The sequence below is a fragment of the Brachyhypopomus gauderio genome, unplaced genomic scaffold (assembly GCF_052324685.1).
Source record: "Brachyhypopomus gauderio isolate BG-103 unplaced genomic scaffold, BGAUD_0.2 sc403, whole genome shotgun sequence".
Classification (NCBI taxonomy): domain Eukaryota; kingdom Metazoa; phylum Chordata; class Actinopteri; order Gymnotiformes; family Hypopomidae; genus Brachyhypopomus; species Brachyhypopomus gauderio.
In genome coordinates, this window is record NW_027507224.1 from 1 (window position 1) to 69,848 (window position 69,848).

General features: G+C 43.5%; 3 long non-coding RNA genes across 3 annotated transcripts; all 3 read right to left on the reverse strand.

The window, feature by feature from the left end:
- Positions 1-26,004: 26,004 nt before the first annotated feature.
- LOC143505612 (uncharacterized) lies at positions 26,005-27,014 on the reverse strand. Its single transcript, XR_013127903.1, has 3 exons — positions 26,937-27,014; positions 26,173-26,220; positions 26,005-26,091 (listed from the first exon to the last, which is right to left on the reverse strand). It is a non-coding gene; the product is annotated as an uncharacterized LOC143505612 (long non-coding RNA).
- Positions 27,015-39,873: 12,859 nt separating this feature from the next.
- LOC143505613 (uncharacterized) lies at positions 39,874-41,476 on the reverse strand. The gene is made up of 3 exons (XR_013127904.1): positions 41,298-41,476; positions 40,827-40,928; positions 39,874-40,308 (listed from the first exon to the last, which is right to left on the reverse strand). It is a non-coding gene; the product is annotated as an uncharacterized LOC143505613 (long non-coding RNA).
- A 25,449-nt stretch (positions 41,477-66,925) lies between these two features.
- Positions 66,926-67,935, reverse strand: LOC143505611 (uncharacterized). Its single transcript, XR_013127902.1, has 3 exons — positions 67,858-67,935; positions 67,094-67,141; positions 66,926-67,012 (listed from the first exon to the last, which is right to left on the reverse strand). It is a non-coding gene; the product is annotated as an uncharacterized LOC143505611 (long non-coding RNA).
- Between the last annotated feature and the right edge of the window lie 1,913 nt (positions 67,936-69,848).

The window sequence follows — 69,848 nt, forward strand, 5'->3', positions numbered from 1 at the left end:
CTACTGATCATCTTACAGACCTGTCACTCATTTACCTCACTCCTAAAATGCATACAGGTCCCGCCGTTCAGTGCTGTGCATTCCTTGCGCCTAACATGAGTAAGCCAGTGTGCTGAATAACCTCACTGCCTTTTCCAAGTATTGTGACTGTTGCGTACACATTTATTAATCAAGATTCACAGCTGATTAATTCCTGAAAGATCAGAATGATTATAATTGAGGTCAAACTACTGCAGTCCTTCACTTTTTCATCAACATCTTGCCATGAGGTCCACCCTCAGATTGAAGACAGAAAGCAGGTCTTCTTTTATTTTCCCTCTAAGCCTTAATAATGGACCTTAACATCCTGTCAGGTGCTTTCCCCAGAACTCCCCCTACAGAAAACGTTAACGAATTAGATTTTTTTGCAATGCCAAAACCAGGAACATTACACTTACAATCAATAATCATTCACAATCAAGCAATGAAGCGCTGACATTTGTATCATTACTCAGAATCAGACAGCATTGTAATCACCCAGCGTAATGCAACAGACCATATACCACTAGAGAAAATGGTCTGGCATCTTATATTGACTCTTTTAAACTCAGTTGTAGCTGATCTGTAACAAATAGTCAATAACCCACACCTATAAAGCATTTTCCCTCACATCTCTACAAGCAACGACCATTACGGTAATCTTCAAAATAAAACTTGGATACATCGATTTTAAGTTACAGGCTCAAATCTTGCTTTATGTTTAAAGTCATTATGAAAGTAATTTTTAATAAATGGAGATAGATCTTAACAAACTCCAAAATATCAGTTCGGATATTCACTAGATCATTTACTAGATTCAGGACCTTCTGAATCTGTGTTTGAATCTTTAATTGAATCTTTAATTTAAGGACTTTTACTAAGACTTTACTTTGTAAGGTGTGGTTGCCCAAAATCATGACTGAAATGCATCAATGCAAGAATTGATGTGTAACAAATTACTAAACTGACTTTGACTATAACTTTCTGATGGCAAAAGGCTGACTTTGTTATGAATCTAATACTGAGATCAAAGTAAAAAAAAACACGACAAGGAGAAGACGCGCTGATGTGATTTATCACATCAAGGCTAGATTATTGTAACACTTTTCTATCTGCTCTTCCAAAGAGCTCTATTTCGCACCTACAGCGAGTTCAGAACACTGTTGCAAGGGTTCTGACCCGCAGGAGAAAGAGAGATCATATTACACCTGCACTCAACTCACTGCACTGGTTACCTGTCAGATTTAGAATAGATTTTAAGGTTCTAGTCATGGTTTTTAAATGTCTTCATGGTCTTGCCCCTCTTTACCTCAGTGAAATGATGGTTAGATATGTTCCAGTCAGGCACGGACGTAATTTTGGGGGGGGGGGGGGGGGGGGGGCGGGGGGGACATGTCCCCCCCACTTTTTCAAAAGCCGGTTTTGGTCCCCCCAGTTTTTACGGTTAAAACCAAATATTTAAATAGCGACGAATCCATGTCCCCCCCACTTTTGAAATCAAAATTACGTCCATGCAGTCAGGTCTCTCAGGTCTCTCAACAGTAATCTACTGGTGATTCCTAAAAGCTGATTAAAGATTGGCGAGGGGGCTTTTAGCCACTATGGCCCAAAGCTCTGGAATTCTCTTCCTGAAGAGCTCAGAGGCATTTCATCCCTGCACAGCTTTAAGAAGAGTCTCAAAACATTCCTGTTTAGATCTGCTTTTAGTTAAGAAACCCTCAATCTTATTTACTTTATTACATTATGTTGTCTATTATTATCTAAATCTAATTATCTTAATAGTTTTATCTTATTTACTTAACTTTTTTACTTTTTATGTTATTTTAATATTTTTATCTTTTATTTCTTTTAACATTTTCTTTTTGTCTTTTTGTCTTATCTCCTTTTAATTTTTTTTTATTTATACTGTAAAGCACTTTGAGTTGCATGTACGTACGAAAGGTGCTATACAAATAAAGATTATTATTATTATTTAACTATGAATAGCAGAGATAAGACATTTCTGAGGAAGAAAAGCATTCCTGTAATCAAACGGTGCACACCCTTTCCAGTGAACCTGCACTAACCTGTGTGTGAGACGTGGGAGGAAATACGTAAAAACGGATTAATCATCTATTAAGATATGAAATTATAGTGAAAGCATGGTGCTGGGAAAGTTGCGATGCTAATTATGAGATGATAAAAAATTCACTAAACATACATGTAATCTTAGCTAGATCTGGCGTTAGTTCTGTGTAAAGCAGGTTAAGATAATATTTAGTTACTAAATATTATACTAAATATTATTATTATATACAGTGAGGAGAACAAGTATTTGATATGCTGCCAATTTTGCTGGTTTTCACACTTGCAATGCATGTAGAAATCTGTCATTTTTATCATAGGTGCTCTTTAAGTGTGAGTGATGGAATCTAAAAACTGTGACGCTGGGGCGCTGGAGAAAGGACGAGACACGAGTCCAGGTCTCTGGTCCGAACGACACGTTTTATTTGACGTATATTGCGCAATAGTGCACGAAGAACAAACACAAAGCACACAACGTGCAGACTATAGACAACGACGAGCACAAGATACTGCGCGAACGCACATTAAATAGACAGACCACATCAACCCCACGTGATGACGAGACGAGCCACAGGTGAGACGGATGATTACAAGACACACCCGCACCCACGGAGATACACTGACGCAGACGAGTAGACGCAGACAACGTTAACACACGCCCCAAAGGAAGGGTTCGGGAACCGTAGCGTGACAAAAACAAAATCCAGAAAATCACACTGAATGACTTTTAAATTATTCATTTGCATTTTATTGCAGGAAATAAGTATTTGATACATCAGAAAAACAAAACTTAATACTTGGTAGAGAAATCTTTGTTTGCGATTACAGAAGTAAGACGTTTCCTGTAGTTCTTTACAAGGTTTGCACACACTACAGCAGGGATTTTGGCCCACTCCTCCATACAGATCTTCTCCAGATCCTTGAGGTTTCTAGGCTGTCGGTGGGCAACACAGAGTTTCAGGTGTCTTCAGAGATTTTCGATTGGGTTCAGATCTGGAGACTAGCTAGGCCACTCCAGGACCTGGAGATGCTTCTTATGTAGCCACTCCTTAGTTGCCCGGGCGGTGTTCTTGGGTTTGTACTCTTCCTTCTTTTTCCTCCAAACACGGCGAGTGGAGTTTAGACCATAAAGCTCTATTTTCGTCTCATCTGACCACATTACCTTCTCCCACACCTCATCTGGATCATCTATATGGTCATAGGCAAACTTCAGACGGGCCTGGACATGTGCTGGCTTAAGCAGGGGGACCTTGCGTGCACTGGAGGATTTTAAGCCATGACGGCGCAATGTATTACTAATAGTTTTTTTGGAAACAGTGGTTCCAGCTTGCTGCAGGTCATTGACCAGGTCCTGCAGAGTAGTTTTGGGCTCTTTCCTTACCTTCCTCACTATCAGTGCAACCCCACGAGGTGAGATCTTGCAGGGAGCTCCAGACCGAGGGAGGTTGACTGTTCTTTGTCTTCTTCCATTTTCTAATTATTGTGCCTACAGGTGTTGTCTTCTCATAAACCTGTAGCCTATCTTCCTGTGGCCCATTCCGACCTTGTGCAGGGCTATAATTTTTTCCCTGATGTCCTTGCACAGCTCTCTGGTCTTGGCCATTGTGGTGAGGTTGGAGTTTGTTTGTGTGTGAGTGTGGACAGGTGTCTTTTTATTCTATTTAGTTCAAATAGGTGCAGGTAATACAGGTAAAGAGTGGAGAACAGGAGGGCCTCTTAAAGAGCAACTAACAGGTCTGTGAGAGCCAGAATTTGTACTGTTTGGTAAGGAATCAAATACTTATTTCCTGCAATAAAATGCAAATTAATAATTTAAAAGTCATTCAGTATGATTTTCTGGATTTTGTTTTTAGATTCCATCACTCACACTTGAAGAGCACCTATGATAAAAATTACAGATTTCTACATGCATTGCAAGTGTGAAAACCAGCAAAATCGGCAGTGTATCAAGTACTTGTTCTCCTCACTGTATACTATTAAGTTACTTTGAATCTTAAAGAAATTAAGAGGAAAGGTAGTATATATAGTTTTATTTCACCAAAGAGAAAAGCGAGAGACAAACAACTGAGCGGTGGTGGAAGAAGAGAGAGTGGAGAAGGATAAGATGGAATAAGAGAGAAAGGAATTGAGGAAACTTATAAGTGTGAAAGTTTGATGAGATGGTGACAGAGTGTTAATATTTTGTGTACGATGTATCTATTGCTAAATTCCAAAATTAAACAAATTGACCTAAAAATACTCCCCAGGCTATAATGTTAGTGTGTGTTAACACAGTCTGATGAGAGTGTATGTATGTTCTGAGTAAACAATAAAAACAATGTCCAGAACCTTTTATTACCACATTGTGCCACAGATGGTGACATCCCCAGTTTACCATAAAACCCTTCACCTATGAACCCCTAGATCTGTACCTTTATCTAAGGGGGGATATTAATTATCAAACGCTAATGTAACGTTTCAGCCAGGAAGACACGGATCCAAATGCGGATTACTGATGTTTTGATTTCTTGAGTGAATACGGAGTACTCGCACAGGTGAATAACTCCGTGTGGTGTGTGCAGTGTGTGAGTGCGGTTGTCGTGGTCAGGACGGTCCGAGTTCACGCCGGGTAGACAGATGGCTGGAGGTACAAAGGGGCTAGGCTGGAGACGAGGTCTGGAACGAGAGCAGAGGTCAAAACACAGGAGAGCAATCAGGAGATAACGCTTGGTAGATGGCATGCCAACAATACTTCGCAACCCGGAAGATAGAGGAGGAAGCTTATATAGCGTGAAAGGGGAGGGGCGATGAGCGGCAGGTGAAACGCATCTCGTGGCGATCATGTGCTGTTCCTGACAGCTAAACTAAATAAGTAGGTTTTCAACCTAGACTTAAAGATTGAGACTGTGTCAGAGTCCTGGACACATTCTGGAAGGTTGTTCCAAAGCTGGGGGGCCTTATAAGAAAAGGCTCTTCCCCCTGCTGTTACCTTATTAATTTGTTGGAACTAATAAAAGACCAGCACCCTGTGATCTTAGTGGACGTGGGGGTTCATAGTAGGAAATAAGTTCCTGGAGGTAATCAGGAGTAAGTGCTCTATAAATAAATAGAAGAATTTTAAAATCAATAGGGAATTTAACTTGGTGCCAATGCAGGGCTGATAGGACTGGTCTGATATGATCGAATTTAATAGTTCTATTCAGAACTCTGGCTGCTGCATTTTGAACTATTTGAAGTTTATTGAGAATCCTATATGAGCATCCTGACAGCAATGAGTTACAGTAGTCTAATCTGGACCTAAGAAAGGTGTGCACCAATTTTTCTGCATTATGCTGTGATAATGCATTTCTTAACTTGGCAATGTTGATGTAGAGAAGCTATCCTAGTAGTATTATCTATGTATTTATCAAATGATAGGTCGGAGTCGAGTATGACGCCGAGAGTTTTGGCTTCTGTGCCAGGTGTAATGGGGTAGTCTACGAGATTAAGCATGAGATTTGGTATTTTCTGTCTTGCAGCCTTTGGGGAAGTTTACAGACATCCAGCATTTAACATCTCTCACGCAGGCCTCAATTTTTCCTAAACTGTTTTGTCATCAGGTTTGGCTGATATACAGTGGGATGCGAAAGTTTGGCCCCACAGCATGATGGAACCACCACCAAATTTTACTGTAGGTAGCTGGTGTTTTTCTTGGAGTGATGTGTTCTTTTTCCTCCACGCATAACGGCCCTTGTTATGGCCAAATAACTCAATTTTAGTTTCATCAGTCCACAGCACCTTCCTCCAAAATGAAGCTGGCTCGTCCAAATGTGCTTTAGCATACCTCAAGCGGCTCTGTTTGTGATGTGGGTGGAGAAAAGGCTTCCTCTGCATCACTCTTCCATACAGCAGCATCTTGTGTAAAGTGCGCCGGATAGTTGAACGATTCACAGTGACTCCATCAGTAGCAGGATGATGTTGTAGGTCTTTGGTACTGGTCTATGGGTTAACTCTGACTGTTGTCAACATCCAACACTTCTGTTTATTCGAGATTTTGCTTGGTCTGCCACTTCGAGCCTTGACTTTAACTGTACCTGTCTTCTTCCATTTTCTCACAGTGGAGACTGAAAGCTGAAATCTCTGACATAGCTTTCTGTATCCTTCCCCTAAACCATGACGGTGAACAAACTCCTATGCTGCAACTCTTCAGAGAAGATGCAAAGAGGAGAAAAACTTACAATTGCCACCCTTAACTACCCTTTCTCATAATTGGAGTCACCTGTGTATGGAGGTCAAGGGTCACTGAACTTACCAAACCAAATTTGAGTTCAAATAATTAGTTCTAAAGGTTTTGAAATCAATAAAATGACAACAGTGCCCAAACTTATGCACCTGCCTATTTTTGTTTAGACAATTATTGCACACTTTCTGTAAATCATATAAACTTAATTTTACCTCTCAAATATCATTGTGTTTGACCCCTATATAATATATTTAACTGAATTTTTTAATCCAAACATTCAATAATTTATAAAGGTAAATCAGGAAAATTAACAAAGGTGCCCAAACTTTCGCATCCCACTGTATAAAGTTGAGTGTCATCTGCATAGCAGTGAAAGTTGACACCATGTTTGTTTATAACTATGCCCAATGGTAGCATATATAATGTAAATAATAGTGGTCCTAAGATGGACTTACTTTTGTACGTTTGAATGGAATATTTTTGAGCTCTACAAACTGATTAGTTAAGTAAGAATTAAACCATGAAAGGGCTGTGCCTGAGATTCCAACCCAGCTTTTTAACCGTTCTACAAGGATCCTGTGATCTGTTGTGTCGAAAGCTGCACTAAGATCCAGAAACACTAATAGAGATGCATAGCCTTGATCTGAGGCAAGGAGGAGATCATTTGTTACTTTAACTAATGCTGTTTCAGTACTGTGGTGGGCAGTGATGGCTAAGTTACTTTGAAAAAGTAATCTGATTACTGATTACAGATTACTCCTTTTAAAAGTAACTTAGTTACGTTACTGATTACTTGATTTTAAAAGTAACTACGTTAGATTACAAGTTACTTTAATAGTTACATTCAGCAGCAAAATAAATATTTCCAATACTCACTTTATTGGAAGTGCATTTTTAACAGTAACAATGTATTGAAGCAGGTTCGGTAACCGAGGCAGAAACTGCTTAATCCAAAAATCCAGAGGAGGGAAACTTTATTGATAACGCAACCCTGGCGCGCGACGTCGCCGCCCCCCAGTGTCACTTAAAGGGCAAGACTCGCCGTGAGGAGTAGTAGTCGCTATAGTATCTCCTGACATTACGTTTGTGTAGCTGTGCGGTATTATTTGTAAATTTATTTGTAAACATAATACAAGCAAACTGTTCAGTCAAACAGCTTGTGAAAGGAAATACCATTACAATTTCAAGCATTTTAAAGTAGGCTACGTTAGTCAAAATTCCAGCACTTTTCAAACGTGGAACACAAAGCAACATTAAAATTCATCATTCCTCTGTTTTTGAGGGGTGTTTCTTTATACTACCACATATCGTTACGGGAGGACACTGCAAAAAATGACTTGGAAAACGTGCTCGCGCTTTCACAAGGTCGCGCGCAGCGTGCGAAGTCGAGCACGACGGTCAGACGCAAAAGTAGAACTGACCAAGAAGAAAGATAAAATATATATTTTACTAGGGAAAATAAAAATAGTAACGCACAGTTATTTGGATAAGTAACTTTAATCTGATTACTGGACTGGAAATAGTAGCGCGTTATATTACTCGTTACCGAAAAAAGTGGTAAGATTAGAGTAACGCGTTACTAAGTAACGCGTTACTGACATCACTGGTGGTGGGGCCTAAATCCAGATCGGAACTTTTCAAATATGTGATTCCTATGCAGATATAAGCATAATTGCTGGACTACAGCATTTTCTATGATCTTTGATATACAGGTACAGTCGGATCAAGATTTGGTTTCTTAATCAGAGGTTTAATAACCACTAATTTACAGGATTTGGACATGTGACCTATGGTAATGGATGAGTTAACTACTGTTAGAAGAGGTTCATTCACAACTGGTAATACCTATTTTAATAATTTTGAGGGAACCGAATCTAGTACAAATAAATACATGACTAGTGAGGTTTACTGGAATCTGAGGTTCTGAGGTGCAGAGGGTTGTCCTCTCCCGATGCCTGTATTTGGCGGCCTGCCAAATAAGATCTCAAACGGACTCAGGCCCGTTCTCCCCCTCGTCCTCGTCCTCATGTAGAATAACACCAAGGGTAATGCTTTTACCCACGACAAACCTGTGTCAGCACAACACTTCATCAGCTTATTCTTTAATGTACTGTTCTCCTTTTCTACTGCCCCACCACTCGCCGGGTGATAGGCACAGTGTTGTTTCAAATGAAAACCCAGATGTTCGCTTACTTGTGTTAGAGCTTTATTTACAAAAGGGGTGCCGTTGTCACTACCTATCCTCTCAGGGATTCCCCACCTGGGGATAATCTCAGTGAGGAGTGCCTTTGCCACAGCTGATGCATCTTGCTTTGACGAGGGGAAGGCTTCAACCCACTTGGAGAACATATCCACTATCATCAGACAATACTTCTTCCCCTCAGCTGGGCTTAACTCAATAAAGTCCATCTGTAAGTGCTGGAAAGGGAGATCAGATGCTGGGTGAGCGCTCTGAAGCGCCTTCACTCCTCTCCCTATGTTGTTAGTCACACATATCATACATCTTTCACAGTATTTCTGGGAATAATTTGTGAAACCCTTCGTAAACCAGTGTTGTGCAATGCTATCATACATCCCCCCTGTTGACACATGATCTTCACCGTGTGTCAATTGTGCATACATGGGAAACATGCTCCCAGGAAGAAACGGTTCGTCATTGGGCCCAACCCAAAGGCCCCCCCCGTTCCACCGCACCCGCTTGCGCTGCCCTGCAGACAACTCAGAGGCGGCTGCTTCGTCCTGGAGCTCGCTAATCTCAGCTGTTGGGGAAACACTGGTGTTATCAGCACACAGAGTGTACATGGTGTTCAAGTTCTACTTAAATGACTGCCCAGCCGCCTGCTTTGCAGCCACACCTGCCCATTCATTACCCAGAACAAAACAGAATCTTTATCGTTAGTATGCGCATCATATTTACACACAGCTATTTGTTTCGGGAGGAGGATGGAATCACGAAGTTCAGCAAGTAATTTACAATGTGTGATCAACTTCCCCGAGGAAGTGAGAACCCCCCTGTGTGTCCAGATAGCCCCGAAGTCGTGCACTACTTCAACGGCATACCCGTTGACCGTGCGAATCGCCACTGCTTCACCTAGAACCACTCAGCATGCCTCAGCCAGAGTCACCAATCCAGCTGCCTGCGCCGAACCGTGCTCTGGCAGTGGTCCAGACTTAACAGTGTTGTGTTGTGAAACCACTGCATAACCCACACAGTTCTTTCCTGTTGCTGGGTTACGTGATGCCGATCCATCCACAAATAGCTCCAGACCCCCCTCAGGCCTGGCCTTGGGGAATAGATCTCAGTAACCGCTTCTCATCTACTGTTTGGACAAATGAAAGTACAGAGTTAGGCGAGCCCAATGTTAGGGATGTCTGCAGCGCTTGTATTTTAATGCAGGAAAACTTAAAATCAACCCAAAACCTGTGAGTCTGTATGTGCCGGTACAAAAAAAAAAACAAGGCATTAGCCAAATCAACACCCGGAAACCACTTCCTGTCAGGTGGGCCTTGTGACAGAGTTGTATAGGGATTTGATACCAACGGGGCTCTCGCTACCACAGCTAACTTTACCGCCTGGAGACCTCTTATCAATCTCGACTCCTCCGGTACACCAGGCCTCCTAAATCTCCCTCAGGAAAAATTGGAATTAGCACATGAAACAATTACCCCCCCCCCCCCCCACCCCCCCACCCCCTCACCAATGTCTCAAAGACTGGTCGTATCCCCTTGACCGCTTCAAGGGATACTGTGGTTTACAAGGCCTGAAGTCAGACTTAGGTGTGCTGCACACCAGCTCACACTCCCTGATTAAGCCTACGTCACCCTTTCCCTTGGACCACAGAGTCTGCGGGACTCCCTCCAGTCCCACACACACACCCTTATCTTTGGACAATGGAATGTTGGCAACATGCCCAGATACAGCTGTACTCCTCTCCCTACCCTGACTACCCAATTCAGTGGTTTAGAAAAAACGTCCATTGATCGACTGTACCGCACACCGTCACACCCACTCGCCAGTCATGCGCACACACAAACATCCGTTTCTCCACCAACATTTCACCCTGCGCTGTCTAGCTGAACCAATCAGCAGCAACATTTGTCTCATAAAACAGCATATGTCTCCCAGATGACAGTTCCCCATTAATTTGCGTTTAAAGGCAAAAGCATTTCTCCATTGCAGGGCATACTTTTTTTTTTTTTTTTTTTTTTTAAGATAATAGAATAAAAACAGTCTCAGTATGAGTTAGCGGAAGCATTTCTTCGTTGCAAAGCATAGGAAAAGTTTTTGTCTTACCTGACCCTTCCGGAACGTCACCAGTCGACCCCTCCGACCGTTAGTCCCCACCTTGACTTTGCTGACCTTGCTTCTCCCGCTTATCCTGTCTTCGTGGACACTCCCTTGACCAGTGCCCTTCTTCTCCACAGATGTAACAAGCGTTGTCGTCATCATCTCTTCTGCGGTTCTTCACCTTTTTAATCCTCTTCTGCCCTTTCCAGTCTTTGCCTTTTCCATCGCCCCTCACCACTCGAACCATGGAAAGTTGTGTTTGTCTCGGTTCTTTGTCTTGCTTCCAGGCACTCACCTTTTTCCGTCGCTTTTCCGCGTGGATAGCATGTTGCACAATCACCTCCATCTTGGCTGTCTCCCACGTGATGCAGGTGTCCTTCAGCTTCTCGGATATCTCCGGCTTCAGACCATTGATGAAAGCATTCCGCAAATGAGCCTCATAGGATGTGACTGGCCCGTTGTCCATCCTGTCGGGCTTGTCCATGCCGCAGTGAGCGTCGTGCACCTGGGTGAGCCGACACAGGTACTCCTGCACAGTCTCTCTGTCATCCTGCTTGCAGTTGGCTATCTTGGTTAAATCCATAATAAGGGGAAAGGCATCCCGTATTGCTGAGCACAAGTCATTGTGGGGATGTGCCTTGGGGTAGACGCGACTCCACGATCTACACTCTGAGAGGCCAGGGTTCTCCCCGAAAAGATCAGGCTTGACTCCGTAGTAGACTTCACCCGAGATTTTAATTAGTGCAACAAATGTGAACATAACCCCTTGGATCCAATAAAACATCAGTAAAATGCTGTGCAATAAAAAGTCTCTGGCAATATGTCGGGGCACACTCGCTACCCCTCCGGGAAGTCCTCCCGATAGGTCTTCAGTTCGGCCTTTTAAACGGATAGCCCCGCCCCCAACCTTGTTAGACCGTACCAACACCTTGGAGCGGGACCACACGCGTCGCCTGTTGGAACATCTATCATATGCGTGAACATGGTATGCTATTATTTGTTGAACATCACATTCTACATGGTTATGATCTGTCTTCCCCTGTCCTCCTCCTACAGGATCAGTAGGACCCGTCTCCCCCCCTCTACTGCCGACCGTGGGCTCTACCGGCCAGCACCAGGGAAGCCCTGGAAGACGGTCCTCCTCCCCTGAAGACACAGGACAGCTGGTGAGTTATTAATCTGCATACATATGTGTATATTCTAGAGTGCAGTCCATGTGATGGGTCAAGTCTCTGACCCCATCACACACCCCCCCCCTTCAGCTAGTCACTCGGTAGAGGGACGTGAGAGGAAGTCTGCAGGCACATTTTGAGTCCCCTTCCGGTACCGCACCTGAAATTTAAAAGGTTGTAGAGACAAATACCATCGGGTAATCCGTGCATTGGTGTCTTTCATCCTCTGCATCCACTGCAGTGCACGATGATCAGTCTCTAAGATGAAATCAGACCCCATCAGGTAGTATTTCAGAGAATCGAGGGCCCACTTCACGGCTAGAGCCTCTTTCTCCACTGTCGAGTAGTTCATCTCCCTCGGAAACAGCTTCCTACTAATGAACAGAATTGGTCTCCGTGCATCAGCATCGCCTTGAAGCAGCACTGCCCCCAGGCCATGACCCGATGCATCTGTCTGGACCACGAACTGCTTCTCGAAGTCGGGGCTGCACAGAACTGGTTCTGCACACAAACACTGTTTGAGATTGTTAAAAGCAATATCACATTCCTTTGTCCATTTTACCTTCTGAGGCATGTCCTTCTTGGTCAAGTTGGTCAGTGGCGCCGCCCTAGTGGAGAAATCCGGGATGAATCTCCGGTACCAGCCCACCAGACCTAAAAAGGATCTCACCCGCCTCTTTGTGGTTGGAACCGGCGTACTCCTGACCGCCTCCACCTTGTCAACCTGTGGACGTATTACACCACCCCCTAGGACATAACCCAGGTATGAAACAGTGTCTCTTGCTAGACAGCACTTAGATGGATTGACTGTCAGACCTGCCTCTGCAATCTTCTGTAGGACCACCTGCATATGTTGCACATGCTCGTCCCAGCTAGTACTGTATATCACAACATCATCAATGTAGGCAGCCGCAAACCCTTCGGTGCCCTTCAGCACTTCATCCATGAGGCGTTGAAACGTAGCGCCCGCCCCATGCAGACCGAATGGCATCACCACGAAGTGGTACAGACCAGACGGCACTCGAAAGGCAGTCAGTTCACGGGCTGCATCGCTGAGTGGCACTTGCCAGTATCCCTTGCACAAGTCCAGTGTTGTAAGGAATTTTGCTCTCCCTAGCCTTTCAATCAGTTCATCTGCTCTTGGCATTGGGTACGGATCAAAAGCAGACACGGCGTTGAGCTTAGAGAGGTCTATGCAGAATCGCAGGCCCCCGTCTTTCTTGGGTACCAGCACCACAGGACTACACCATTCGCTCTTTGACGGTTCTATCACTCCCAACTCTAGCATACTTTGTACTTCCCTCATTAAGTCTGGAATCAGGCGTGCTGGCACTCTGCAGTTCGTCTGTCTGAGTGGATCCGGTTTCAGCAGACGGATGTTGTGTTGCATGATGCTTGTTCTGCCCGGCTCGTCTTTAAAGAGGTTTGGTGGAATTATGCTCGTAAGCTGTTCTTGTTGTTGAGTGTTGAGGTGTGACAGATCAAGAGGGGTACTGGCCACTCCTATACTAGGAAAATACTGCTCTTCATGCTCTTCCTCCTCTCCAACTGCTCTCACCCATAACTGTTCCGCTGGATTCAGCTGGCCCTCTCGCCACACTCTTAGCATGTTAATGTGAAAGGTTTGTCTTGATTTCTTCCTCTCAGGGAGAAGTAGTTCATAGGTAGTCTTACCTATCCTCCGCAGTACTTCGTATGGTCCCTGCCATTTAGCCAACAGACCTGTGTCAGATGTGGGGAGAAGGACAAGTGCTTTATTGCCTGGTTGCAATTCTCTGTCCTTTGCGACCATATCATACCACTGTTTTTGGTGTCGCTGGGCTCCCTCCATGTTGTCTCTGGCCATCTCAGTCAGCTGAACCATCTTGTCTCTCATCTTAAGCACGTGCGAGAGCACATTGATCTTCTGCTCTCCATCGTGTCCTTCCCAAGCTTCTTTCAGGACATCCATTGGGCCCCTCACTTCTCTGGAATATAAAAGCTGGAATGGTGAAAATCCTGTAGAGGCTTGGGGTACCTCTCTATAGGCGAAGAGGAGATATGGCAGCCACTGGTCCCAATCTGCACCAGTCTCTGAAACAAACTTCTTGAGCATGCTTTTAAGTGTTTTATTAAAGCGCTCAACGAGCCCGTCGGTCTGAGGATGGTATGGGGTGGTCGTTATACCCTTAATGCCTAACAGTGTGAAAACGTCTCTGAGCAGTTTAGATGTAAAGTTTGTTCCCTGGTCTGTTAAGACCTCTCTTGGGATACCCACCCTAGATATTAACTGGATCAATGCGTTAACTATTTGGCGTGTTTTAACTTTCCTGAGTGCAAAACACTCAGGATACCGTGTTGCATAATCACAAACCACCAAAATGTAACGGTTCCCCCCCCGACTTTTCGGCAGGGGTCCGACCACGTCCATGGCTATGCGGGCAAATGGTTCCTCTATGATGGGCATATTGATCATAGGAACTCTATCTGTTCTCTGTTGAGGCGCTGACAACTGACACTCAGGACATGTTTTACACCACTCTGCCACATCCAAATGTACCCTAGGCCAAAAAAACCGACTTGCAATTCTAGACAGTGTCTTAGCCTGTCCTAAGTGGCCTGCCCATGGCTCAGAATGTGCCATTTTAAGTACTGTTTGTCTCATACATGTGGGTACCACCAACTGCTCAACCTCGCCCTTTACTCTATACAAAATGTTATCTCGTAGTTTAAACTGGAGCTCATTCCTACCCAGACTGTTCCCCTGATTACATTTCTGATATAGGGGTTTAAGAGACACATCCTGCTTTTGAAGTTCCCGTATATTTCCTGGTAATTCTCCTGTACTAGTGCCTGGAACTGTTAACGGTTCTGAAATGACTGTGCCCTTCACCTTGTCATATCGACGTTCTCTGCGAGACTTCTTAATTTTAGGAGCTACATTAAATGGCATTTCCTGCATTAACTTAATGTTATCTGCCTCGTTTTGTTTTGCTTGTCTTCTGGTAACCACAAACGCTTCTGCCGTTTTTTGACTCGATGTTAATAAGTCTATCAGAATTGGTAAATCTCTCCCCAGAACCACAGTATACGGTATTTGATCTAGGATGCCGACATTTAATCGGTACATTTGCCCGTTTATTTCAATGTCAACCTCCGCTGTCGGGTAGGTTTGTTCTTCCCCGTGTATACATTTCACTCTGAGCTTAAGCTCTCGTTTTATGTGAAGGTTTGGCACACATTTCGCCGACACTAATGTCTGACTAGCGCCTGTATCTATCAGGGCTTTAACCGTTTTGTTGTTTATTTTTACGTCTATCAGACTCTCCTTCGTATCCGTTACCGGTTTAAAGCTATGCTCTCTTCTAGGGGAATAACACAACCGAGCTGAACTCTGCAATAACGGGCATACGTTTATCTTATGTCCGAGCTGATTGCAATTGAAACATTTAAAAACTCTGTCCGTACGGTTTACAATCGCGTTTCTGTCCCTCTCTGGCTTCCTATTGGTATCACGCCAATGCCTGTGCACAGCAGCTTTGCTACTCTGCCCATTAGGACCACCCCTAGCCATACCTTCAGGCCTACCTGGCTCGAAGCGGTGGCGTTGTTTGTTGGGATTCCCCAGCTTGAAATCTCCGTCAGCCAGTCTCGCCGCCGCGAATGCTTCCGCCATTTCCACCGCGTCTTCTGCAGACGATGGGCTCCTCTCGACAATCCAGCGTCTTAACTCGGGACTCACCATGCTCAGGTATTGTTCCAAGATAATCGTTTCTCCGATCTCTCCTTTCGTTTTTTCACTTGGTGTCATCCACTTTTCGTATAGCGATTTAAGCCTGGTGAATAGTTCTCTCGGAGTTTCGTCATCCTGGACCGTACAATCTCTGAACCTTTGGCGGTAGGTCTCCTTGTTTATTTCGTACTTCTTTAGGATTGCCTGTTTGATTTTACTATAGTCGCCTGTGTCGTCAGCGTCCATGGCGACGTAGGCTGCTCGGGCTTTGCCGTCTAACAGTGGGACTAGGTGTATGGCCCAGCTTCCTATCGGCCATTTGGCTGCCTGAGCCATCCGCTCGAACGTTGTCATAAAATGTTCTATATCATCTGTATCTTTGAGCATTGGCATCCTTGGAGTTGGCCATCTCTCGCTCGTGCAAGGTTGATGCTGGTGCGGGAATTCTGAAACTCCTCTCCGTCCTCCACCAGCAGCATAAGAACTCCGGAGAATTTGGGACTGTGTCGCTTCGTATAGCTCACCACTTTCCCCGGCTTCATGTCCGCTTTCTATATGCCTTCTTTCCACTTCTTCCTGTATTAAGTTAAACTGATGCTGCATTGTGCGCCACCGTTGTTCATTTTTTGCTGTTTCGCTTCGCATGTGTTCATCTTTAGCCCTCTGCTCCGTGATGAAACTTTGTAGCATACTGCATACGCGCTCAATGTCTTTGCCCGAGTCGCTTGGCGTTATCTCCACTTGTCGACTCGTCGTATCGTCTTCTTCCGTCCTTGGGTCGCTTTGTTCTGTGCTGTGCACTACGGGAGGTCGCTTTGGAGCCATCCTTTCAATGACGGGGTTGTCTTGACTTTGTTACTTATACGAGCCGTCCCCTGCTCCTTATTTCTACAAACTTACAAGACTTCTTCGCTGCCACCATTTGTGGGGATGTGCCTTGGGGTAGACGCGACTCCACGATCTACACTCTGAGAGGCCAGGGTTCTCCCCGAAAAGATCAGGCTTGACTCCGTAGTAGACTTCACCCGAGATTTTAATTAGTGCAACAAATGTGAACATAACCCCTTGGATCCAATAAAACATCAGTAAAATGCTGTGCAATAAAAAGTCTCTGGCAATATGTCGGGGCACACTCGCTACCCCTCCGGGAAGTCCTCCCGATAGGTCTTCAGTTCGGCCTTTTAAACGGATAGCCCCGCCCCCAACCTTGTTAGACCGTACCAACACCTTGGAGCGGGACCACACGCGTCGCCTGTTGGAACATCTATCATATGCGTGAACATGGTATGCTATTATTTGTTGAACATCACATTCTACATGGTTATGATCTGTCTTCCCCTGTCCTCCTCCTACAGGATCAGTAGGACCCGTCTCCCCCCCTCTACTGCCGACCGTGGGCTCTACCGGCCAGCACCAGGGAAGCCCTGGAAGACGGTCCTCCTCCCCTGAAGACACAGGACAGCTGGTGAGTTATTAATCTGCATACATATGTGTATATTCTAGAGTGCAGTCCATGTGATGGGTCAAGTCTCTGACCCCATCACAGTCATGTAACATTGTCCGATACGGTTCGTTACCTTCATGTGACCACTTGCTGTTGACCAGCTGAATGTTTTTGACTGACCAGTCCATCTGGATCCTTGCAACCTCTACTCCCAGTTTCAGGCCCAGGAGTCGGTGCAGCTCATGTGACGTCGGCCTGAACTCACGGCAAAACATGTCCAGTTAATCTGCAAACTTACGCCCCCCAATGTCGCTAGGGTACTTAAGCTGCTTTACAACTTCCTGTAAATCTGCAAATGTCCATGGTCTCATAACAAGCATAGGCCCATCCTGACCCGCCACTTCCACCATTGGGCACATCACCTGATCGTTGGTTGTTTCCGGAGGTGGGGGCAGGGACGGCTCGCTGATGTGGGCCATCCGTCCTTGGCTTGGTCCGGCTGTTGCGTCTTGCCCGTCTCGCGATCTCGTGTGCAGAGCCACTGAGCTGATTGGACGTGCTGGAGGAGGCTTGTTTCGTCTGACTGGTTCCTGGGTCTTGATGTTGGTGGGGTTGGGTGGGGCCGTCGGGACAGTTGGGGGTCGCCTGGGACATCCGTCCAGGTCTGGATCTGCAACACACTTAACAGACTGGAGATTCTGAAGTTCCTGTCGAACCTCAAGTTTAGTTTATGTTTGCAATTCATAATCCCGTCTTCCCAGTTTACCTTAAACCCATCATTTTGTTCCTTTATCAAACTATGTCTTAATGCTGCAATTCGGTTCATGTTAAAACTCCCTCCCTCTGGGAAATCACACTTTGAAACCCACATGTGAAATTGTTTTAAACTTTCGGACCCATACCGTTCTTTCATGTACCTTACTCTAGGATGTGCGCGCAGTATCTTGCAGATCCCACCGTCAGTACGGCTACTGGCACATCCACCCATTTTGCTGCTTCTGAAAACAAATTACAATGCTCCCCCACACACACACTCACGCAGAACCTGACTCTCACTCTCCCTGATACTCTGGTCCTCGACTCTCAGCCGAGGGTGAAACACTCAATCGCTTAGTTACCCCGCCCGATAACCATAACAGTGTATACACGCACCAGGAGAGAAGTCACCACCTCTGCACTAAGTTTATCTGACAGTTTGTACTCACCGGGTTTTAGTTACTTTAACTGTTTGTCTGTTCCTGGGAAAACTCAGACGCCGAGGAGGCACACACACCTGCGAGTCCCGCTCAACGGAATTTGTCGTTGGCTGACTGAAGTAAGGCCTTCAGGAGCTAAGCGCTTAGTCTCCCCCTCAGGTGTGCCGTCCTCAGTCGTGGAGTCCCATCTGGGGTGCCAAAATGTGCTAGAAATTCTGAAACCCTTAAATGGTGAGCACAATAAAAGTCAGAAGCAGTTGGGTTAGATAATAAAGTACAATGATTTATTTTAACAAAGCATGGATTAAACCCCTGAGATCTTCGTTACAAACATGCCAGGTGTCTGTCACAGAGAGAGCTCAGAGATCCCTCTCCAAGAGATCCCTGTTCCAAACGCACAAGGCGTCTGCAAAAGAGAGCTAATTCACCATTCCGAACTCTCATCTTTTATACGTTTAATCATCAACACACACGGTGTCCACGAGGTGAACACGAGGTGATCAACCAAATGTGATTGGACAATACAGGAAATAATTAACGTTGATTTGACAGATGCATGTGACGCATGCCCCCTCCACGCTCAGCATCCTTGTGATGTCATGACAGCCTGAGTGTCGCCGTAGTCCCTTCCAAGTAGAGATTAGGCGTCTTCCAGCGAGGTCAGTTTTAGAACACCAGAGGAACATCAGATTAGGCCTCAGCCGAGGCCAGAGAACACACACACACACACATCTGAGGTCTACTGAAGTCACGAGAATGACTTCAGTGCCATGATTAACACACATATATGTAAAAAGATCTCTAACCCCTATATCTAATATGTTTAATGTATACTAAGAAAGCCTGACATAAATGGAAATCACCAAATTTCCACCACAATTACTTCCTTAACCAAAGAATTCATGCTAAGAATGATTGTCACTTTCTAATAAAAACTACTCTGTCAAGACAGCATATATACTTAAATGAGTGTAACAAACAAATGTGCTTTAAAACAGACAAAAACACAATTTACAGACGTAAATCGATATGAAGTAAAGCTTTATATTATAACATTTCATGCAACACATTATGTTACATATGAAGGTAAGGCATAGGGCAGGATGTAGCTGCCCTCAAAGCAGTGACCGAGAAGCTCCATGATGCCAAGGCTAAAAAGCTATCATCAGTATTAATTCTTCTAGACCCCCCATACTCAAATAGCGGGCTATCTATTTCTGGCCCGCGAGCTGTTTTGAAAAGTTTTTTTTTTTGGAATCTTTTTTTTCAATCGCGCTATCCGCTCTTATTTTGAAATCGCAAGACGCTGCCGGGGATTGCCTTTATGGCAACAACAAACACGTAGCAGACGCCCAAATGCGTTCGCCACTCCCCCCCCCCCGTAACCCGCCCCTTTAGTGATTGAAAAAATAAAATATGGTCCACCATCATTTCTATTTGAGTACCCCTGTTCTAGACCTTTCTGCAGCCTTTGACACTGTCAACCACAACATCCTCCTCTCTGTTCTTTCTAGCCTCGGTGTGACTGGCTCTGCTTGGAAATGGTTCCAGTCATATCTTGAAGACCGTTCCTATCAGGTAACATGGAGAGGATCTACATCCAATCCATGTAAACTTTCCACTGGAGTCCCCCAAGGCTCAGTCCTAGGCCCTCTTCTCTTCTCATTATATACTCATTCCCTTGGTGACATTATTTTGTCTCATGGTTTCTGTTATCATTGCTATGCTGATGACACCCAGCTAATTCTTTCCTTCCCTCATTCTGACACCCAGGTCTCTAGGTGTATCTCGGCATGCTTGACAGATATTGCTGCATGGATGACTACTCACCACTTGAAGCTCAACCCTAGCAAAACTGAGCTTTTGTACATTCCAGGAACCCCAAACCCACACAACGACCTCACAGTTTCCTTTGAGAACATCTTGTTAACACCATCAGAAACTGCTCAAAGCCTGGGTGTAACATTCTCAACACATGTTTCAAAGCTGACCAGATCCTGCAGATTTCTCCTCTGCAACATACGAAGAATACGACCCTTCCTTTCACAGGAAGCTACTCAAGTGCTTGTGCAGTCTCTAGTAATATCTAAGCTGGACTACTGCAATTCCCTACTTGCAGGTCTTCCTCTACGGGTCATCAGACCTCTACAACTAATTCAGAATGCTGCAGCACGACTGGTCTTCAATCTACCCAAGTTCTCACATGTGACTCCTCTACTACGTTCTCTTCACTGGCTTCCAGTAGCAGCACGCATCAGATATAAAACCTTGATGCTTGCTTACAAAGCCAAAAATGGACTGGCCCCTCCCTACATGATGTCCATGGTAAAAAGCCGATCTGTACAGCGAACACTTAGAACCTCAAGCTTGGCTCGACTTGAAACTCCATGCTTAAAGTCTCATGGAAGACAAAGCTCCAGACTATTCTCCGTCCTGGCTCCAAGATGGTGGAACAATCTTCCATTAGCTGCTAGGACTGCAGAGTCTATTACTATCTTCAAGCGTAGACTGAAGACTCACCTGTTTGTTGAGTTCTTACCAGAGCACTAATTCAGCTGATACAATTTAAGAACAACGGCAAGTGGTATGTCTGTTTATGGTTATTTGTGCTTCTAGGCAAATGTCTAACTTGCAAAACACTAGGTAATGATACTGACTCCTGTAGTTTAGTAGTAGTCTGACTCAATGGTGTCTTGAATTCTGGCCTATTTGTACTATTTCCTAGGATGTATTCTGTGATCAGAAGCAAAGCACTTTGTAAGTCGCTCTGGATAAGAGCGTCTGCTAAATGCCGTAAATGTAAATGTAAATGTAGCTGGTTTACTGATAAAAACTTTGTTTCTTGTTTTTCTCCTTATTGTGTAATCAATACATGTGAACGTGGTACTACGAGTGGGTGAATATGGAGGTGGGTTCACTACAGAGAGTGAGATGAATACAGGCACAGGAGTTCCAGTTCCAGATGTTTTAATGGTGGATTCCAGCAAAGGCGTAAATTACTGACACTAGTAAATGTAAAGAAAAACTGTACATATAACATATAAAAAGTACTCAAGCCCGCAAAGCCCACTGCTGGGATTGAGAACAATGGGGCGATGCGGAAACCGACATCCCATTCCGGAGGAGCTAAGGAGGAGAGCCCGAGGAAGCAAGGCCGGTGCTAAGCTAAAGGCTAGGCCAGTGGTTCCCAAACTTTTTCTGCCGTGCCCCCCTTTAGTAGATGAGAATATTTTTGCGCCCCCCCTACACCCCCCCCCCCCCCCCCCCCCATATTGACTAGGGATGTGTTGAAAACTTACAAAAACAATAGGTTCACAACTTTGGTCAAACATGAAAAAAATTAACTGCAAGAAACATTTTAAATGGTTCAAGAATTCTAAATGTAATTTAAAATAAATAAGGAGATGAAATAAGAGAAACAGCAATACATATGCGGCTAGTTTGCAAGCGCAGACATCACGCAGAGCACAAAGCATGTAACGGCCAGAAATATGTGTACTGTCTCTTTAAGGGAGCGAGTTGAGCGTGCGTATGGAATATTGTTTTTTTAGCTTTCCGCCGTAGACCGAGTCAGACCACTGCTCTTTAATTTATTTCTGTAAGTAACGCATTAAATGAGCTTTGGACAACTCACCAGTTCATGTATGAACAGTGAAGTATTGCTGGAGCCCAGGTTTATTTTGGTCAACCAGCAAATAAACGGACTAAGTGGAATACCACCAGCGCGAGTATTAGGGTTGAACTAACTCCGAAAAGCAAGCAATACAAGCATATAATTAGAGTGAATAGATCTGTTTTTATGGATCGGTCACATTGTCCCCGATACCCGATCTAGAATTTTTTCAGATATTAATATCGGAATCGGTGCATCCCTAATATTGACACATGTGCACGTTTTACTTTCAAGCTCCGCGCCCCCCCTGCAATAGCTCCGCGCCCCACCTAGGGGGCGCGCCCCCCACTTTGGGAACCACTGGGCTAGGCTATCCGACAATCGGAGGCGCTACAAACCACCTATTCCCTCCGTTATCATGGGGAATGTGAACTCGCTACCTAATAAGGTTGATGAGCTGTCCGCACTAATCAATCAGCGGATTTACCGTGAGTGCAGCTTGCTTATCTTTACGGAGTCATGGCTAACTGAGCTAATACCGGATGCTAACGTGGACCTGCTTGGCTTCACTGCTGTGAGAGCGGACAGAGACAAAAAATCATGCGGGAAAAGCAAAGGTGGGGGGTTGATCATCTATGTTAACAATCGCTGGTGTCACCCCGGTCATATATCTGTAAAGATAGTCTTATGCTGTTCGGATCTGGAGTTACTAGCTGTTAGCTGCCGGCCCTACTATGTTCCACGAGAATACAGTCATGTGATCGCTCTCTGTGTTTACATTCCACCGAGGGTGGACGCAGCCGCAGCATGTGAGCACATTCACTTAGCGACTGCAAAATTACAGACACAGCACCCTGATGCATTTATCTTAATTTCTGGGGACTTTAATCATGCTACTCTGGACTCTACACTGCCTGCATTTTATCAGAACGTGGACTGTCCAACAAGAAACAACAGGACAATAGACCTCCTATATGCTAATGTAAAAGAGGCATACAGAGTCACAGCCCTGCCCCCCCTGGGGAAGTCGGACCACGTTCTACTACATGCACAGCCTATGTACACCCCCCTCGTTCAAAGGCTGCCTCCAACTACCAGAACCACCAGGAAGTGGACCCCAGAAATGGAAGAAGAGCTGAGGGACTGTTACAGTAACACAGACTGGGATGTTCTTCTCAATTCTCACTGTGAAGACATCGAGACGATGACACACTGTCTGACAGATTATATTAACTTCTGTACAGATGTGGTCTCCCCCATAAAAACCGTACGATGCTACCCCAACAACAAGCCATGGGTCACACAGAAAGTTAAGGCTGCAATCAACACAAAAAAAGCTGCCTTTAGAAACGGGAACCGGGAGGCGATGAGAGCAGCACATCTGGATCTAAAACACTGTGTGAGGGAAGCCAAAGATAGCTACAGGAGGAAGATTGAGCAGAAGCTTGCAGATAACAACATGAGAGAGGTATGGAATGGTCTCAAAAACATCACAGGCCATAACACCAAGACGAGAGCGGGGGAGGGGACTGTGGATAGAGTGAATGAGTTGAACATCTTCTTCAACAGATTTAACCAGGCCACGTCCTCCTCAACCCCCCATTCACTACAGCCATCTCCCCTCTCTTCATTATCACACCCTCCTCCAGATACTGCAGCAGGCAACCCCACCCCCAACTATCCTCCCACCACAGCAACTTCAACTCTGACCTTAACACAACACCTACACAACACAACCACAACACAGACCTCAGCAAACATCACTTCAGACCAAGTCAGGAAACAACTAAGGAAGCTCCACCCCAAAAAAGCGCCTGGACCTGACATGGTATTACCTCGTGTACTGAAGAACTGTGCTGATGAACTGTGTGAACCGCTACAACGTGTCTTCAATCTCAGCCTGCAGCTGGGAAAAGTGCCCACCATATGGAAAACTTCATGTATAGTTCCTGTTCCCAAAAAGAACAGACCCAGTGAACTGAATGATTTTAGACCTGTGGCACTAACATCGCACATTATGAAGACGTTTGAGCGGCTCCTCCTCTGCCTCCTCAGTCCCCAGATACAACATGCTCAGGATGGACTGCAGTTTGCTTACCGGGCAGGTGTTGGCGTGGATGACGCCATCCTCTACCTACTACACAGAGCACATTCACACCTGGACAATAAGAACACAGTGAGGATTCTTTTTCTGGACTTCTCAAGTGCTTTTAACACCATTCAGCCTCTTTTACTCCAGGATAAGCTGAACAGGATGTGTGTGGACCCCTGCCTGGTTGTCTGGATCATCAGCTACCTCACTAACAGGCCACAGTATGTCAAGATGGTGGACATCACGTCTGACACTGTGATCAGCAGCATAGGAGCACCTCAAGGCACGGTGCTGGCCCCTCTTCTCTTCACCCTCTACACTGCTGACTTCTGGTACAACTCTGAGCTGTGTCACATCCAGAAGTTTGCAGATGACACAGCCATCGTCGGGTGTATCAGGGATGACAGGGAGGAGGAGTACAGGAGCCTAGTGAAGGATTTTACAACCTGGTGCAATGCAAACCACCTACAGCTCAACACCACAAAAACCAAAGAGCTGGTCATCGACTTTGGGAAGTCTAGACCCAAGCCACGACCGATCATGGTAGGAGGGGATGAGGTGGAGATGGTTGCATCATACAAGTACCTGGGGTTGTGGCTGAACAATAAACTGGACTGGTCTTGCAATACAGAGCAACTGTGCAAAAAGGGACAGAGCAGGATGTATTTTCTCAGGAAGATTCGGTCCTTCAACATATGCAGAAAACTCCTGCTGACTTTCTACCAGACGGTAGTGGCCAGTGTCCTGTTCTACACCGTGGTCTGCTGGGGGGGCAGTATATCCAAGAAGGACTCTTCCAGGATAGAAAAACTGATCAGGCGGGCAGGATCTGTTGTCGGCACTAGGCTGGACTCTCTGGTGACGGTAGCAGAAAAAAGGACACTGAACAAACTACTGGACATCCTGGATAACACCAGTCACCCATTGCACACGGTCATCATACAACAGAGGAGTCTGTTTAGTGACAGACTACTACTCCCCAGGTGCAGGACTAATAGACTCAAACACTCTTTTGTCCCTCAGGCCATCAAACTATACAACTCCTCTCTGGGAACGAGGGGGAAGGAGTTAATAGGTGGATGTGCCAATGGGTAGACTGAGAATGTTTGGGAATCAGCTGAGCTGATCACCTATAAACTGGGCTATGTGTAATATGATGACACAATTTAATCAATCAGTTCATCCAAATCACAATACCTCATAATGGGCTATGTGCAATTGCATCCTCTTATCCTTTTATACATTGCCGTTTTTTCTTAGTTTATGTTTATTATTATTACTGTTATTATTATTATTATGTTGTGTGCTTAATCTTGTTTTAGTGATATTTTTAAATTGTAATACTACCTTGTTAACATTATGGTACTGTAACGCTGCTACTGGAAAAATACAATTTCCTGAAGGGATCCGTCCCAAGGGATAAATAAAGCTCTATCTATCTATCTATCTATCTATCTAAAGGCTTATAAGCAGCACTTTAAGCAAGCACTGGCAAACAGCAGCCAGTCTAGCCCCTGACTTTCGTGGGCTCAACACAATTACTTCCAATATTCAATAACCAACATTAACCAACCAACCTCTCCCCCCCTTAGCCTCTGAGAGGAAGCCCTCTTATACTAGTAGCCCCTCCCCTTAATTAAGCTGGGGCATACCATTACTACTAGCAGGGGTTACCTATAAACACAAACATAACATACATACATTACATTACTGCAGTAACACAATATATACCTAACATTTTACGTTTAGTGCACTATGACAAGAATAATAATTAATATGTCCATCCATTGTGTACATCTCAGTCCTCAGGTATTCCCAGGACCTGTAACCCCCCTCCCCTCCTTCAGTAGGCCGAGGGCCCTTCGACCACTATAAGGAAGGAGCTGGCTGGGCCGCCAGTCCCCCTGAGAATCCCACATGAAGAGTTAAGTACAGCATTTAGTCCATCACAGGAATGTCTGTAGAGTCTCTGTGATGGGCCAGAGCTACTGGCATCTTCACAATACATGATGGGGAATAGGGCAAGAGTGTGGAGACAAAATAAGAAAAAAACCATGATGCCAAAGGGGGAAACTATAATATTGGGAAAGACGTATTTACTGATCTGCTTATACCTCAAAGATGCTGTTTTAGCAGTATTTTAAAAGAAAGAGTAGAACTTTAAAATGTAATCCTGTGTTTTAGATTTTATTCAGGATGTGTCAGGTCATCAGGACATTTGGACACAGCTGTTTGCGTGTGGCTCCTTCATGGCTCCATTGTTTCATGTTCGGATTTCTCCTGAATACGGACTACAGTGCAGAAAAAAAGGACTTCAGAATAAGCACCATTATGGTCCTGAACAATTTCCTTTTGAACAGAAAGTGTCTTACATTTAGAACTGGAGCACACGACTCTCCATACAAACTGTGCGGCATTATCTGAAATACACCAACAAACAAGAATAAAACAATGTTTTGCCATATACAGTAACATGAATGAACAGGTACTGTCACTGCCTAATTTTGATCTTCTTAACGTGATGATTCATAAGACTCAAATCAGTCCACATGATCCTTATATGATCCAGATGCAGCTGCAAGATGACACATAACTGCAGTAATAATCCAATGAACAAAGAAGTCTAACAAAAATAATAATTTGAGTTTGGCTGTTATCCATGAGTAGGATAAGAAATTAAAAATTGCCAGCTACATAGCATTTGCTATTTCTCAGCTGTTTTACTTATATTCCCCAAGGTGTGAATACAGGAGAGGAGTTAGCAATGTCGGCAATGTAATGTTTTCACAGTCTAACTGTGATATAAATTACTCATTGATAGCATCAATATGCTGCACAATCAGATAAACACAACCGGACATATTTGTTAGATTTAGTTCTACTCCAACATGTGCGTTATTTTATTTGCCGTGTGCCAACACATCATTCATCTATGTTAGTCCCTACTGGTGATGTGGAGGATTAACAGTAATAACACCAATGCATCAGAGGCAAGAACAACAAAAAAAACCCACAGGTTCTGATGTGACAGTTCTTAATGTGCTCACGTTACACTGAAACCTTCACCTCATATGACAATATAGTGAATAAATTAATAAAATAATTTTATTAAAAAAGTGAATAAAATAATACACACCTTACACTTCTCTGTTGGCCCTAAAGGTAATTGTCACGTTGAGGACCCCGGCCCCTCCCTTTTGGGCATGTGTTTACGTCGTCTACGACTCCTAGTCTGCGTCTGTGGATCTCCGTAGGTGCGGTTATGTCTTGTGATCATCCGTCTCACCTGTGGCTCGTCTCGTAATCAAGTGGGACTTATGTGGTTTGTCTACTTAATGTGCGTTCGCGCAGTGTCCTGTGCTCGTCGTTGTCTAAAGTCCACACGTTGCCGTTCTGTTACGTGTTTTACGTGCGATATATGCGCTATCTGTGTGTTCAAATAAAAGTGACGTCTGTCGCCACAGAGGGATCCGTGTCTCATCCTTCACGCCGCACCGAACGTCACAGTAATCTCAGTACATAAATCATTTTAGTCATTGCTGCATCAGGAGTGATGTCATATCCAGGAATCACATCCTTCAGAATCTGGTATGGCAGACACATATATTTTGTCACAAGGCTATGTGCATATTTTCAGCTGTCCTTTGTTTCTGTGGTTCATTTGGTTTGTTATTTAATCCCTGTCTTTCTAGTATTCCTTTGCGGGTCAATGTCGGTACACTTTGCGGTACACACTTTTTTGTACATATTGAACTCTGTTCAATATATTCATGTTTATCACGCATAGAGTTTCTCTCTCTGTTCATGTTGTTTGTTAGTTTAGCTTCACTCTTTATGTTCCTGAATTTAGCCAATCGTGTTACTGTTTAGCCCCTGTTCATGGTTTGTGTGTTTGTTGGGTTTATCAGTCTTGTTTAGTCAACCTGTTGATGTTTGGCCCTGTTCATCCTATACAGTGGGGAAAATAAGTATTTAGTCAGTCACCAATTGTGCAAGTTCTCCCACTTAAAAAGATGAGAGAGGCCGGTAATTGACATCATAGGTAGACCTCAACTATGAGAAAATCATTTTGTCTGACTTTTAAAGAATTTATTTGCAAATAATGGTGGAAAATAAGTATTTGGTCAATAACAAAAGTTCATCTCAATACTTTGTTGTATATCCTCTGTTGGCAATGACAGAGGTCAAACGTTTTCTGTAAGTCTTCACAAGGTTGGCACACACTGTTGCTGGTATGTTGGCCCATTCCTCTATGCAGATCTCCTCTAGAGCAGTGATGTTTTGGGGCTGTCGGCGGGCAACACGGACTTTTAACTCCCTCCAAAGGTTTTCGATGGGGTTGAGATCGGGAGACTGGCTAGGCCACTCCAGGACTTTGAAATGTTTCTTACGAAGCCACTCCTTTGTTGCCCTGGCAGTGTGCTTGGGATCATGTCATGCTGAAAGACCCAGCCACGTTTCATCTTCATTGCCCTTGCTGATGGAAGGAGGTTTGCACCCAAAATCTCACAATACATGGCCCCATTCATTCTTTCATGTACACAGACCAGTCGTCCTGGTCCCTTTGCAGAGAAACAGTCCCAAAGCATGATGTTGCCACCCCCATGCTTCACAGTTGGTATGGTGTTCTTTGGATGCAACTCAGCATTCACTGTCCTCCAAACACGACGAGTTGTGTTTTTACCAAATAGTTCAACTTTGGTTTCATCTGACCATATGACATTCTCCCAATACTCTTCTGGAACATCCAAATGCTCTCTAGCAAACTTCAGACGTGCCTGGATATGGACTGGCTTAAGCAGGGGGACACGTCTGGCACTGCAAGATCTGAGTCCCTGGCGTCGTAGTGTGTTGCTGATGGTAGCCTTTGTAACATTGGTCCCAGCTTTCTGCAGGTCATTCACTAGATCCCCCCTTGTGGTTCTGGGATTTTTCCTCACCGTTCTTGTGATCATTTTGACCCCACGGGCTGAGATCAGTCTATTGCAGATTCAGTCTTCCCAGCCTGGTGCAGGTCTACAGTTCGGTTTCTGGTGTCCTCCGACAGCTCTTTCGTCTTCACCATAGTGGAGTTTGGAGTGTGACTGTTTGAGGTTGTGGGCAGGTGTCTTTTATACTGTTAACAACTTCAAACAGGTGCCATTAATACAGGTAATGAGAAGAAGTTACAGGTCTGTGACAGCCAGAAATCTTGCTTGTTTGTAGGTGACCAAATACTTATTTTCCACCATTATTTGCAAATAAATTTTTAAAAGTCAGACAAAATGATTTTCTCAATTTTTTTTTCACATTTTGTCTCTCATAGTTGAGGTCTACCTATGATGTCAATTAGGACCGCTACCTCCGCCTTTGTGCAAGAAGGAACAGGAGGAGCACTGCCAGAGCCCTGCAAAATGATGTCCAGCAGGCCACAAATGTGCATGTGTCTGCCCAAACAGTTAGAAACCGACTCCATGAGGATGGTATGAGGGCCCGACGTCCACAGATGGGGGTTGTGCTCACCTAACACCTGTGCCTAACACCGTGCAGGACGCTTGGCATTTGCCAGAGAACACCAGGATTGGCAAATTCACCACTGGCGCCTTGTGCTCTTCACAGATGAAAGCAGGTTCACACTGAGCACATGTGACAGACGTGACAGAGTCTGGAGAGGCCGTGGAGAGCGATCTGCTGCCTGCAACATCCTTCAGCATGACCGGTTTGGCAGTGGGTCAGTAATGGTGTGGGGTGGCATTTCTTTGGAGGGCCGCACAGCCCTCCATGTGCTCACCAGAGGTAGCCTGACTGCCATTAGGTACCGAGATGAGATCCTCAGACCCATTGTGAGACCATATGCTGGTGCGGTTGGCCCTGGGTCCCTCCTAATGCAGGACAATGCTAGGCCTCATGTAGCTGGAGTGTGTCAGCAGTTCCTGCGAGATGAAGGCATTGAAGCTATGGACTGGCCTGCCCGTTCCCCAGACCTGAGTCCGATTGAGCACATCTGGGACATCATGTCTCGCTCCATCCACCAATGTCACGTTGCACCACAGACTGTCCAGGAGTTGGCGGATGCTTTAGTCCAGGTCTGGGAGGAGATCCCTCAGGAGATCATCCGCCACCTCATCAGGAGCATGCCCAGGCGTTGTAGGGAGGTCATACAGGCACGTGGAGGCCACACACAATACTGAGCCTCATTTTGACTTGTTTTAAGGACATTACATCAAAGTTGGATCAGCCTGTAGTGTGATTTTCCACTTTAATTTTGTGTGTGGCTCCAAATCCAGGCCTCCATTGGTTAATAAATTTGATTTCCATTGATGATTTTTGTGTGATTTTGTTGTCAGCACATTCAACTTTGTACAGAACAAAGTATTCAATGAGAATATTTCATTCATTCAGATCTAGGATGTGTTATTTGAGTGTTCCCTTTATTTTTTTGAGCATATATATAAATATATATATATATATATATATATATGGCTATTGTGCCAAGTTGAGCTAGGTCTCCCTACCATACAATCCATCCAATTAGATATGAGGGGGCGAGGGTTAATGCACACTTTCTGCATGATAAATCCACTTCATCTTGTTTTAGAGCTGTTACTCAAACCACAAACCGCTATCGGCCCGATTGTTCATATGTATGTGACCAGTCTGTGAACTGTTGGTGTTGCACTACAAAGAGGAGGAGAATATAAACTCTTCCTCCCACACAGATAGAATGCGCTGGCTAGATGGGAATTAGTTTTCTCCTAACAAAAAAAAAAATCTTTAGATTGTTTTTGTATCTTTTAAAAAGCTGATGTAACCTGATGGTACAGTTCTATTAAATATGAAGCACAAAAAGCATTTATTTCTTTACTTATTTTTAGCTGTGGCAGTGGCAGAACAATACAGAAGAAAGTTTGGAAATATTTAATATTTTTCTCAAAAGTAAAGCAAAAAAATGCATAAATATGAAAATCATGCATAGGACAAAATGATTACCCGTCTCCTGGATCTTATGTGAGATTATTCAGTTTTCAGTATTTACTTAGACATGTCAATTTATATGCTGCTTTTGCTCCACCTACCTATAGAGCAACAACTGTGCAGACTTTTCAGAATTATCTTAATCTATATTTAGCTATACTTAAATACATTAATTAAAAGCAGTACAGAGATTGGTTGATGGAACTGGTTAATGATATTGTAGATCATCAGATTGAGAGCAGAGGGTAAGAAGCTGATATTGTCTTCTAGAGTGAAGCTCAAGTAGTGCTTCCTGTAAAAGAATAAAGTCCATGGACGGGGTGAGAGGTGTCCTTGTTGTGACCTCTCTCTCCATAAGCTGCATTTCCTCTGTGGAGTACCGATGATATCCCAGGCAGTTTGCAACTGAGACTTCCAGCTTGCTGTGCAACATCAGTACAACAGTAGGCTACAACACTGTTATGCTGTTTGATGCAGAAGTCACACTCGGCCGGTGTGGCTCGTACTCTGGGACCCTGAGATGGTTTTGTGGATTTCAGCTGCAAGACAGCAGCGACGCCCAAGACCTCCACAACACAGAATGTGGCACAATAGTGTCAATGTGACGCCAATGCCCAAGACAGAATATCAGTTTGGCATATACTTTGAGCTTGAGGTGACCTGAGAGTTTTACAATGACAACAGCCTTCATAGAGATCTTTGGAATTTTACACTTTAAAACTTTCAGACAGAACTGTGATGCAATTTCTTACTGAAAAGAACCCAGAGAGAAATGTGAAGTTTAACATTGAAAACAAACTACAGAGAGATAAGTGGTTGAGTTTTATACTGAAAACAAGGTGGTGTTGGTCAAATCACATGTATGGACATTTGGTCTATTCTAAATGAATTGTATCTGAAGCACATGTTTCTGTTAAAATGTCATAGCTGTTTTGTTTTGTCCTGTGTGTATGTGGTAGTCAAAGTCAAAGTCAAATTTATTTATATAGCGCCTTTCACAACACATGTTGTCACAAAGCAGCTTTACAGGATTTACATGGTTAACAATACTATGTTTATGGTAGTAAAAAAAACCTCAAATTGCTCCAAGCTGATTGTGATTCCACAGTCAATTTCACCAAAATAGTAAACAAAATGTCAGATAGAATGTCAGTTAGAAATTCAACATGCAGAAATGCAGAAAGGGTTGCAAAATAGACAAAAGCAATTTCTTAAGAAAAACATGGTAAGAAACCCCCAGGGGAATGTCTTTATCTGCATTATCAATAGTGATTGCCACATTTTACACTTCTTGAGAAACCTGAGTTTGTGCAGGCAGCATTTTTGAGAAATTAGCAACAGCTTTTATCATGTGTGCTTTCATCCAGCCCCCCATTAACAACCAAATCGCTCCAAAATACTTTCATTCATTTATTTAATTAAAAGAAACATTTGTGCATTCATATTTATCTAGTTATAAAGTGGTGATGGTTAGTAATAGATAGAGAGTATCTCCCAGGAAATTCCGGGGGAACAGGGAGAAATACACAATCCAAGCTCAGTACGGTCAATACGGTCCAGGTCAGGATTAGAGTAGCAGTAGAAACCGGGCAAAGGTATAGCAGGGCAAATCCAAGAGAGCTAAAATGCACAAAACGAGTCGAACCATAAAGGGAAAACAGGATGAAAGAATAGCTTGGTATGCTGTCCAACAATGCAGGCAATACTTTGTAGGGAGTAGAGCAGGGATGTCAAAGTCAGTGATGTCAGTAACGCGTTACTTAGTAACGCGTTACTCTAATCTTACCACTTTTTTCGGTAACGAGTAATATAACGCGCTACTATTTCCAGTCCAGTAATCAACTTACTTTGACACATGTGGAGTAGAGGGTCCACACGGTTTAAATAATGATGTGATGAGAAACAGGTGTAAGGAGAGGACAACCATGACAGCCCCATTATGCATGTTTTCTAAATTACAGTGGTCCATCAGGATTAGCCCCCTCTAACCAATGCCTCCACGCCTCCAGTGCCAGTTTTACGGCCAACAACTTGCGTTCTCCGATACCATGATTCCATTCGGCAGGAGTTTGTGCTAGTAGCTTACTAGGTGTAGGCAGGATCCTGCTCCCCTTTGTGACGTTATGGCTCCTACACCTACCTGGGACGCATCCACCTCCAACACAAAGGGCACTGTAGGATCAGGACGCCTCAACACTGGTCTGATCTCATACCCCAAGAAGGAGATAGCTTGTCAGAATTCACTTTTCAAGTTTGACATATAGGTGGTGGTCATAAAGGGATGGGCAGGGTCAGCAACAATACTCAGGTAGGCTGTGGCATTGACATGATGCTCAATTGGTACTAATGGACCCCAAGTGTTCCAGGAAAATATCCCCCACACCACCACCACCACCAGCCTGAACCGTTGATACAAGGCAGGATGGGATGGATCCATGTTTTCATGTTGTTGACGCCAAATTCTGACCCTACCATCCAAATGTCGCAGCAGAAATCAAGATTCATCAGACCAGGCAATGTTTTTCCAATCTTCTATTGTCTAATTTTGGTGCGCCTGTGAGAATTATAGCCTCTGTTTCCTGTTCTTAGCTGACAGGAGAGGCACCTGGTGTGGTCTTCTGCTGCTGTAGCCCATCCACCTCAAGTTTTGATGTGGTGTGCATTCAGAGATGCTCTTCTGCATGTCTCGGTTGTAACAACTGGTTATTTGAGTTACTATTGCTGTTCTATTAGCTCAAACCAGTCTGGCCATTCTCTTCTGCTGCCATGTGATTGGCTGATTTGACATTTGCGTTAATGAGCAGTTTGGGTGTACCTAATAAAGTGGCTGGTGAGTATATGGTAGGCATTGGCACAGACTATGGAAATTGTGAAGGAATGCATGCACAATTACAAAGTTATTCAGAAGTCAGTTAACTTGACATTGCCTTGTTTACTTACAAAAATAAATAGTGAATTTTTGCTAAATTTCCTATGAACAGTGTGAAACCACAACAGGAAAAATCTGTAGAATGCCATAGCATTCTAAAAATTGTTTGGAAATTACATATTACACATCCCTCATTTTCCCATTCAAAGGTGTTCAGCAGAATGATAAATGTTAAAAGCGAGACTTGCACATGCCAACAAAGATACCAACAGGAAAAACACACTTCCCAAATAGAAGTACAAGATTTAAAGATGGAAGCCAGAAAATAATTTTTAAAAGAAATCATTCAATTTTAAAAGAATTGGTAATTTATCACTTTCGGCAAATATATTTGCAGTCCCCAAGCAATATAGAGTGATATCCCAAGAGCAATTTAGAAATCCCAAGAGCCATTTTCTTGCACTCTTGAAGCTTTAATAGTTCTTTAACAAACACAACATGGTATTTGTGAAAAGCCAATCGTAAAGAAATGGGGGATATTAGGGACAGTATCCCAGTTTATTTGACAATCTGTCTGTTAAGATGTATTTAAATTGTGGCATCTCCAGTTTGGCTTGCTCCCACTTAGTAGATGGCCACTAATGACTCATGAGGTGAATTACAGAAATTATTGGATAGGCTGGAGAGGATTATGAAGAAGGCTATGAGGAAGTGGTCATGGGTGCCATGTTGCATTATGGCGGGGTATAGGAGAGAGGTGCTGGAGATACCACAGAGACGTTGAACTGAAATGTGCTAAGTAGGGGTGACCTGCAATAGTCGCTGATTCGACTATAGTCGACTATACCCCCTAGTCGACTATGAACGTCATAGTCGAATGTACCATTCTAACTGCATGGAGGTGCCCAAGGATGCTGCTAAGCATTAGTTGTTACATGAAATGTCTTTGTTTTCATTATATATAGCCTTTTGTCAAATAAAATCATCCTAATTTCTGGTAATAAATATTTTAAAATGATGTTTGCGCATTAACAATAGGCATCTTCCTTACTACACATTAATAAATCACACCCTGCAGTTGCACAATCCAAACGAGCGGAGCTGAACACGCTACAGAATACGAGCAGCATCTGCCGAGATTATAATGGCTACTAAAAAACTTCAAAAGTATTTTGAAAAACATAAAGATGAATCAAACAAATTAAAGTGCAAGTTATGTCATCAACGTCTTTCATTTCGCACGACAACAACCAACATGGCATACCATTTAAAACGTGTAAGGCGAAAAAAACGTTTGTTGTTTCAGTCGTCTTGTCGTGGTGCGTCTCAGCAAGTAGGCCTATAAACATTTTTTGTTGTTGTTTGATTTTAAACCCCGTTACTAGAACCTTTCCTTGTATTTTTTTGCTGTTGTGTGGCAATTTTTTTATTTTCAGGCAGGCATATTTTATTTAAAATATTTTTGCACAGTACCTGTCTGACAGTTCGATATGCGCAATGCGCACTGACTGCTAATGTTCTCTAACGTTTCATTTAAAAAAAATAAATAAAAGCTGAATAAAGCCAACCTACCGTGTTTATTCATTTATCTGAGTGTTTTAGATTTTTACTTTGAAGAGGAAAAAAGTCCTGAATGAGAACGGGATCCCGTTTTAAGGTGCTCTAAATAAAAAATATATAAATAAACCTGATTCGACTATTAGTCAACTAAAGGGAAAAGCTGACGAATCAGATTCGACTATGAAAATCCTTAGTTGAATACACCCCTAGTGCTAAGACGGGTCATGATTTTGTTAGGGTCTACGGATGTGGTGATAAAAACAACGAGTGTCAGCTGTGCGGGTGTGGGAGGAGAGACACCCCTCGTCTTCCCGGGAGAGCTCGCCTGTCCGCGTAAGCGTCCCGGCATTCTACGGGACGGACGCGCCACTAGAGGGTGAGCTTGGGGAGGAGGAGAGAACCCCGACGCAGGAACAGCTGGAGAAAGACCCAGTGTGCGCCCTCCAGCTGGCCACAGCCCAGGGGCTAGAGGAGAGAGACCCCGAGCTGGCGGAGACCTTCCGCCAGGGCGCGGTGAGGATTTGGAGGGAACGACACTCCCCTCCGTCCCGCGCCCGCTCTTCTCTGAGGGTGGACTCCTGCGTCTGCGGTGCTATCGAGTCCACCCCGGAGAACGAGTTTGGGGAGGGGGACTCCGAGGAGGAACAGGACGAAGGGGAGGAGTCATACCCTCCGTCACTATGCGATGCTTCCACCGTTGACTACGGCGGGGAAGGAGAGGAAGCCTACCCCCTGTCGCTGGAAGACGCGTCCACACTCGACTACAGGTCAGAGGAGGAGGAGGAGTCCGAGGAAGAGGACTACCTCCCTCCGCCCGTTGGTTCCTCTTCCGTCATAGAGGAGGGGGAGGAGGTCGAGGTTGGGGACTACCCTCAGTCGGAGCAATCGGCATACCCCGCCAATTACGGTGAGGAAGAGGAGGAAGATCGTCCTCTGTCCGTGCACTCGGGCGTCTCAGAGTGCACGGACAGCGAATTCTACTCTGAGGAAGAGGACGGTCTGCCCCCCTCTGAATGCTCTGCTGAGACGGTGAAGGGAAGGTGGAAGTCGTCCTCCGATCGCTCTGGAGAAGAGGAGATGGACTGCTCCCGGGGTGGCAGCCCGGAGCAGCCCATGAGTTGGAGCCAGGGTAGCGAGACGGAGGAGATGGAAGTGACCGCGCCCAGGGCTGACTCCGGAGGGTCCGCCAGCCGCGCTGCGCCAGGCGCGTCCGCCAGGCGCGTCCGCCAGCCGCGCTGCGCCAGGCACGTCCGCCAGCCGCGCTGCGTCCGGTGGAGGGACTGCAGCAAGGGCAGGAGGAGCACCGCCCTCCGCAGCACCTGCTGCACCAGTAGCTCCCGACCTCTCTCTCCTCATCTCTCTCCTGCTGGCGCGCAGCCTGGCGCCTATGTCGTGTGTGTGTGTACCAGTGTTTGTAAGTCTTCCCGTATGTGTGCCGAATCCCCTAATCCCGTTTGTTCCTCTGTGTGTGAATGTACCGGTGTGTGTATTCGTGTCTGTTCCGTTGAGTGTGTCTAACGTCTTTTCCCCCGTCTTCCCAGGGAGGGTGTGCTAGGCGATTCGTAACGGACGCTTCGCCAAGGGCAGTCACCTCCCAGACGCAGGATTGAGCGCGTCGGATCCGCCCATCGTCGTGGGTTCGGGGCACTCGGTCCTGTTGGCACCCCGGGACGTGTAGTGCCCTTGGAGGGGGCGTCTGTCATGTTGAGGACCCGGCCCCTCCCTTTTGGGCGTGTGTCAACGTTGTCCACGTGCTTTGTCTGCGTCAGTGGAGATTCGTGGTTGGGGTTATGTCGTGTGATTAATAAGTCTCACCTGTGAATCGTCTCGTGATCACGTGGGGCTAATGTGGTTTGTCTATTTAATGCGCGCTCGCGCAGTGTCCTGTGCTCGTCGTTGTCTATGTTTACACGTCTGTGTGCAAGTGTGAGTGTTGCCTGTGCGCTAGACAGCGCTATTGTTATAAATAAAACAAACGTGACATCAGTCCAAGAGGATTCCGTGTCTCATCCTTCGGGACAGCCCGAGCGTCACACAAATAAAAAAAAACGAGTTTATACGTTTATAATAAATAGATGATTGTCTTCAAACCACAATTTCGAGACTTAATAAATGTTCTGCTCATGCCAGGATGCGTATCCCATGTTCATACAAGAGCTGGTGAAACGTGTAGAAGGAAGAAGTGAACACTTGCAGCAAATGTGTTCAACAGACTTTACACCATTTCAAATAAACTTTACACTGATGGACCTCTGTGTTTGTACATTGCATAACCAATATTTACGAGTGCATTTATGGTATAAACTAATATTTAAAACATCCACTTGCTTGTTTGTTCAAAACCAGATCACTAATGAAAGAGACCAGTGAAAACATCCTCAGGGCACAGATCTCTGTTACCCATTCAAGGAGCTGAGCTAGGAGTAGATCACAGCAGAAACCATCAGATTATTACAGATTATAACCCAGCGTTCCACCTCTGCTCTGGAAATGTTTCTGAACGTAGTAAAGTTCTCCTCACCTTAGGCACCCTCATCTCCTCAGGCAGAGAGAGGAAGTAGGCGGTGAACCTGTGGTCCAGGAAAGGCACTCTGAGCTCCAGCCTAATGAGACGATGGCAGAGAGACAGCCATGAACAGAGGACTCAAACGGAGGGGGGGGGAGCAGTGACTTTATTTAGCTGGACATTACAGAGCCCACAGATGTGGCAGGCGTGGGTGCGTTACGAGGGGGTGCAGGGCTCTTCTCTCACCCGTGTGCGGCCGTAGTTCTGTCTGCTCTCAGCGCATCAAACACATACAAACAGGAGCCTGGAGAAGCAGGAGATCCTTTACCTTCACACATTTGCATGCTGGGGTGCACATTCTATCACTCCAAACATCACACCTTATATCACTCCAAACATCATCACAGTATGGCCTTTGTAGTGGTATGTGGTGTTCACATGATTTAGTGACAGTTTTGTATGCCAGTCTTTGACTACTGCTTATTCAAGCAATCAACAATCTCTAACATGATGGAAGGTATATTAGTTTGTAAGTCACACTGGACATGAATGTCTGCTAAATGCCCTAAATGTAAATGTAAATGTATTTTATGATGATATAATCGTAATATTGTCTTCTGCCCATATTGTGGAGCCCTTTAAGTGAGTCATCAAGTTTTTATCCATTCAACATCTCCTACCTAATCTACTTTTTGAGATACAAACTGACATCCAGAAGAACTGATTGTGATGTTTTTCTTTTTAAAGATCATTTAATTTGCTGACATTGCAGATTCTGAGTAGCTTATAGAAATAGATGTAGTCCTGTTTAAGTTCATCAGAGCTTTTACCAGAGATCAATACACTTAGATTGACTTCTTAGATACATGCCTCATGGCAAAAATACATAACTAGACATATAACAACCAAACAAACAAGTTCCCACTAAGGAAAAATCTATAGAATTTTGGTGCCTTCTAGTGGCTAAAATGGGTGAAACACATAGTAAAATAAAACAAGTCAGTGTGAGTTATCCTACTGAAACTTGTGCAAAACATCGGGAGAGATCAAACTGCATAAGCTATAAACAAAGAATTGAACGTAAAATGGACACAGATTCAGTGTTATATCGCCGGTGGATGGCGCCAGAGCTAGCGAACTAGTAACGTATTGAATCATATATGTGTGAATCATATATATGTTGAATCAAATAAACTGGATATTTTTTTTCGGCGTGAGATATTGGAAGTGTGGCGTGAGAGCGTGTGAAAACGGTCAAATGCGTGTGTCTCACGCTCAATGCGTGAGAGTTGGCAACCCTGTAGTGATGGCAAAAGTTGGGTTTTTGGGAGACTGAATCAAATGAACCAATTGATTCGGAAAATGATTCGATCTTGTGAAACGTTCGAATCATCACACGCCACAGTGACATCTAGTGGGCAACCAGGGCCTAAATCTCTTTTCTTAACAGAAACAGAAGTAACATGTTTTTTATGAAATATGACATAAAATATTCCCCCATAACATATTGTGTTCCTAATTAAATTTTAGTCATGAAAACAGGGTTGTTTTAATGATTAAGATGTATTTTTCATTATGATACACTGTTAGTCAGTGGATTGATATAGCTGACATTATTCATTTTACATTGCAAGGTAGGGAAATGCTTGTGTAATCCTTTATTTATTAAACATTACAAGTAATCAGTTGTAATCACAAATGATTACAAGTAATCAGTAAACATTCTGATCTCAGACCAGCTGCTTGACCTTTTTTATATTGAGTATATTTATTTTATATTTAATATATTTATATCTATTAGCTCGGCTTTTTCTGAACCTTGTCTTATTTCACAATGTTTGACTAGTTTGCCAGTACCTGTAATATCTGTCTGGCTCTGCAGTTACCACAAAATCTTAGCCAAGGCAAAAGTAGAAGCCATAAGGTAATTACAGGTTGAAGACATGTTCTGTTTGATTAGAGATATGCTAGTATTTAGTGCCAGGTACCATATGTCAATGAGAGTGATTTATGGATTTGCAGAGAAAATCCAGTGTAAGTAGAAGCAAGAAGAGGTCTCCTCGAGGCACACAGATTGTTGCTATCCTAGATAGTTATGTTGTCATGTTGTGTGTAAAACAAATGTAATATATGGTTTTTGACATATATGTGATGGGCAGGGAGTGCAAAATAAAATGGAAGTGATCATGCCAAGTCTCAGAGGATAAGGAGGTTTTAATGCACACATTGCACAAAACCAAAAACCCGTGACACGATCCGAATTAAGGATATAATATCCAGCAGTCAACTGGTACAAAGACAAGACATATATAGACAATGACATATATCGACCGTCAGGTGAGGCGGATCATAGGCCCCGCCCACCTATGGGACAAACACAACGCAACAACAAGACAACTGCCACTGTAAACGGGGCGACCAGCAGGGGGCCCGCCGTGACAAAACAGTTAAAGTCACATACATTTTCATAATTTGTGGTGAAGATACACAGGATCAATGCAATTTGTCCAAGTTGCCAGTGGGCAATGGAAAAAACTCAGTTGCAATCACGTTCAGTTTAACTGGTGCAACATCCTCCCAAACACGCAGACCCAGACATCTCAGTTTTCCGATATACAACTGAGAGAGAGAGAGAGAGAGAGAGAGAGAGAGATTAAAAAAATATTAAGTTTAGAAAACTAGGAAATATATAGGAATAGTTGGCAAAGGCCACTATTCCTTAATTGTACAACAGAACCTCTCTAAAGATAGCTCAAACACATATTCGAATCAAGGTTTTCACTTGCTTGGTCTACAATAACGTGTAGATACATGTCACATTACATTAACCAGTTATTGGACACAAGTGGAGGTATTATAATACTTACTTAGGGAAGTAGCTAAGCTTTCTAATGATATATGGTATATTAGGTGTGAAATGGCTGTCATGGTGATATGGAATGGCATTGTGTTTATTGCACATTTTCAACACCATAACAGCAGTAACATAGCTTGGCAAGGGCTGTTAGATGAACAATAAACTGAGAAATAGTATATTCATTACTGCACAAACTGGAGAAGCAAAATGAATCTTGAATCTTAGAAACCTGAAAAATTTGCAATGCAATGGATTTTGTGACTAATATATTTACACATACCACAATATCAAGATTCCGTCCTCTTACAATTTGGGTTCGATATGTCAGGGGGTTAAAAATAGTAAAGGTCTGTTGAGTCTTCTCCTCAACAGCATCCTTTACCTGAAATCAAACATAACCAAAAACAGTATAAAGTCAGGTCACAATCTACACTGGAGCATTGTCATGTTTTATCTTTTATATTCATTATCTTATTCTACATTGTTTAATTCCTTTCTTGATGTGTACTTAATATTCATACTTTTATGTCCACCTTCTACAGATCTTACTTCTACAGTCAATGCAGCAGTGATGTGGAAGTTTGGAATATGTGTTTTTTTGTGGCCATTGGGATAGATAAATAACAGTAACTTAGTAACTATTAAAATATGCACATTAAAATTATATATTTTTAATTAAATAATTGATAACTCAAGGTTAATCACTCAGTTAAACAAGCATAGTGCAAAGAAAATAAATGATGTCACTAACCTTACGGCAGAGGTCCTTCACATCTTCATCAGCATCTACCCATTTGCTCCATCCTCCAGGTACAGAAGTCATCGTGCTTCAGTAGTGATGTGTTCGTTCGGCTCAGTAAAACTTTTCTCAGAGAGACAGAATGCCTGTTGCAACCGTGGAAGACTTGCTGAAATGCTTCCCTATTTATTCATACAAAACTACCTAGAGTGACGACACAAATATGACGTACTATTGCAACATCACTCAGAGGACTGGTCTTCTGATATATCTCTGACCAATAATGTGGTTACTCTAGTGAGTGTGTCAATCCTGGCCCCGCCCACGCATGCTTGTCAGACCTGTTTCCGGTTCTTTTCTTGTGTTTCTATCCAGATGTTTTATGTCAGTCCCTGATTTATTTAGCAGGAGTCGAAAGTTGAACCTCCGGTTCATTGTCTCGAGTTGTTTCAAGAGTACACTACCGTTCAAAAGTTTGGGGTCACTTAGAAATGTTGTTATTTTTGAAAGAAAAGCAGTTTTTTTTTTCAATTTAGCTAACATTAAATGCATCAAAAATACACTCTATACATTATTAATGTGGTAAATGACTATTCTAGCTGTAAACATCTGGTTTTTAATGCAATATCTACATAGATGTATGGAGACCCATTTCCAACAACCATCACTCCAGTGTTCTAATGGTACATTGTGTTTGCTAACTCTGTAAGGAGGCTATTGGATATTTAGAAAACCCTTGAATACCCTTGTGCAAGTAGGTTAGCACAGCTGAAAACAGTTTTGCTGATTAGAGAAGCTATAACACTGACCTTCCTTTGAGCTAGTTGAGAATCTGCAGCATTACAATTGTTGGTTTGATTAAATCACAAAATGGCCAGAAAAAAACAACTTTCAATTGAAACTCGACAGTCTATTCTTGTTCTGAGAAATGAAGTCTATTCCATGCGAGACATTGCCAAGAAACTGCACAGACAGGCTCTAACCAGAGTAGAAGGAGAAGTGGAAGGCCCCGTTGCACAGCTGAGCAAGAAGACAAGTACATTAGAGTCTCCAGTTTGAGAAATCGACGCCTCACAGGTCCTCAACTGGCAGCTTCATTAAATAGTACCCGCAAAACGCCAGTGTCAACGTCTACAGTGAAGAGGCGACTCCGGGATGCTGGCCTTCAGGGCAGAGTGGCAAAGAAAAAGCCATATCTGGCTAATAAAAGAAAAAGATTAATATGGGCAAAAGAACAGACATTGGACAGAGGAAGATTGGAAAAAAGTGTTATGGACAGATGAATCAAAGTTTGAGGTGTTTGGATCACACAGACGAACATTTGTGAGACGCAGAACAACTGAAAAGATGCTGGAAGAGTGCCTGACACCATCTGTCAAACATGGTGGAGGTAATGTGATGGTCTGGGGTTGCTTTGGTGCTGGTAAAGTGGGAGATTTGAACAAGGTAAAAGGGATTTTGAATAAGGAAGGCTATCACTCCATTTTGCAACACCATGCCATACCCTGTGGACAGCGCTTGATTGGAGCCAATTTCATCCTGCAACTGGACAATGACCCAAAGCACACCTCCAAATTATGCACAAACTATTTAGAGAAGAAGCAGGCAGCTGGTGTTTTATCGGTAATGGAGTGGCCAGCGCAGTCACCAGATCTCAACCCCATTGAGCTGTTGTGGGAGCAGCTTGACCGTATGGTACGAAAAAAGTGCCCATTAACCCAATCAAACTTGTGGGAGCGGCTTCTGGAAGCATGGGGTGAAATTTCTCCAGATTACCTCAGCAAATTAACAGCTAGAATGCCAAAGGTCTGCAATGCTGTAATTGCTGCTAAGGGAGCATTCTTTGACGAAAGCAAAGTTTAAAGTAGAAAATTATTTCAAATAAAAAAAAAACACTATTTATACATTGTCAATGTCTGGACTATATTTCTATTCATTTTGCAACTCATTTGATAAATAAAAGTATGAGATTTCAGGGAAAACACAAAATTGTCTAGGTGACTTCCATAGTTCCATATGAAACTACAGACCTATTTCAAATCTTCATTGAATGTGTAAAATCATTGTGAAAGTGATTTTTAACAAAAATGTATACCAGTGGATATGGAAGTAAATAAATATCTTAACACTTCCAAAATATCAGTTCTTGTAAAGATCTAAGAGCTGCATTTATTTATTTATTTTTTGTGGCCCACCTCCTCCCCCCCCCCCCCCCCCATCTTTGGAGGACAACTTTGTTTTTATATACAGATCAGATAATAACAATTCTGTATAATATAGTGCAATAGTGATAACAATAATTGGGGTTAGGTGGACCATAAGAAGATATACAAAAGAGGGGAAGAGAAAATAAAAAGAGAAAAGACAGAAGTGCAGGGAAAAAATAAAATAAAGACAACCAGCTCAAATGACCACTGCAAAGAAGAGTAGCAAGTGTACCCAAGACATATAGCACAAATGACTGTGATGTATGTGTATGTGTGAGTGTGTGTTTATGTGCAACATAAAAGTGCAACATAGGATAAATGTACGGAATGTACGTACCAGCCAGGGTAGAAAGCTGTAACAACATTCCCCCAGAGGCCGGCAGAGAAAGACCCGTGAATCCCACCCGCCCACGGCCCCCCAGGAGCAGTTGAGTCCCAGGGACGCACTTCCCAGTGACCCCCGCATGTCCATCCCAGCAGGCGGGAGAGGGAGCGCCCCCCCACCCAAGGAGCGCAGGTCCAGGGAACCAGAGGTAACAGAACCCCCCCCCCCCCCCCCCCACGGGCCATCAGCTAGGCCCCAGCGCACATATACACCTACATGCACATGTACATCCTCCCCTACATTCCCACACACATTCACACACACCCATATACCCTCTTATGGACATATATATACACCCACAAATGTACTTACACATTAACCCCAATATATATACACACACACCCATATATGTTAGGAGGCCATTACAGTAAATCAACCTGGCTAGAGATTTGGAGTTTCTCAAAATCTGGTTTAGTCAAGAAATTTGTGATCTTATTAATGTTCTTAAGATTATAAAACGCTGACTTATTTATTGTAAGTAAAGTAAGTAAGTAAAATTTATTTATATAGCACTTTTCTCAAACAAAGGCCACAAAGTGCTTTACATATACACAATACAACTAAAATATATAAAACGCCACACAATATATAAACAAAACAGCACATAATTCACGAAGACATAATGCGTTTCTGTCTGGTCCATTTATCCAAATGCTTGTTTAAACAGGTAGGTCTTTAAATGCTTTTTAAAAGATTCCACAGACACAGCCAATCTCAAAGACAGGGGCAGTGCATTCCACAGTTTGGGAGCAATGACCGCAAAAGCTCGATCTCCACGAGTCTTTAAGCGAGAACGTGGAACAGTCAGTGAATTCAAATCACTCGATCTAAGAGAACGAGCTGGCACATATGGGTGAAGCAGATCAACCAAATAATTAGGGGCGTGGCCATGCAATGCTCTATAAGTAAGTGTTAATATTTTAAACTGGATCCTGTATTCAACAGGAAGCCAGTGTAAAGATATTAACAGAGGAGTGATATGCGAGCGTCTGTTAGATTATTGACATTGTGACTGCTAAAATTGAAATAAATGTCTGTTACTATGCCATTATTACGAGTTAGCTTTTTAGAGTTTAGTGTTTTCGAGTCTTAAGTAGGAATCTAGTCTGTGGCTTTCATTGCTATTACCAATTATAATAATCTTTATTTGTCTTCATTCAACTGTAGAAAGTTTTGACCCATCCAGCTACTTACGTGCTCAAGGCACTTGCAGAAAGACAAAATACTAAATCAAAAACAATACAAAGTCAGGTCACAATATACACTGGAGCACAATTTCATCTTCTGTGTTATCTTGTTCTGCATTATTTGATCCATTTCTCATTGTATTTAACATTCATGCTTACATCTATACATGAGTGTGTCACGGTAGGCCAGTCCACCACCTCAGGGGAGATATCCACTCTCACACACTCCACCTCCCCTGCACAGTCACCCGCCTACTGATCATCTTACAGACCTGTCACTCATTTACCTCACTCCTAAAATGCATACAGGTCCCGCCGTTCAGTGCTGTGCATTCCTTGCGCCTAACATGAGTAAGCCAGTGTGCTGAATAACCTCACTGCCTTTTCCAAGTATTGTGACTGTTGCGTACACATTTATTAATCAAGATTCACAGCTGATTAATTCCTGAAAGATCAGAATGATTATAATTGAGGTCAAACTACTGCAGTCCTTCACTTTTTCATCAACATCTTGCCATGAGGTCCACCCTCAGATTGAAGACAGAAAGCAGGTCTTCTTTTATTTTCCCTCTAAGCCTTAATAATGGACCTTAACATCCTGTCAGGTGCTTTCCCCAGAACTCCCCCTACAGAAAACGTTAACGAATTAGATTTTTTTGCAATGCCAAAACCAGGAACATTACACTTACAATCAATAATCATTCACAATCAAGCAATGAAGCGCTGACATTTGTATCATTACTCAGAATCAGACAGCATTGTAATCACCCAGCGTAATGCAACAGACCATATACCACTAGAGAAAATGGTCTGGCATCTTATATTGACTCTTTTAAACTCAGTTGTAGCTGATCTGTAACAAATAGTCAATAACCCACACCTATAAAGCATTTTCCCTCACATCTCTACAAGCAACGACCATTACGGTAATCTTCAAAAATAAAACTTGGATACATCGATTTTAAGTTACAGGCTCAAATCTTGCTTTATGTTTAAAGTCATTATGAAAGTAATTTTTAATAAATGGAGATAGATCTTAACAAACTCCAAAATATCAGTTCGGATATTCACTAGATCATTTACTAGATTCAGGACCTTCTGAATCTGTGTTTGAATCTTTAATTGAATCTTTAATTTAAGGACTTTACTAAGACTTTACTTTGTAAGGTGTGGTTGCCAAAATCATGACTGAAATGCATCAATGCAAGAATTGATGTGTAACAAATTACTAAACTGACTTTGACTATAACTTTCTGATGGCAAAAGGCTGACTTTGTTATGAATCTAATACTGAGATCAAAGTAAAAAAAACACGACAAGGAGAAGACGCGCTGATGTGATTTATCACATCAAGGCTAGATTATTGTAACACTTTTCTATCTGCTCTTCCAAAGAGCTCTATTTCGCACCTACAGCGAGTTCAGAACACTGTTGCAAGGGTTCTGACCCGCAGGAGAAAGAGAGATCATATTACACCTGCACTCAACTCACTGCACTGGTTACCTGTCAGATTTAGAATAGATTTTAAGGTTCTAGTCATGGTTTTTAAATGTCTTCATGGTCTTGCCCCTCTTTACCTCAGTGAAATGATGGTTAGATATGTTCCAGTCAGGCACGGACGTAATTTTGGGGGGGGGGGGACGGGGGGGACATGTCCCCCCCACTTTTTCAAAAGCCGGTTTTGGTCCCCCCAGTTTTTACGGTTAAAACCAAATATTTAAATAGCGACGAATCCATGTCCCCCCCACTTTTGAAATCAAAATTACGTCCATGCAGTCAGGTCTCTCAGGTCTCTCAACAGTAATCTACTGGTGATTCCTAAAAGCTGATTAAAGATTGGCGAGGGGGCTTTTAGCCACTATGGCCCAAAGCTCTGGAATTCTCTTCCTGAAGAGCTCAGAGGCATTTCATCCCTGCACAGCTTTAAGAAGAGTCTCAAAACATTCCTGTTTAGATCTGCTTTTAGTTAAGAAACCCTCAATCTTATTTACTTTATTACATTATGTTGTCTATTATTATCTAAATCTAATTATCTTAATAGTTTTATCTTATTTACTTTACTTTTTTACTTTTTATGTTATTTTAATATTTTTATCTTTTATTTCTTTTAACATTTTCTTTTTGTCTTTTTGTCTTATCTCCTTTTAATTTTTTTTTATTTATACTGTAAAGCACTTTGAGTTGCATGTACGTACGAAAGGTGCTATACAAATAAAGATTATTATTATTATTTAACTATGAATAGCAGAGATAAGACATTTCTGAGGAAGAAAAGCATTCCTGTAATCAAACGGTGCACACCCTTTCCAGTGAACCTGCACTAACCTGTGTGTGAGACGTGGGAGGAAATACGTAAAAACGGATTAATCATCTATTAAGATATGAAATTATAGTGAAAGCATGGTGCTGGGAAAGTTGCGATGCTAATTATGAGATGATAAAAAATTCACTAAACATACATGTAATCTTAGCTAGATCTGGCGTTAGTTCTGTGTAAAGCAGGTTAAGATAATATTTAGTTACTAAATATTATACTAAATATTATTATTATATACAGTGAGGAGAACAAGTATTTGATATGCTGCCAATTTTGCTGGTTTTCACACTTGCAATGCATGTAGAAATCTGTCATTTTTATCATAGGTGCTCTTTAAGTGTGAGTGATGGAATCTAAAAACTGTGACGCTGGGGCGCTGGAGAAAGGACGAGACACGAGTCCAGGTCTCTGGTCCGAACGACACGTTTTATTTGACGTATATTGCGCAATAGTGCACGAAGAACAAACACAAAGCACACAACGTGCAGACTATAGACAACGACGAGCACAAGATACTGCGCGAACGCACATTAAATAGACAGACCACATCAACCCCACGTGATGACGAGACGAGCCACAGGTGAGACGGATGATTACAAGACACACCCGCACCCACGGAGATACACTGACGCAGACGAGTAGACGCAGACAACGTTAACACACGCCCCAAAGGAAGGGTTCGGGAACCGTAGCGTGACAAAAACAAAATCCAGAAAATCACACTGAATGACTTTTAAATTATTCATTTGCATTTTATTGCAGGAAATAAGTATTTGATACATCAGAAAAACAAAACTTAATACTTGGTAGAGAAATCTTTGTTTGCGATTACAGAAGTAAGACGTTTCCTGTAGATCTTTACAAGGTTTGCACACACTACAGCAGGGATTTTGGCCCACTCCTCCATACAGATCTTCTCCAGATCCTTGAGGTTTCTAGGCTGTCGGTGGGCAACACAGAGTTTCAGGTGTCTTCAGAGATTTTCGATTGGGTTCAGATCTGGAGACTAGCTAGGCCACTCCAGGACCTGGAGATGCTTCTTATGTAGCCACTCCTTAGTTGCCCGGGCGGTGTTCTTGGGTTTGTACTCTTCCTTCTTTTTCCTCCAAACACGGCGAGTGGAGTTTAGACCATAAAGCTCTATTTTCGTCTCATCTGACCACATTACCTTCTCCCACACCTCATCTGGATCATCTATATGGTCATAGGCAAACTTCAGACGGGCCTGGACATGTGCTGGCTTAAGCAGGGGGACCTTGCGTGCACTGGAGGATTTTAAGCCATGACGGCGCAATGTATTACTAATAGTTTTTTTGGAAACAGTGGTTCCAGCTTGCTGCAGGTCATTGACCAGGTCCTGCAGAGTAGTTTTGGGCTCTTTCCTTACCTTCCTCACTATCAGTGCAACCCCACGAGGTGAGATCTTGCAGGGAGCTCCAGACCGAGGGAGGTTGACTGTTCTTTGTCTTCTTCCATTTTCTAATTATTGTGCCTACAGGTGTTGTCTTCTCATAAACCTGTAGCCTATCTTCCTGTGGCCCATTCCGACCTTGTGCAGGGCTATAATTTTTTCCCTGATGTCCTTGCACAGCTCTCTGGTCTTGGCCATTGTGGTGAGGTTGGAGTTTGTTTGTGTGTGAGTGTGGACAGGTGTCTTTTTATTCTATTTAGTTCAAATAGGTGCAGGTAATACAGGTAAAGAGTGGAGAACAGGAGGGCCTCTTAAAGAGCAACTAACAGGTCTGTGAGAGCCAGAATTTGTACTGTTTGGTAAGGAATCAAATACTTATTTCCTGCAATAAAATGCAAATTAATAATTTAAAAGTCATTCAGTATGATTTTCTGGATTTTGTTTTTAGATTCCATCACTCACACTTGAAGAGCACCTATGATAAAAATTACAGATTTCTACATGCATTGCAAGTGTGAAAACCAGCAAAATCGGCAGTGTATCAAGTACTTGTTCTCCTCACTGTATACTATTAAGTTACTTTGAATCTTAAAGAAATTAAGAGGAAAGGTAGTATATATAGTTTTATTTCACCAAAGAGAAAAGCGAGAGACAAACAACTGAGCGGTGGTGGAAGAAGAGAGAGTGGAGAAGGATAAGATGGAATAAGAGAGAAAGGAATTGAGGAAACTTATAAGTGTGAAAGTTTGATGAGATGGTGACAGAGTGTTAATATTTTGTGTACAATGTATCTATTGCTAAATTCCAAAATTAAACAAATTGACCTAAAAATACTCCCCAGGCTATAATGTTAGTGTGTGTTAACACAGTCTGATGAGAGTGTATGTATGTTCTGAGTAAACAATAAAAACAATGTCCAGAACCTTTTATTACCACATTGTGCCACAGATGGTGACATCCCCAGTTTACCATAAAACCCTTCACCTATGAACCCCTAGATCTGTACCTTTATCTAAGGGGGGATATTAATTATCAAACGCTAATGTAACGTTTCAGCCAGGAAGACACGGATCCAAATGCGGATTACTGATGTTTTGATTTCTTGAGTGAATACGGAGTACTCGCACAGGTGAATAACTCCGTGTGGTGTGTGCAGTGTGTGAGTGCGGTTGTCGTGGTCAGGACGGTCCGAGTTCACGCCGGGTAGACAGATGGCTGGAGGTACAAAGGGGCTAGGCTGGAGACGAGGTCTGGAACGAGAGCAGAGGTCAAAACACAGGAGAGCAATCAGGAGATAACGCTTGGTAGATGGCATGCCAACAATACTTCGCAACCCGGAAGATAGAGGAGGAAGCTTATATAGCGTGAAAGGGGAGGGGCGATGAGCGGCAGGTGAAACGCATCTCGTGGCAATCATGTGCTGTTCCTGACAGCTAAACTAAATAAGTAGGTTTTCAACCTAGACTTAAAGATTGAGACTGTGTCAGAGTCCTGGACACATTCTGGAAGGTTGTTCCAAAGCTGGGGGGCCTTATAAGAAAAGGCTCTTCCCCCTGCTGTTACCTTATTAATTTGTTGGAACTAATAAAAGACCAGCACCCTGTGATCTTAGTGGACGTGGGGGTTCATAGTAGGAAATAAGTTCCTGGAGGTAATCAGGAGTAAGTGCTCTATAAATAAATAGAAGAATTTTAAAATCAATAGGGAATTTAACTTGGTGCCAATGCAGGGCTGATAGGACTGGTCTGATATGATCGAATTTAATAGTTCTATTCAGAACTCTGGCTGCTGCATTTTGAACTATTTGAAGTTTATTGAGAATCCTATATGAGCATCCTGACAGCAATGAGTTACAGTAGTCTAATCTGGACCTAAGAAAGGTGTGCACCAATTTTTCTGCATTATGCTGTGATAATGCATTTCTTAACTTGGCAATGTTGATGTAGAGAAGCTATCCTAGTAGTATTATCTATGTATTTATCAAATGATAGGTCGGAGTCGAGTATGACGCCGAGAGTTTTGGCTTCTGTGCCAGGTGTAATGGGGTAGTCTACGAGATTAAGCATGAGATTTGGTATTTTCTGTCTTGCAGCCTTTGGGGAAGTTTACAGACATCCAGCATTTAACATCTCTCACGCAGGCCTCAATTTTTCCTAAACTGTTTTGTCATCAGGTTTGGCTGATATACAGTGGGATGCGAAAGTTTGGCCCCACAGCATGATGGAACCACCACCAAATTTTACTGTAGGTAGCTGGTGTTTTTCTTGGAGTGATGTGTTCTTTTTCCTCCACGCATAACGGCCCTTGTTATGGCCAAATAACTCAATTTTAGTTTCATCAGTCCACAGCACCTTCCTCCAAAATGAAGCTGGCTCGTCCAAATGTGCTTTAGCATACCTCAAGCGGCTCTGTTTGTGATGTGGGTGGAGAAAAGGCTTCCTCTGCATCACTCTTCCATACAGCAGCATCTTGTGTAAAGTGCGCCGGATAGTTGAACGATTCACAGTGACTCCATCAGTAGCAGGATGATGTTGTAGGTCTTTGGTACTGGTCTATGGGTTAACTCTGACTGTTGTCAACATCCAACACTTCTGTTTATTCGAGATTTTGCTTGGTCTGCCACTTCGAGCCTTGACTTTAACTGTACCTGTCTTCTTCCATTTTCTCACAGTGGAGACTGAAAGCTGAAATCTCTGACATAGCTTTCTGTATCCTTCCCCTAAACCATGACGGTGAACAAACTCCTATGCTGCAACTCTTCAGAGAAGATGCAAAGAGGAGAAAAACTTACAATTGCCACCCTTAACTACCCTTTCTCATAATTGGAGTCACCTGTGTATGGAGGTCAAGGGTCACTGAACTTACCAAACCAAATTTGAGTTCAAATAATTAGTTCTAAAGGTTTTGAAATCAATAAAATGACAACAGTGCCCAAACTTATGCACCTGCCTATTTTTGTTTAGACAATTATTGCACACTTTCTGTAAATCATATAAACTTAATTTTACCTCTCAAATATCATTGTGTTTGACCCCTATATAATATATTTAACTGAATTTTTTAATCCAAACATTCAATAATTTATAAAGGTAAATCAGGAAAATTAACAAAGGTGCCCAAACTTTCGCATCCCACTGTATAAAGTTGAGTGTCATCTGCATAGCAGTGAAAGTTGACACCATGTTTGTTTATAACTATGCCCAATGGTAGCATATATAATGTAAATAATAGTGGTCCTAAGATGGACTTACTTTTGTACGTTTGAATGGAATATTTTTGAGCTCTACAAACCAGAGGTGGGGACTCGAGTCACATGACTTGGACTCGAGTCAGACTCGAGTCATTAATATTAAGACTTTTGACTTGACTTGAAAAAATATTCAGAGACTTAGACTTGACTTGGACTTTTACACCAATAACTTGGGACTTGAATTGGACTTGAACCTGTTTACTTGCAAAGACTTCATTTTTTTTACCCCAAATCTAAATTTTAAAACGCATATTAATATTTATAAAGTGCGCCCCATTAATTTCATTTCCGTCCTTCTGACGCAGACCAGTCCTCTGCTTTTCCACACTCTGTACGTGTGTGTGTGCATGAGCTGCAGCACAACCAATCAAATGGGGGGGGGGGGGGGGGGGGGGGTTGGCGAACGTAAATTTTTACCGGGCGGGGTGTAAAATGGACACAAATTAAGTATTATATCGCGATCGATCGATCGCCAGTGGTTGGTGCCAGAGCGAACTAGTAACTCATTGAATCATAGATGTGGATCAGAGGTAAATAAACTAGATTTTTTTCCGGCGTGAGATATCGGATGTGTGGCGTGAGAGCGTGTGAAGACGGTCAAATGCGTGTGTCTCACGCTCAATGCGTGAGAGTTGGCAACCCTGGGTTCTGTATCTGAACTCGGGGAAGAGAGCCTCTCTCTGTCACCATCATAATATCCAGTTCTATCTCAGCATGGATTGTGTATTTGAAGACATCTACGTCGAGAAAAAAATATATTGACAAAAGTGGAGCGAGTTTTCAGCTATGGGGACATCATTCATCGTGCACAAATGACATACAGACTTTTGGCCAGCAAATGCAATGCAGAATAGTTTACTGAAATGTCTAAAGTTGCAGATTCCTGTTAATTGTTCAGTTCTTATATTTGTTTGTCTTGTGTCACTCACACATGTTCTCCAAGAAACCAGATAAGAGAAGAGAGGGAAAATGCTGTTATGGTTCGTTGTATTGTACTGTGAAAATATCAGCACTTTTTATTTGAACATGGAGTTCTACTTATGACTTTTTCACATAATATTTATTTCTGGAAAATTGAATATTTTTGCAGCTAAGTTTAACAAATTGAACTGTGCAATAAAGAGGTGTAATTTTAATTTTTTTTATACTTCGTGTTTTCAGTTGCACGTTTTATCAAGATTTGAGGAGAATACAGATTTAAAAAAGAACGCATGTCTATTATTTACATTTAAAATATACCTGCAACATTGGTAAAAAAAAAAAAAAAGACTCGAAAGGACTTGAAATTCCAAGTTTCAGACTTGGGACTTGACTTGACTGTTGCCTGTCTTGACTCGAGACTTGACTTGACTTGAGTGTCTTTGCTTGAGACTTGACTCGGGACTTGAGGTATAAAGACTTGGACTTACTTGAGACTTGCAAAACACTGACTTGGTCCCACCTCTGCTACAAACTGATTAGTTAAGTAAGAATTAAACCATGAAAGGGCTGTGCCTGAGATTCCAACCCAGCTTTTTAACCGTTCTACAAGGATCCTGTGATCTGTTGTGTCGAAAGCTGCACTAAGATCCAGAAACACTAATAGAGATGCATAGCCTTGATCTGAGGCAAGGAGGAGATCATTTGTTACTTTAACTAATGCTGTTTCAGTACTGTGGTGGGCAGTGATGGCTAAGTTACTTTGAAAAAGTAATCTGATTACTGATTACAGATTACTCCTTTTAAAAGTAACTTAGTTACGTTACTGATTACTTGATTTTAAAAGTAACTACGTTAGATTACAAGTTACTTTAATAGTTACATTCAGCAGCAAAATAAATATTTCCAATACTCACTTTATTGGAAGTGCATTTTTAACAGTAACAATGTATTGAAGCAGGTTCGGTAACCGAGGCAGAACTGCTTAATCCAAAAATCCAGAGGAGGGAAACTTTATTGATAACGCAACCCTGGCGCGCGACGTCGCCGCCCCCCAGTGTCACTTAAAGGGCAAGACTCGCCGTGAGGAGTAGTAGTCGCTATAGTATCTCCTGACATTACGTTTGTGTAGCTGTGCGGTATTATTTGTAAATTTATTTGTAAACATAATACAAGCAAACTGTTCAGTCAAACAGCTTGTGAAAGGAAATACCATTACAATTTCAAGCATTTTAAAGTAGGCTACGTTAGTCAAAATTCCAGCACTTTTCAAACGTGGAACACAAAGCAACATTAAAATTCATCATTCCTCTGTTTTTGAGGGGTGTTTCTTTATACTACCACATATCGTTACGGGAGGACACTGCAAAAAATGACTTGGAAAACGTGCTCGCGCTTTCACAAGGTCGCGCGCAGCGTGCGAAGTCGAGCACGACGGTCAGACGCAAAAGTAGAACTGACCAAGAAGAAAGATAAAATATATATTTTACTAGGGAAAATAAAAATAGTAACGCACAGTTATTTGGATAAGTAACTTTAATCTGATTACTGGACTGGAAATAGTAGCGCGTTATATTACTCGTTACCGAAAAAAGTGGTAAGATTAGAGTAACGCGTTACTAAGTAACGCGTTACTGACATCACTGGTGGTGGGGCCTAAATCCAGATCGGAACTTTTCAAATATGTGATTCCTATGCAGATATAAGCATAATTGCTGGACTACAGCATTTTCTATGATCTTTGATATACAGGTACAGTCGGATCAAGATTTGGTTTCTTAATCAGAGGTTTAATAACCACTAATTTACAGGATTTGGACATGTGACCTATGGTAATGGATGAGTTAACTACTGTTAGAAGAGGTTCATTCACAACTGGTAATACCTATTTTAATAATTTTGAGGGAACCGAATCTAGTACAAATAAATACATGACTAGTGAGGTTTACTGGAATCTGAGGTTCTGAGGTGCAGAGGGTTGTCCTCTCCCGATGCCTGTATTTGGCGGCCTGCCAAATAAGATCTCAAACGGACTCAGGCCCGTTCTCCCCCTCGTCCTCGTCCTCATGTAGAATAACACCAAGAGTAATGCTTTTACCCACGACAAACCTGTGTCAGCACAACACTTCATCAGCTTATTCTTTAATGTACTGTTCTCCTTTTCTACTGCCCCACCACTCGCCGGGTGATAGGCACAGTGTTGTTTCAAATGAAAACCCAGATGTTCGCTTACTTGTGTTAGAGCTTTATTTACAAAAGGGGTGCCGTTGTCACTACCTATCCTCTCAGGGATTCCCCACCTGGGGATAATCTCAGTGAGGAGTGCCTTTGCCACAGCTGATGCATCTTGCTTTGACGAGGGGAAGGCTTCAACCCACTTGGAGAACATATCCACTATCATCAGACAATACTTCTTCCCCTCAGCTGGGCTTAACTCAATAAAGTCCATCTGTAAGTGCTGGAAAGGGAGATCAGATGCTGGGTGAGCGCTCTGAAGCGCCTTCACTCCTCTCCCTATGTTGTTAGTCACACATATCATACATCTTTCACAGTATTTCTGGGAATAATTTGTGAAACCCTTCGTAAACCAGTGTTGTGCAATGCTATCATACATCCCCCCTGTTGACACATGATCTTCACCGTGTGTCAATTGTGCATACATGGGAAACATGCTCCCAGGAAGAAACGGTTCGTCATTGGGCCCAACCCAAAGGCCCCCCCCGTTCCACCGCACCCGCTTGCGCTGCCCTGCAGACAACTCAGAGGCGGCTGCTTCGTCCTGGAGCTCGCTAATCTCAGCTGTTGGGGAAACACTGGTGTTATCAGCACACAGAGTGTACATGGTGTTCAAGTTCTACTTAAATGACTGCCCAGCCGCCTGCTTTGCAGCCACACCTGCCCATTCATTACCCAGAACAAAACAGAATCTTTATCGTTAGTATGCGCATCATATTTACACACAGCTATTTGTTTCGGGAGGAGGATGGAATCACGAAGTTCAGCAAGTAATTTACAATGTGTGATCAACTTCCCCGAGGAAGTGAGAACCCCCCTGTGTGTCCAGATAGCCCCGAAGTCGTGCACTACTTCAACGGCATACCCGTTGACCGTGCGAATCGCCACTGCTTCACCTAGAACCACTCAGCATGCCTCAGCCAGAGTCACCAATCCAGCTGCCTGCGCCGAACCGTGCTCTGGCAGTGGTCCAGACTTAACAGTGTTGTGTTGTGAAACCACTGCATAACCCACACAGTTCTTTCCTGTTGCTGGGTTACGTGATGCCGATCCATCCACAAATAGCTCCAGACCCCCCTCAGGCCTGGCCTTGGGGAATAGATCTCAGTAACCGCTTCTCATCTACTGTTTGGACAAATGAAAGTACAGAGTTAGGCGAGCCCAATGTTAGGGATGTCTGCAGCGCTTGTATTTTAATGCAGGAAAACTTAAAATCAACCCAAAACCTGTGAGTCTGTATGTGCCGGTACAAAAAAAAAAAACAAGGCATTAGCCAAATCAACACCCGGAAACCACTTCCTGTCAGGTGGGCCTTGTGACAGAGTTGTATAGGGATTTGATACCAACGGGGCTCTCGCTACCACAGCTAACTTTACCGCCTGGAGACCTCTTATCAATCTCGACTCCTCCGGTACACCAGGCCTCCTAAATCTCCCTCAGGAAAAATTGGAATTAGCACATGAAACAATTACCCCCCCCCCCCCCCCCCCCAACCCCCCCACCCCCCCACCCCCTCACCAATGTCTCAAAGACTGGTCGTATCCCCTTGACCGCTTCAAGGGATACTGTGGTTTACAAGGCCTGAAGTCAGACTTAGGTGTGCTGCACACCAGCTCACACTCCCTAATTAAGCCTACGTCACCCTTTCCCTTGGACCACAGAGTCTGCGGGACTCCCTCCAGTCCCACACACACACCCTTATCTTTGGACAATGGAATGTTGGCAACATGCCCAGATACAGCTGTACTCCTCTCCCTACCCTGACTACCCAATTCAGTGGTTTAGAAAAAACGTCCATTGATCGACTGTACCGCACACCGTCACACCCACTCGCCAGTCATGCGCACACACAAACATCCGTTTCTCCACCAACATTTCACCCTGCGCTGTCTAGCTGAACCAATCAGCAGCAACATTTGTCTCATAAAACAGCATATGTCTCCCAGATGACAGTTCCCCATTAATTTGCGTTTAAAGGCAAAAGCATTTCTCCATTGCAGGGCATACTTTTTTTTTTTTTTTTTTTTTTTAAGATAATAGAATAAAAACAGTCTCAGTATGAGTTAGCGGAAGCATTTCTTCGTTGCAAAGCATAGGAAAAGTTTTTGTCTTACCTGACCCTTCCGGAACGTCACCAGTCGACCCCTCCGACCGTTAGTCCCCACCTTGACTTTGCTGACCTTGCTTCTCCCGCTTATCCTGTCTTCGTGGACACTCCCTTGACCAGTGCCCTTCTTCTCCACAGATGTAACAAGCGTTGTCGTCATCATCTCTTCTGCGGTTCTTCACCTTTTTAATCCTCTTCTGCCCTTTCCAGTCTTTGCCTTTTCCATCGCCCCTCACCACTCGAACCATGGAAAGTTGTGTTTGTCGCAGTTCTTTGTCTTGCTTCCAGGCACTCACCTTTTTCCGTCGCTTTTCCGCGTGGATAGCATGTTGCACAATCACCTCCATCTTGGCTGTCTCCCACGTGATGCAGGTGTCCTTCAGCTTCTCGGATATCTCCGGCTTCAGACCATTGATGAAAGCATTCCGCAAATGAGCCTCATAGGATGTGACTGGCCCGTTGTCCATCCTGTCGGGCTTGTCCATGCCGCAGTGAGCGTCGTGCACCTGGGTGAGCCGACACAGGTACTCCTGCACAGTCTCTCTGTCATCCTGCTTGCAGTTGGCTATCTTGGTTAAATCCATAATAAGGGGAAAGGCATCCCGTATTGCTGAGCACAAGTCATGTAACATTGTCCGATATGGTTCGTTACCTTCATGTGACCACTTGCTGTTGACCAGCTGAATGTTTTTGACTGACCAGTCCATCTGGATCCTTGCAACCTCTACTCCCAGTTTCAGGCCCAGGAGTCGGTGCAGCTCATGTGACGTCGGCCTGAACTCACGGCAAAACATGTCCAGTTAATCTGCAAACTTACGCCCCCCAATGTCGCTAGGGTACTTAAGCTGCTTTACAACTTCCTGTAAATCTGCAAATGTCCATGGTCTCATAACAAGCATAGGCCCATCCTGACCCGCCACTTCCACCATTGGGCACATCACCTGATCGTTGGTTGTTTCCGGAGGTGGGGGCAGGGACGGCTCGCTGATGTGGGCCATCCGTCCTTGGCTTGGTCCGGCTGTTGCGTCTTGCCCGTCTCGCGATCTCGTGTGCAGAGCCACTGAGCTGATTGGACGTGCTGGAGGAGGCTTGTTTCGTCTGACTGGTTCCTGGGTCTTGATGTTGGTGGGGTTGGGTGGGGCCGTCGGGACGGTTGGGGGTCGCCTGGGACATCCGTCCAGGTCTGGATCTGCAACACACTTAACAGACTGGAGATTCTGAAGTTCCTGTCGAACCTCAAGTTTAGTTTATGTTTGCAATTCATAATCCCGTCTTCCCAGTTTACTTTAAACCCATCATTTTGTTCCTTTATCAAACTATGTCTTAATGCTGCAATTCGGTTCATGTTAAAACTCCCTCCCTCTGGGAAATCACACTTTGAAACCCACATGTGAAATTGTTTTAAACTTTCGGACCCATACCGTTCTTTCATGTACCTTACTCTAGGATGTGCGCGCAGTATCTTGCAGATCCCACCGTCAGTACGGCTACTGGCACATCCACCCATTTTGCTGCTTCTGAAAACAAATTACAATGCTCCCCCACACACACACTCACGCAGAACCTGACTCTCACTCTCCCTGATACTCTGGTCCTCGACTCTCAGCCGAGGGTGAAACACTCAATCGCTTAGTTACCCCGCCCGATAACCATAACAGTGTATACACGCACCAGGAGAGAAGTCACCACCTCTGCACTAAGTTTATCTGACAGTTTGTACTCACCGGGTTTTAGTTACTTTAACTGTTTGTCTGTTCCTGGGAAAACTCCGACGCCGAGGAGGCACACACACCTGCGAGTCCCGCTCAACGGAATTTGTCGTTGGCTGACTGAAGTAAGGCCTTCAGGAGCTAAGCGCTTAGTCTCCCCCTCAGGTGTGCCGTCCTCAGTCGTGGAGTCCCATCTGGGGTGCCAAAATGTGCTAGAAATTCTGAAACCCTTAAATGGTGAGCACAATAAAAGTCAGAAGCAGTTGGGTTAGATAATAAAGTACAATGATTTATTTTAACAAAGCATGGATTAAACCCCTGAGATCTCCGTTACAAACATGCCAGGTGTCTGTCACAGAGAGAGCTCAGAGATCCCTCTCCAAGAGATCCCTGTTCCAAACGCACAAGGCGTCTGCAAAAGAGAGCTAATTCACCATTCCGAACTCTCATCTTTTATACGTTTAATCATCAACACACACGGTGTCCACGAGGTGAACACGAGGTGATCAACCAAATGTGATTGGACAATACAGGAAATAATTAACGTTGATTTGACAGATGCATGTGACGCATGCCCCCTCCACGCTCAGCATCCTTGTGATGTCATGACAGCCTGAGTGTCGCCGTAGTCCCTTCCAAGTGGAGATTAGGAGTCTTCCAGCGAGGTCAGTTTTAGAACACCAGAGGAACATCAGATTAGGCCTCAGCCGAGGCCAGAGAACACACACACACACACATCTGAGGTCTACTGAAGTCACGAGAATGACTTCAGTGCCATGATTAACACACGTATATGTAAAAAGATCTCTAACCCCTATATCTAATATGTTTAATGTATACTAAGAAAGCCTGACATAAATGGAAATCACCAAATTTCCACCACAATTACTTCCTTAACCAAAGAATTCATGCTAAGAATGATTGTCACTTTCTAATAAAAACTACTCTGTCAAGACAGCATATATACTTAAATGAGTGTAACAAACAAATGTGCTTTAAAACAGACAAAAACACAATTTACAGACGTAAATCGATATGAAGTAAAGCTTTATATTATAACATTTCATGCAACACATTATGTTACATATGAAGGTAAGGCATAGGGCAGGATGTAGCTGCCCTCAAAGCAGTGACCGAGAAGCTCCATGATGCCAAGGCTAAAAAGCTATCATCAGTATTAATTCTTCTAGACCCCCCATACTCAAATAGCGGGCTATCTATTTCTGGCCCGCGAGCTGTTTTGAAAAGTTTTTTTTTTTTTTTTTTTGGAATCTTTTTTTTCAATCGCGCTATCCGCTCTTATTTTGAAATCGCAAGACGCTGCCGGGGATTGCCTTTATGGCAACAACAAACACGTAGCAGACGCCCAAATGCGTTCGCCACTCCCCCCCCCCGTAACCCGCCCCTTTAGTGATTGAAAAAATAAAATATGGTCCGCCATCATTTCTATTTGAGTACCCCTGTTCTAGACCTTTCTGCAGCCTTTGACACTGTCAACCACAACATCCTCCTCTCTGTTCTTTCTAGCCTCGGTGTGACTGGCTCTGCTTGGAAATGGTTCCAGTCATATCTTGAAGACCGTTCCTATCAGGTAACATGGAGAGGATCTACATCCAATCCATGTAAACTTTCCACTGGAGTCCCCCAAGGCTCAGTCCTAGGCCCTCTTCTCTTCTCATTATATACTCATTCCCTTGGTGACATTATTTTGTCTCATGGTTTCTGTTATCATTGCTATGCTGATGACACCCAGCTAATTCTTTCCTTCCCTCATTCTGACACCCAGGTCTCTAGGTGTATCTCGGCATGCTTGACAGATATTGCTGCATGGATGACTACTCACCACTTGAAGCTCAACCCTAGCAAAACTGAGCTTTTGTACATTCCAGGAACCCCAAACCCACACAACGACCTCACAGTTTCCTTTGAGAACATCTTGTTAACACCATCAGAAACTGCTCAAAGCCTGGGTGTAACATTCTCAACACATGTTTCAAAGCTGACCAGATCCTGCAGATTTCTCCTCTGCAACATACGAAGAATACGACCCTTCCTTTCACAGGAAGCTACTCAAGTGCTTGTGCAGTCTCTAGTAATATCTAAGCTGGACTACTGCAATTCCCTACTTGCAGGTCTTCCTCTACGGGTCATCAGACCTCTACAACTAATTCAGAATGCTGCAGCACGACTGGTCTTCAATCTACCCAAGTTCTCACATGTGACTCCTCTACTACGTTCTCTTCACTGGCTTCCAGTAGCAGCACGCATCAGATATAAAACCTTGATGCTTGCTTACAAAGCCAAAAATGGACTGGCCCCTCCCTACATGATGTCCATGGTAAAAAGCCGATCTGTACAGCGAACACTTAGAACCTCAAGCTTGGCTCGACTTGAAACTCCATGCTTAAAGTCTCATGGAAGACAAAGCTCCAGACTATTCTCCGTCCTGGCTCCAAGATGGTGGAACAATCTTCCATTAGCTGCTAGGACTGCAGAGTCTATTACTATCTTCAAGCGTAGACTGAAGACTCACCTGTTTGTTGAGTTCTTACCAGAGCACTAATTCAGCTGATACAATTTAAGAACAACGGCAAGTGGTATGTCTGTTTATGGTTATTTGTGCTTCTAGGCAAATGTCTAACTTGCAAAACACTAGGTAATGATACTGACTCCTGTAGTTTAGTAGTAGTCTGACTCAATGGTGTCTTGAATTCTGGCCTATTTGTACTATTTCCTAGGATGTATTCTGTGATCAGAAGCAAAGCACTTTGTAAGTCGCTCTGGATAAGAGCGTCTGCTAAATGCCGTAAATGTAAATGTAAATGTAGCTGGTTTACTGATAAAAACTTTGTTTCTTGTTTTTCTCCTTATTGTGTAATCAATACATGTGAACGTGGTACTACGAGTGGGTGAATATGGAGGTGGGTTCACTACAGAGAGTGAGATGAATACAGGCACAGGAGTTCCAGTTCCAGATGTTTTAATGGTGGATTCCAGCAAAGGCGTAAATTACTGACACTAGTAAATGTAAAGAAAAACTGTACATATAACATATAAAAAGTACTCAAGCCCGCAAAGCCCACTGCTGGGATTGAGAACAATGGGGCGATGCGGAAACCGACATCCCATTCCGGAGGAGCTAAGGAGGAGAGCCCGAGGAAGCAAGGCCGGTGCTAAGCTAAAGGCTAGGCCAGTGGTTCCCAAACTTTTTCTGCCGTGCCCCCCTTTAGTAGATGAGAATATTTTTGCGCCCCCCCTACACCCCCCCCCCCCCATATTGACTAGGGATGTGTTGAAAACTTACAAAAACAATAGGTTCACAACTTTGGTCAAACATGAAAAAAATTAACTGCAAGAAACATTTTAAATGGTTCAAGAATTCTAAATGTAATTTAAAATAAATAAGGAGATGAAATAAGAGAAACAGCAATACATATGCTGCTAGTTTGCAAGCGCAGACATCACGCAGAGCACAAAGCATGTAACGGCCAGAAATATGTGTACTGTCTCTTTAAGGGAGCGAGTTGAGCGTGCGTATGGAATATTGTTTTTTTAGCTTTCCGCCGTAGACCGAGTCAGACCACTGCTCTTTAATTTATTTCTGTAAGTAACGCATTAAATGAGCTTTGGACAACTCACCAGTTCATGTATGAACAGTGAAGTATTGCTGGAGCCCAGGTTTATTTTGGTCAACCAGCAAATAAACGGACTAAGTGGAATACCACCAGCGCGAGTATTAGGGTTGAACTAACTCCGAAAAGCAAGCAATACAAGCATATAATTAGAGTGAATAGATCTGTTTTTATGGATCGGTCACATTGTCCCCGATACCCGATCTAGAATTTTTTCAGATATTAATATCGGAATCGGTGCATCCCTAATATTGACACATGTGCACGTTTTACTTTCAAGCTCCGCGCCCCCCCTGCAATAGCTCCGCGCCCCACCTAGGGGGCGCGCCCCCCACTTTGGGAACCACTGGGCTAGGCTATCCGACAATCGGAGGCGCTACAAACCACCTATTCCCTCCGTTATCATGGGGAATGTGAACTCGCTACCTAATAAGGTTGATGAGCTGTCCGCACTAATCAATCAGCGGATTTACCGTGAGTGCAGCTTGCTTATCTTTACGGAGTCATGGCTAACTGAGCTAATACCGGATGCTAACGTGGACCTGCTTGGCTTCACTGCTGTGAGAGCGGACAGAGACAAAAAATCATGCGGGAAAAGCAAAGGTGGGGGGTTGATCATCTATGTTAACAATCGCTGGTGTCACCCCGGTCATATATCTGTAAAGATAGTCTTATGCTGTTCGGATCTGGAGTTACTAGCTGTTAGCTGCCGGCCCTACTATGTTCCACGAGAATACAGTCATGTGATCGCTCTCTGTGTTTACATTCCACTGAGGGTGGACGCAGCCGCAGCATGTGAGCACATTCACTTAGCGACTGCAAAATTACAGACACAGCACCCTGATGCATTTATCTTAATTTCTGGGGACTTTAATCATGCTACTCTGGACTCTACACTGCCTGCATTTTATCAGAACGTGGACTGTCCAACAAGAAACAACAGGACAATAGACCTCCTATATGCTAATGTAAAAGAGGCATACAGAGTCACAGCCCTGCCCCCCCTGGGGAAGTCGGACCACGTTCTACTACATGCACAGCCTATGTACACCCCCCTCGTTCAAAGGCTGCCTCCAACTACCAGAACCACCAGGAAGTGGACCCCAGAAATGGAAGAAGAGCTGAGGGACTGTTACAGTAACACAGACTGGGATGTTCTTCTCAATTCTCACTGTGAAGACATCGAGACGATGACACACTGTCTGACAGATTATATTAACTTCTGTACAGATGTGGTCTCCCCCATAAAAACCGTACGATGCTACCCCAACAACAAGCCATGGGTCACACAGAAAGTTAAGGCTGCAATCAACACAAAAAAAGCTGCCTTTAGAAACGGGAACCGGGAGGCGATGAGAGCAGCACATCTGGATCTAAAACACTGTGTGAGGGAAGCCAAAGATAGCTACAGGAGGAAGATTGAGCAGAAGCTTGCAGATAACAACATGAGAGAGGTATGGAATGGTCTCAAAAACATCACAGGCCATAACACCAAGACGAGAGCGGGGGAGGGGACTGTGGATAGAGTGAATGAGTTGAACATCTTCTTCAACAGATTTAACCAGGCCACGTCCTCCTCAACCCCCCATTCACTACAGCCATCTCCCCTCTCTTCATTATCACACCCTCCTCCAGATACTGCAGCAGGCAACCCCACCCCCAACTATCCTCCCACCACAGCAACTTCAACTCTGACCTTAACACAACACCTACACAACACAACCACAACACAGACCTCAGCAAACATCACTTCAGACCAAGTCAGGAAACAACTAAGGAAGCTCCACCCCAAAAAAGCGCCTGGACCTGACATGGTATTACCTCGTGTACTGAAGAACTGTGCTGATGAACTGTGTGAACCGCTACAACGTGTCTTCAATCTCAGCCTGCAGCTGGGAAAAGTGCCCACCATATGGAAAACTTCATGTATAGTTCCTGTTCCCAAAAAGAACAGACCCAGTGAACTGAATGATTTTAGACCTGTGGCACTAACATCGCACATTATGAAGACGTTTGAGCGGCTCCTCCTCTGCCTCCTCAGTCCCCAGATACAACATGCTCAGGATGGACTGCAGTTTGCTTACCGGGCAGGTGTTGGCGTGGATGACGCCATCCTCTACCTACTACACAGAGCACATTCACACCTGGACAATAAGAACACAGTGAGGATTCTTTTTCTGGACTTCTCAAGTGCTTTTAACACCATTCAGCCTCTTTTACTCCAGGATAAGCTGAACAGGATGTGTGTGGACCCCTGCCTGGTTGTCTAGATCATCAGCTACCTCACTAACAGGCCACAGTATGTCAAGATGGTGGACATCACGTCTGACACTGTGATCAGCAGCATAGGAGCACCTCAAGGCACGGTGCTGGCCCCTCTTCTCTTCACCCTCTACACTGCTGACTTCTGGTACAACTCTGAGCTGTGTCACATCCAGAAGTTTGCAGATGACACAGCCATCGTCGGGTGTATCAGGGATGACAGGGAGGAGGAGTACAGGAGCCTAGTGAAGGATTTTACAACCTGGTGCAATGCAAACCACCTACAGCTCAACACCACAAAAACCAAAGAGCTGGTCATCGACTTTGGGAAGTCTAGACCCAAGCCACGACCGATCATGGTAGGAGGGGATGAGGTGGAGATGGTTGCATCATACAAGTACCTGGGGTTGTGGCTGAACAATAAACTGGACTGGTCTTGCAATACAGAGCAACTGTGCAAAAAGGGACAGAGCAGGATGTATTTTCTCAGGAAGATTCGGTCCTTCAACATATGCAGAAAACTCCTGCTGACTTTCTACCAGACGGTAGTGGCCAGTGTCCTGTTCTACACCGTGGTCTGCTGGGGGGGCAGTATATCCAAGAAGGACTCTTCCAGGATAGAAAAACTGATCAGGCGGGCAGGATCTGTTGTCGGCACTAGGCTGGACTCTCTGGTGACGGTAGCAGAAAAAAGGACACTGAACAAACTACTGGACATCCTGGATAACACCAGTCACCCATTGCACACGGTCATCATACAACAGAGGAGTCTGTTTAGTGACAGACTACTACTCCCCAGGTGCAGGACTAATAGACTCAAACACTCTTTTGTCCCTCAGGCCATCAAACTATACAACTCCTCTCTGGGAACGAGGGAGAAGGAGTTAATAGGTGGATGTGCCAATGGGTAGACTGAGAATGTTTGGGAATCAGCTGAGCTGATCACCTATAAACTGGGCTATGTGTAATATGATGACACAATTTAATCAATCAGTTCATCCAAATCACAATACCTCATAATGGGCTATGTGCAATTGCATCCTCTTATCCTTTTATACATTGCCGTTTTTTCTTAGTTTATGTTTATTATTATTACTGTTATTATTATTATTATGTTGTGTGCTTAATCTTGTTTTAGTGATATTTTTAAATTGTAATACTACCTTGTTAACATTATGGTACTGTAACGCTGCTACTGGAAAAATACAATTTCCTGAAGGGATCCGTCCCAAGGGATAAATAAAGCTCTATCTATCTATCTATCTATCTATCTAAAGGCTTATAAGCAGCACTTTAAGCAAGCACTGGCAAACAGCAGCCAGTCTAGCCCCTGACTTTCGTGGGCTCAACACAATTACTTCCAATATTCAATAACCAACATTAACCAACCAACCTCTCCCCCCCTTAGCCTCTGAGAGGAAGCCCTCTTATACTAGTAGCCCCTCCCCTTAATTAAGCTGGGGCATACCATTACTACTAGCAGGGGTTACCTATAAACACAAACATAACATACATACATTACATTACTGCAGTAACACAATATATACCTAACATTTTACGTTTAGTGCACTATGACAAGAATAATAATTAATATGTCCATCCATTGTGTACATCTCAGTCCTCAGGTAATCCCAGGACCTGTAACCCCCCTCCCCTCCTTCAGTAGGCCGAGGGCCCTTCGACCACTATAAGGAAGGAGCTGGCTGGGCCGCCAGTCCCCCTGAGAATCCCACATGAAGAGTTAAGTACAGCATTTAGTCCATCACAGGAATGTCTGTAGAGTCTTGGTGATGGGCCAGAGCTACTGGCATCATCACAATACATGATGGGGAATAGGGCAAGAGTGTGGAGACAAAATAAGAAAAAAACCATGATGCCAAAGGGGGAAACTATAATATTGGGAAAGACATATTTACTGATCTGCTTATACCTCAAATATGCTGTTTTAGCAGTATTTTAAAAGAAAGAGTAGAACTTTAAAATGTAATCCTGTGTTTTAGATTTTATTCAGGATGTGTCAGGTCATCAGGACATTTGGACACAGCTGTTTGCGTGTGGCTCCTTCATGGCTCCATTGTTTCATGTTCGGATTTCTCCTGAATACGGACTACAGTGCAGAAAAAAAGGACTTCAGAATAAGCACCATTATGGTCCTGAACAATTTCCTTTTGAACAGAAAGTGTCTTACATTTAGAACTGGAGCACACGACTCTCCATACAAACTGTGCGGCATTATCTGAAATACACCAACAAACAAGAATAAAACAATGTTTTGCCATATACAGTAACATGAATGAACAGGTACTGTCACTGCCTAATTTTGATCTTCTTAACGTGATGATTCATAAGACTCAAATCAGTCCACATGATCCTTATATGATCCAGATGCAGCTGCAAGATGACACATAACTGCAGTAATAATCCAATGAACAAAGAAGTCTAACAAAAATAATAATTTGAGTTTGGCTGTTATCCATGAGTAGGATAAGAAATTAAAAATTGCCAGCTACATAGCATTTGCTATTTCTCAGCTGTTTTACTTATATTCCCCAAGGTGTGAATACAGGAGAGGAGTTAGCAATGTCGGCAATGTAATGTTTTCACAGTCTAACTGTGATATAAATTACTCATTGATAGCATCAATATGCTGCACAATCAGATAAACACAACCGGACATATTTGTTAGATTTAGTTCTACTCCAACATGTGCGTTATTTTATTTGCCGTGTGCCAACACATCATTCATCTATGTTAGTCCCTACTGGTGATGTGGAGGATTAACAGTAATAACACCAATGCATCAGAGGCAAGAACAACAAAAAAAACCCACAGGTTCTGATGTGACAGTTCTTAATGTGCTCACGTTACACTGAAACCTTCACCTCATATGACAATATAGTGAATAAATTAATAAAATAATTTTATTTAAAAAGTGAATAAAATAATACACACCTTACACTTCTCTGTTGGCCCTAAAGGTAATTGTCACGTTGAGGACCCCGGCCCCTCCCTTTTGGGCATGTGTTTACGTCGTCTACGACTCCTAGTCTGCGTCTGTGGATCTCCGTAGGTGCGGTTATGTCTTGTGATCATCCGTCTCACCTGTGGCTCGTCTCGTAATCAAGTGGGACTTATGTGGTTTGTCTACTTAATGTGCGTTCGCGCAGTGTCCTGTGCTCGTCGTTGTCTAAAGTCCACACGTTGCCGTTCTGTTACGTGTTTTACGTGCGATATATGCGCTATCTGTGTGTTCAAATAAAAGTGACGTCTGTCGCCACAGAGGGATCCGTGTCTCATCCTTCACGCCGCACCGAACGTCACAGTAATCTCAGTACATAAATCATTTTAGTCATTGCTGCATCAGGAGTGATGTCATATCCAGGAATCACATCCTTCAGAATCTGGTATGGCAGACACATATATTTTGTCACAAGGCTATGTGCATATTTTCAGCTGTCCTTTGTTTCTGTGGTTCATTTGGTTTGTTATTTAATCCCTGTCTTTCTAGTATTCCTTTGCGGGTCAATGTCGGTACACTTTGCGGTACACACTTTTTTGTACATATTGAACTCTGTTCAATATATTCATGTTTATCACGCATAGAGTTTCTCTCTCTGTTCATGTTGTTTGTTAGTTTAGCTTCACTCTTTATGTTCCTGAATTTAGCCAATCGTGTTACTGTTTAGCCCCTGTTCATGGTTTGTGTGTTTGTTGGGTTTATCAGTCTTGTTTAGTCAACCTGTTGATGTTTGGCCCTGTTCATCCTATACAGTGGGGAAAATAAGTATTTAGTCAGTCACCAATTGTGCAAGTTCTCCCACTTAAAAAGATGAGAGAGGCCGGTAATTGACATCATAGGTAGACCTCAACTATGAGAAAATCATTTTGTCTGACTTTTAAAGAATTTATTTGCAAATAATGGTGGAAAATAAGTATTTGGTCAATAACAAAAGTTCATCTCAATACTTTGTTGTATATCCTCTGTTGGCAATGACAGAGGTCAAACGTTTTCTGTAAGTCTTCACAAGGTTGGCACACACTGTTGCTGGTATGTTGGCCCATTCCTCTATGCAGATCTCCTCTAGAGCAGTGATGTTTTGGGGCTGTCGGCGGGCAACACGGACTTTTAACTCCCTCCAAAGGTTTTCGATGGGGTTGAGATCGGGAGACTGGCTAGGCCACTCCAGGACTTTGAAATGTTTCTTACGAAGCCACTCCTTTGTTGCCCTGGCAGTGTGCTTGGGATCATGTCATGCTGAAAGACCCAGCCACGTTTCATCTTCATTGCCCTTGCTGATGGAAGGAGGTTTGCACCCAAAATCTCACAATACATGGCCCCATTCATTCTTTCATGTACACAGACCAGTCGTCCTGGTCCCTTTGCAGAGAAACAGTCCCAAAGCATGATGTTGCCACCCCCATGCTTCACAGTTGGTATGGTGTTCTTTGGATGCAACTCAGCATTCACTGTCCTCCAAACACGACGAGTTGTGTTTTTACCAAATAGTTCAACTTTGGTTTCATCTGACCATATGACATTCTCCCAATACTCTTCTGGAACATCCAAATGCTCTCTAGCAAACTTCAGACGTGCCTGGATATGGACTGGCTTAAGCAGGGGGACACGTCTGGCACTGCAAGATCTGAGTCCCTGGCGTCGTAGTGTGTTGCTGATGGTAGCCTTTGTAACATTGGTCCCAGCTTTCTGCAGGTCATTCACTAGATCCCCCCTTGTGGTTCTGGGATTTTTCCTCACCGTTCTTGTGATCATTTTGACCCCACGGGCTGAGATCAGTCTATTGCAGATTCAGTCTTCCCAGCCTGGTGCAGGTCTACAGTTCGGTTTCTGGTGTCCTCCGACAGCTCTTTCGTCTTCACCATAGTGGAGTTTGGAGTGTGACTGTTTGAGGTTGTGGGCAGGTGTCTTTTATACTGTTAACAAC